The sequence below is a fragment of the Capricornis sumatraensis genome, chromosome 1 (assembly GCF_032405125.1).
Source record: "Capricornis sumatraensis isolate serow.1 chromosome 1, serow.2, whole genome shotgun sequence".
Lineage (NCBI taxonomy): Eukaryota > Metazoa > Chordata > Mammalia > Artiodactyla > Bovidae > Capricornis > Capricornis sumatraensis.
Genome location: NC_091069.1, coordinates 210,386,355 through 210,458,443, shown reverse-complemented (window position 1 = coordinate 210,458,443; position 72,089 = coordinate 210,386,355). Strand labels below are relative to the sequence as shown.

Sequence of the window (72,089 nt, the reverse complement as noted above, 5' to 3'; positions counted from 1 at the left end):
TCTTACAAATGCAAACAGCTTAATTACCCAAAAAAACCATATGCTTAAAAGAGGACCCTAAGTTACAGAGAGGAAAAAAGGCTCTTCAGCTGAGAACTTGTATTTCAACAAGCTTTGCACTATTCCTCTAAAAGGTACATCTGCATAGTATCCACAATGTACACTGGTCAATGGCCTTTTGTTTTAGAACAGGAAACATATTTTGGAATTTCTTTCCCCTATAGGTTCAATATTGTCACAGAAAGGGTGTTTTTGTTCAATTAGTACATTTCTTTGAGTACATTTATTGAGTTTTAAGATATCAAAACAAACATAATCTAATCTTAACCAGTAAAGTTCAATGTCAAAATCAACCTAAAACTCTTCACACAGGTTTTCTGATACTGACATGGTATATTTGTTCTCTTAAAATTTTGTGTATGTCATTAATGCAAAGAAATTGATCTAATTGCAATTAAGTACAGAATAACAACTAGGAATCACAGGATCTACAGTTAAATAACTTGCCTTCTGATCCTTATTACTCATGCACAGATTTAATTAAATGAGATTATGCACAAAAGTATTTCTCCCAGTGCTTAACACTTGAGAAGCTTATGTTTAAATCAAAATCACTTAACATATGAGTAGCTTATGTTTAATCCAAAATCACTGCAGATGTTGATTGCAGCCATTAAATTAAAAAAGGCTTACTCCTTGGAAGGAAAGTTATGACCAACCTAGACAGCATATTAAAAAGCAGAGACATTACTTTGCCAACAAAGGTCTGTCTAGTCAAGGCTATGGTTTTTCCAGTGGTCATGTATGGATGTGAGAGTTGGACTATAAAGAAAGCTGAGCAGCAAAGAATTGATGCTTTTGAACTGTGGTGCTGGAGAAGACTGTTGAGAGTCCCTTGGATTGCAAGGAGATCCAACCAGTCCATCCTAAAGGAGATCACTTCTGGGTGTTCATTGGAAGGACTGATGTTGAAGCTGAAGTACTTTGGCCACCTGATGCGAAAAACTGACTCATTTGAAAAGACCCTGATGCTGGGAAAGATTGATGGCAGGAGGAGAAGGGGATGACAGAGGATGAGATGGTTGGATGGCATCACCGACTCAATGCACATGGGTTTGAGTGGACTCCGGGAGTTGGTGATGGACAGGGAGGCCTGGCATTCTGCGGTTCATGGGGTCGCAAAGAGTTGTACATGACTGAGTGACTGAGCTGAACTGATTGTTGCATTTCATGTGTATGAACCCCCTCCAACACTCAAGAAGGGACCCTAGAAACATCCTCACATTTTCTTACATGTTTTATAATTTTTACAAAGTAAAAATAGTTTAACTGTAGTGATTCTTTTCACTTTCACTTAGTATTTCCTCTTCATCATTTTTTTGTGTGTATCAGTCAAGTACAATGCCATGGACATTTTCACAACCAGGCTAAGGGGAAGTTGACTTACAAATACATTTAGTTTTAAGTTAGGAGATTTATGTATAGGTTCTGTATAATTTCTGTGTATTATTACAGTATTAATTTTCTCCACTATATAAAAACTAACTGTAGATTAGTGGCTAAAAACAACATTGATATTTTATCTAAAATTCATGAAAGTCAAAAGTCTGAACATGGCTATGCAGGATTTTATCACTGGGGTTTTGCAAAGCATAAATCAGGTGTTAGCCTTTTTTCCTCTCTGTAACTTAGGGTCTTCTTTTAAGCATATGAGTTTTTGGGTAATTAAGCTGTTTGCATTTGTAGGACCCAGGCCTCCATTGTCTTTCTGCCTATTCTACATATGTCTTCCTCCATAGGCCTTCTTAGATTGCCATGCTCTGAATCCCTTACTTAAGGAAGAGACCAGCCCCTTAAATAGGGCTTACTTAACTAGGTCAGACCCAACCAAGATGATCACCTTTTTGATCAACTTAGAGTCAACTGATTTAGGACCTTACTTATATTTATAGAATCCTTTCACTTTTTTCATATTACTCAGGGGTCCCCAACAACTGGATCTAATGCCTAATGACCTGAGGAGGAGATGATGTAATAATAATAGAAATATAGTGCACAATAACTGTAATGCACTTGAATCATCCCCAAACCATCCCTCCCTCTCTACCCCCAGTGCATGGAAAAACTGTCTCCCATGAAACCAGTTCCACTTGTCAAAAAGTTTAGGGACAGCTGATATAACTAAACCTAATTAGGAGAGTGCTAGACATTATATTCACAGTTCTGCCCAACTCAACCAGAAAGGATTACACAGGGTGTGTATACCAAGAGACTAAACTCTCAGAAGTCATCTTGGAATTCTACCTACCATAATGAAATACTGCTAGCCATATCAGAGTAGAGATGGCTTTCAGGACATGCTTAACAAGTTCTCTGATGACTCACTAGGCAATGAGACACTAAACAGCAGAGTCAGGTATCACATAATGACATGAATGGGTCTTCAGTGCAGAGTGGTAAAAATATGAGGACATATAAATCTAAGACAACTTGAAATTTCCTGAAGTCTGACAGCCCACATAAAAATTAGAATGTTCAACTTTGACAGTAATCAAAAAACTTTACATTATACTAATAACATATGCTTTTGCTTTGGCTCCATCCCTTCATTCTTTCTGGAGTTATTTATGGAAAAGGTCAGTTTTCATTCCAATCCCAAAGAAAGACAATGCCAAAGAGTGCTCAAACTACCGCACAATTACACTCATCTCACACGCTAGCAAAGTAATGCTCAAAATTCTTCAATCCAGGCTTCAGCAATACATGAACTGTGAACTTCCAGAGATCAAATTGCCAACATCCACTGGATCCTGGAAAAAGGAATAAAGTTCCAGAAAAACATCTATATCTGCTTTATTGACTATGCCAAAGCCTTTGACTGTGTGGATCTCAATACACTGTGGAAAATTCTGAAAGAGATGGGAATACCAGACCACCTGACCTGCCTCTTGAGAAACCTATGTGCAGGTCAGGAAGCAACAGCTGGAACTGGACATGGAACAACAGACTGGTTGCAAATAGGAAAAGGGGTACGTCAAGGCTGTATATTGTCACCCTGATTATTTAACTTCTATGCAGAGTACATCATGAGAAACGCTGGGCTGGATGAAGCACAAGCTGGAATCAAGTTTTCCGGGAGAAATATCAATAACCTCAGATATGCAGATGACACCACCCTTATGGCAGAAAGTGAAGAGGAACTAAAAAGTCTCTTGATGAGAGTGAAAGTGGAGAGTGAAAAACTTGGCTTAAAGCTCAACATTCAGAAAAATAAGATCATGGCATCCAGTCCCATCACTTCATGGGAAATAGATGGGGAAACAGTGGAAACAGTGTCAGACTTTATTTTTTGGGGCTCCAAAATCACTCCAGATGGTGATTGCAGCCATGAAATTAAAAGATGCTTACTCCTTGGAAGGAAAGTTGTGACCAACTTAGACAGCATATTCAAAGGCAGAAACATTATTTTGCCAACAAAGGTCCATCTAGTCAAGGCGATGGTTTTTCCAGTGGTCATGTATGGATGTCAAAGTTGGACTGTAAAGAAAGCTGAGTGCTGAAGAATTGATGCTTTTGAACTGTGATGTTGGATAAGATTCTTGAGAGTCCCTTGGACTGCAAGGAGATCCAACCATTCCATCCTAAAGGAGATCAGTCCTGGGTGTTCTTTGGAAGGACTGATGCTAAAGCTGAAACTCCAATACTTTGGCCACCTCATGTGAAGAGTTGACTCATTTGAAAAGACCCTGATCCTGGGAGGGAATGGGGGCAGGAGGAGAAGGGGACGACAGAGGATGACATCACCAGTGGATGGCATCACTGATTCGACAGACATGAGTTTGGGTGAACTCCGGGAGTTGGTGATGGACAGGGAGGCCTGGCGTGCTGTGATTCATGGGGTCGCAAAGAGTCAGACACGACTGAGCTACTGAACTTAACTGAATAACATATGGGGCTAAAGGAAACTATTCAAAACATAAAATTATAAAAATCAGATTCCAGTCAACCATGCCAGAGGAAAGCCTAAACTATATTTCTCTTTGAAAACTCTTATTTAAAGGACAAAAACTGTAGAATATATAAGAATATATTATAGAAATGCTGTTGCAGTTACCATTGTTGCTTTTTAAATTGTGAATATATATGTGACATTTGACAGTTTTTAAAATTATGTGATACTAGAGGTATAGGCAATTGGATGAAAGTCGTCAAAAAACACAAACTTGTAGCTATAAAAAAAACTAAGAATTAATAGTAGAGACATAATGTACAGTAGAATAAATATTAATATAACTAACACAGTTCTATGCTATATATGAATGCTGAGAGTAAATCCTAAGAGTTCCCATTGCAAGAAAAATTTTTTTTCTATCCTTTTATTTTTGTATTTATATGAGATAACAGATGTTCAATAAATTTACTGGGACAGTCATTTCATGATGCAAGTTACCATGTGGTATACCTTTAAATTTATACACAGCTGTATGCCAATTATATTTCAATAAAACAGGGGAAAATTGTTTAAATTTGTGATGTGTTTTAATTACTTTATTCATTCTAGAAATATTTAATTTTGAATCATTCTTTTCCTTGAAAAGGCTCTGTAGTTTACAAAATTCAGTTTCTACAAAACTTTTTATCTGTTAATATTATAATGGTTATTGTTAAGCTTTAAATATATAAAGTTTGGGGTCACATATCTGCAGTTGTCTGTATTGAGGGAAAACTGACTCATGGTCATTAATATTAAAAACAGAATAAAAAAATAAAGATGAACACTGCTAACATTTCATGGTAGAATCCAGCTGCCATCCTCTAAATAATCTGGATGTGCATTTTATTGGCTGTCTTTCTTCTGAGTATAGATCCACTGGTTGGATGCTTCTTGTAGGTTTTCTTTTAATAATCCTATCCATAATGCATCATATAATCATTCATGTTCTGTTTTCTTAAAGAGAGAGTAAGAACTTAAAATCTATTGCAAAGCAATCTGAGGGCTGACTTCTAGGTTTCATACTATTTTTCCCTATGGAAAAAAAAAACTTTTACACAACCCAGTTTGTTAAATACTCTAAAATATTAACTTATGTATCACAATGTCAATGGAGACAATAATCAGTCTGTAGAAATAGAAAAGAGTTGTATTTGAGCAAAAATGAGCACTAAAGCCCAGTAGAAACAGGTTCAAGAAGCACTAAAATAGTGATCCATCAGACTACAAAATGGGAGAGGCTTATATACACAAACACTGAAGAATTACATAAGTTGTAAACTATTACAACTGGAGCTGGCAAGAAGCAAAGGTGCTGGTTAAAGGAGGATTTGTTGGGGTGTGAAATGGCTGTATAGTTACAAGGGAAGAACTTGAGACCACAAATCTGCACACTGTAGCTGCTAGCAGACATTGTTTTGAGAGAACTGGTGGTGTCCTTGAGTCTAATACAGTTCAGAAAATTCAAGTTCTCAGCGATACAGAAACATGTCTGAAAGTACATCCACAGTGGCCACCCAGCTCCATTTTGGATTCCTGAACCAGTTACTCCAATCTGATTTTTAAATGCATTATTTTCTTTAATGCTTAAGGCAGATGTACAACACATGTTTAATAGGTCATGAAATTTTCAAATGAAGCAACTAACAAGGAAGGCTGAGTGCCAAATAATTGGTGCTTTCAAACTGTCAGACTAAAGACGAGAGAGTGCCTTGGATGGCAAGGAGATCAAACCAGAAGAAAGAAGGAGATCCTTCTTTCTCTAAACGAATTACACAGCCTGTTGTGCTCCATGCCAAAATTGGTAACATGGAACTAAGTAGTTCTTAGATTCATCCACTGTACTACCCCACTGGTATATAAGCTGACAACATGTTTGGGTAACAACAGTTCTCAGTTTCTGGCATCCAAAAGATTTTAATTCCAGAAAATCTCTTCTTCAAAGACAATGTATTTGCAAAAACCTGCCTATTAGTTTTGTCTTTTTTAAATTAATTAATTTAATTGAAGGCTAATTACTTTACAATTTTGTGGTGATTTTTGCCATACATTGACATGAATCAGCCATGGGTGTACATGTGTCCCTCCCATCCTGAAACCACCCCCACTTCTCTCCCCACCCCATCTCTCTGGGTTGTCCCAGAGCACCAGCTCTGAGTGCCCTGTTTCATTCATCGAACTTGCACTGGTCATCTATTTTACACAGTTTGGTCTTTACATTAGTATTAACATCTTATGTATGTTGTATTACTTGTACTGGGCTTTTGACAGAATGTTTTTCTTTGAATCAAAAGTTTATATTTGATTCATGGATGAAAAAGTCTAATAAGCCTAACCCTGGCTCCTTATGTAAAAATCTCCCCATACTTTCCTCAATATTATGAATTGCTAATGCTGCTGCTAAGTCACTTCAGTAGTGTCCGACCCTGTGCGATCCCATAGACGGCAGCCCACCAGGCTCCCCCATCCATGGGATTTTCCAGGCAAGAGTACTGGAGTGGGGTGCCATTGCCTTCTCCTGAATTGCTAATAAATACCTTTTATTTAAAAAGCATTAAAGTTTCACCTCATCAGATAAACATTGACCTCAGTTATAAGATTAATCTTCAATATAGTTTATGCTTATAGGATTTATAAAAAAAATATTTTCTAATATATGCTTCTATTTCCAACAATGATTTAATGCTAGGCTATTTTATATAAAAAGCATCAACTGCTATTTTAATTTTCCTTCAAGTGTTATGATTATGGAAATAAGATATTTATGTCACACTGAATTTCATTTGCCTTGAATTTCAATTCTTTTAATATGAAATATTTTTGTTTACTTTTAGTATTTGTACTTGTCAGATATCTTATTTTTTAAATGTCTATGTTACACTTATGTATATCTCTTCTGAAAATACTCTACTTTATACAACATGTATACTCAATAGAGTATACAATATGTATCCTCTACTTTATACAAAACATAATATCTCTACTTTATACAATATGAGGCTGTTGACTTTGAAAAGGATTGTATTTATTTTCAAAGTGGATTTATTAGATGTAAAGAGTTTTTTGTTTTACATATTTACAAAGCAAGTTTTCTAACTCTTTTTTAAAGGCTGCAACAGATATAGTTAAGTGGCACAAGCATGTTTTAATTTACTTCCCCCAATTTTATTGAGATATAATTTACACTTAACTGTGTATAAGTTTAAGTTATACAGCATTATGACTTGACAACATATATTGTGACTTACACATAGCCTTTATTTTTAATTTGGCAGTTTAGCATTGCTCTTTTTATCCCTTTCTGCTATTTGATAGTATAAAAAACTATTGGCAGTACTTAGGAAAGAATTATTTCATTTATTTTATTACTTATTATTCTAAAAGTATCTTTATCTGATAAGAATGCAAAGTATTCAGTGTTCAATTATATGTCAGTTCTATGTTCAAACAGTTCAATTCAATGCTTTTAATATATTATAAATACCTTCCTGTATTTTAATCTGCATATTCACTGCTTTAGCCAAGTTTATCATCACTAAGATAATATAATAACCTTTAACATGGTCCCTCCCTTGCTTTTGCTCTTGGATAGACCATCTACAATGGGGAGAAAAATGTAGTTTGTGTTAACACTAACATGAAGACTTTTAAGTGCTACACTCAATATGTCAGCAAATATGGTCAGTTTTCATTCCAATCCTAGAGAAGGGCAGTGTCAAAGAATATTCAAACTATCAGATAATTGTACACATTTCACATGCTGGTAATGTTATGCTCAAAATCCTTCAAGCTAGGCTTCAGCAGTACTTTAATTGAGAACTTCCAGATGTACAAGCTGGATTTAGAAAAGGTTTTGAAACCAGGTCTCAAATTGCCAACATCCATTGGATCATAGAAAAAAAAAACAAGGAAATTCCCCAAAACATCTACTTCTGCTTCACTGACTAGGCTAAATCCTTTAACTGTGTGGAACACAACAAACTCTGGAAAACTCTTAAAGAGATGTGAGTACCAGACCACCTCACCCACCTCCTGAGAAACCTGTATGAGGGTCAAGAAGTAAGAGTCAGAACACTATGTGAAACAACTGACTAGTTCAAAATTGAGAAAGGAGTACAATGAGGCTATATATTGTCACCCTGTTTGTTTAACTTATATGCAGAGTACATCATGAGAAATGCTGGGCTGGATGAGTTACCAAGTGGAATCAAGATTGCCTGGAGAATATCAAGATTGCCCAGAGAATATCAAGAGCCTCAGACATGCTGATGACATTACTCTAATGGCAGAAACTGAAGAGGAACTAAAGAGCTTCTAGATGAAGGTGAAAGAGAGTGAAAAAGCTGGCTTAAAACTCAACATTCAAAAAAATAAGATCATGGCATCTGGTCGCATTATTTCATGGCAAATAGAAGGGGAAAAGTAGAAGTAGCAAAATATTATATTTTCTTGGGCTCCAAAATTACAACAAATGGTGACTGCAGCCATGATATTAAAAGATGTCTGATCTTTGGACAGAAAGCTATGACAAAACTAGACAGTGTATTAAAAAGCAAAGATTGTTTTACCAACAAAGTGCCATATGTTCAAAGCTATGGTCTTTCCAGTAGTTGGGTACAGATGTGAGAGTTTGATCATAAAGAATGCTGAAGAACTGATGTATTTGAATTGTGATGCTAGGGAAGACTTGATAATTTCTTGGACTGCAAGATCACACCAGTCAATCCTAAAGGAAATCAATCCTGAATATTCATTGGAAGGCCTGATGCTGAAGCTCCAATATTTTGGCCTGATGTGAACAGACAACTCATTGGAAAAGACTCTGATGCTAGGAAAAATTGAAGGCAAAAGGAGAAGAGGGAGTCAGAGGAGGAGATGGCTGGATAGCATCCTGACTCATTGGACATGAATTTGGGTAAACTCTAGGGGATACACGACTGAGCGACTTCCCTTTCACTTTTCACTTTCATCCATTGGAGAAGGAAATGGCAACCCACTCCAGTGTTCTTGCCTGGAGAGTCCCAGGGACGAGGGAGCCTAGTGGGCTGCCATCTCCGGGGTCACAGAGTCAGACATGACTGAAGTGCCTTAGCAGCAGCAGCAGCAGCTAGGGGATAGAGAGGGACAAGGAGGCCTGGTATGCTGCAGTCCAGGTTGTCGAAGTCACCTGAACAACAAGAACAAAATGAACACTTCAATCTCTTCTCAGTCTAAAATAGAATTTGGTAAGAAACAATGAAATGCCATTATATTAAAAAAAATTAACACTTTGAACATACAACAGTTTTTTAAAATCTATTTCATAACAGATAACTTGCTTATTTACAATTTCAGGAAACTGAGCCTTTTAAAAGATCCAGTGACCTAAATATTTTATTGTTTTTCTGTGATAAATTTGCAAAGACAGAAGGCACTCAAAGTTAACATGCTAAAGTTAAAATCCACATTGTCTTCTTGTTTACTTAATTTGTCATCAAGTATGGATAAACTTAAGTTAAATGTAGTTGCAATCATGTTTTGCATTTAATTTCAGTGGCATATTGGAATATTTTTCTGATATATGTAAGTATTAAAATCCTGCAAGGGCACAAATACCATCAAATAACTATTCTCCAGAAAATAACAGGACACAAAATGTACTCAAATTCCAGATGGCTTTAACAAATAATGGAACGCTAAGAGCATTTTATTGTCTTTTTTTTTCTTTAAGACTATCTTCAACTTCTAACACTGTATAATAATAAATGTTCTAAAATAAAATTATCACCCCTCTTGGATGTTTAAAACCTTTGCTGTCTCTTGAGTCTTATAATTCCATAGTTGTATTTCTCCAATGGCAATAATAACTATATTCACAGCCCAGGTTGCAGTGTATATTAATCTCCAGGCATCTGAAGCATATCAATAAAAAGAAAAATAAAACCTTCAATAATATTTAAAAATGAAACAGCTAGCTACCTTAAATTTGCCCAAATAAAATACATTCTCTGTTTGTAATTTATTAATAATTTACTTCCCTGGTGTCTCAGATGGTAAAGCGTCTGCCTACAGTGCAGGAGACCCGGGTTCAATCCCTGGGTAGGGAAGATTTCCTGAGGAAGGCAATGGCAACCCACTCCAGTACTCTTGCCTGGAAAATCCCATGGATGGAGGACCCTGGTAGGCTACAGTCCATGGGGTCGCCAAGAGTCGGACATGACTGAGCGACTTCACTCTTCAAAAAAATAAAAAGAACTAAAATTCAAAGTAACAATTGGAAGTATAATTCATTCCTATGACCAATTAACTTGATTAACTTGTATAATAAGTGATCACTACCTCTTGTGACTGAAGGAAGCATCTTTATGGAACACATTTACTGAAGAAATTTATCTTATTAGAGCAATTCAAAGTGACTGCTGAATTTTCAGAGGTAAATAGATGAGAAAAGAATTTAGTGCAGCATGTATTATAATTCTAGAAGCTTCCTTAACCTAATAATCTAAATAGGATATTGAATTCAATGTTCTAATGCAATAAGGAGGGGAAAAATCATTAAAAGAACAACTTTTGGAAACCAATTATCTAATCTTCTCTGTACTTTTTTAGAGTGATGGTGATGACATGAACACTGAAATTAGATGACAGGTTTCCATTGGAAACACTGAACAATAATTCATACTTTACAATTCTAAAATTTTATATCACTGTGAACCAGCAAGATTTTGCATATAAGACAAGAAAGTACATCCAGTCACTGGGAGGATGAACTGAGACCAATCAGGAGAGTGAGAACATTTTTCCCCAAAATCAAGACGGATATGCTTATAGAAAACCTTGGCTGTAAGTATAAACCCTGAAAACTGTATACTTGGAAGGCAGAGGCAGATGTCTTCTATAATAAAAATCAAGGAAGAGACGTTGGAGAAATTTTCAAAAGATAAAGACATTTCACTTTTTCTTCATCAGCATGTGTCTAGAAGGTTCTTATTGGGACAAGCATTTTATGACCAGGTATTCATAATTTTGAGCTAATTAATTTGTATCCTGACAACTAACATTCTTCAGAACAGAATATGCATTTCCAAAGCCCAGAGAAAATTCCAGAGACCTCTTTAAGTTCCTTAATGAGGGACTTACAGATTTTCAAGCCAGAGTGTTTGCTGGTATTTCATTTATCCGTTCTTCCATAACAAATGGCCCAATTTTAGTGGTTTATAGCAAAGTATCTCTGTGGTACAGTGATTTGACTACACTTAAGTGAATGATTCTTACTTGAAATCCCCTATTTAGGTTCACTCAGAGGAGATGACCCATTAACTTGGGTGGCAGAATTGTCTGGTTGTTGGCTAGGAACTCATCTGGGGTTGTAGCACAGAATTCCTGTATATGAACTTGCCACATGGGCTTGGGTTCCTCTTCACACAGCATGATAGTTCATTCCTGACTGAGAGGATCTCAAGAGTGAGTGTCCCATAAGATAAGAAGCGGCAAATGCTTACTACCAGACCAGCAACATTCCTGATATATTCTAATCGTAGAACATTCATCCTACACTTGCCTTGAGAGAAAGAAATAGAAAGAGAAACACTCCAGTTTTTGATGGAGAAATGACAAGGTCACATTGCAGAAAGAGTATATGGAATAGGAGCTAATTTGTTAAATTTTCTTAGAAAATACACTCTGTTATATTTGTCATGCTTGTCAGTCAGGCTCACTCAGTCGTGTCCGACTCTTTGCAACCCCATGGACTGCAGTCCACGAGGCTCCTCCGTCCATGGGATTTTCCAGGCAAGAGTCCTGGAGTGGATTGCCATTTCCTTCTCCAGGGGATCTTCCCAACCCAGGGATCGAACCCAGGTCTCCTGCATTGTAGACAGACGCTTTACCATCTGAGCCACCAGGGAAGTCATATTTGTCATAGGAATAGTAAATTGGGGGGTGTTCTAAATGTCCTATTAAATGTTGAGCCATATAAACTTTTGCCAATTACTCTTAACATTATGCCAACTATATAGACTTGTGCAATTCTTCATGTAGCTAGTATGATATAAAACCTGTAAAATTTCATGTAGATTGTATGAAGGAATACTACATAATCAGGCTTGGATCAGCAGCTTGGTTACAAGGTAGGAGTGTTTCCATCACCATGAAACTACACCCTTATCAGTGTACTCCAAGACACAAGATGGATCCAGACTTTATGAGTGAAAAAGGTAAAGTATATACATTTCCATTAAGAAAAGACTGATAAACTTGGATTTATCTCCATTGTTTTGGCCATGATTAGGTCACTGTTTTTTCCTTCTCCATAATATAGGCAGCCTCCTGAAGTTGGTATAATGTAGTAATATTAAATTCAGACAACAACATCTACTAACGAGCAATGTTAGAAATTACCATATTTCCTTATTTCTTCAACATCAAATGTAATATTTTTAAATTGAGCTATTTTAATTTCTCTATTCCTTCTTTTCTTTTTGTTCTTTCTTATGGATATTATTTTGATCTAATCTCTATGTTTCCCCATAGAAAACTGGGAAATGAGTACATCAAGGCTGTATACTATCACCATGTTTAACTCATATGCAGAGGACATCATGTGAAATGCTGGGCTGAATGAATCACAAGTTGGAATCAAGACTGCCAGGAGAAATAGGAACACCACAGATATGCAGTGATACCACTCAAATGGTAGAAAGCAAAGAGGAACTAAAGAGCCTCTTGATGAAGGTGAAAGAAGAAAGTGAAAAAATGGACTTAAAACTCAATACTCAAAACACTAAGATCTTAGCATCCAGTCCAATCATTTCATGACAAATAGATGGGGAAAAAATGGAAACAGAGAGAGATTTTATTTTCTTGGGCTCCAAAACTACTGCTGATGATGACTGTAACCACGAAATTAAAAGATATTTGCTCCTTGGAAAGAAAGCTATGCCAAACCTAGATAGCACATTAAAAAGCAAATATATCACTTTGCTGACAAACGTCTGTATAGTCTAAGCTATGTTTTCTTTCCAGTAATCATGTACAGAGGGTTATATAAAAGCTGACCACTGAAGAATTCACGCATTTGAATCGTGCTGGAAAAGATTCTTAAGGGTCCCTTGGGGCAGCATGGAGATCAAACCAATCAATCCTAAAGGAAATCAACCCTGAATATTCCTTGGAAGGACTGATGCTGAAACTGAAGCTCCGATACTTTGCTACCTAATGGGAAGAGCCAACTCATTGGAAAAGACCCTGATGCTGGGTAAGACTGAGGACAGGAGAAGGGGGAAACAGAGCATGAGATGGTCGAATGGCATTACCAAATCAATGGACATGAGTTTGAGCCAACTCTGGGAGACAGTGAAGCACATGGAGGCCTGGACTGTTGCAGTCCATGGGGTCGCACAGTTGGACACAACTTAGTGTTTGAACAACAACTACAAGGTACAAAAGAAATAATTAATGCAGAATAGTGAATGTAGGTGCATATGAGTATATACATATGTTCATATGAGTCTGTATGTATGAGGTACAGGACTGGATAAGTAGAATAACATGAAACTACTTTACAGTGTACCTAAGCTACATGAAGTAAAACACATTAATAAGACATCTAATGTTTTCTCTTTACGGACATTTTAAAATTTTCCAATATTTCCTTTCATTGTTTTAAAAATCCATATACTCAATAAATGATTGATGGATAAGATAAATGAAAATATATGACTATTTCAGTCAACTTAGTATATATCTGGGGTTCTTTCAGCCTATTTACAAGCATATTTACCACCAAAGGGAGTTGCATTTTTTCCTCAATATATGTTAGTGAACCTGTGACAAATCTTTTGACATGGCTGAACTCACTTTGTAGGTTATCTCTGAGATATCTCATAAATCTGTTTGATTCGATTCAGTTCAGTTCAGTCCCTCAGTCGTGTCCGACTCTTTGCAACTCCACGGATTGCAGCACGTCAGGCCTCCCTGTTTGATTAAGTATCAAGAATTCAGTTCATTTTAATAAAAACTGCCTTTATATTTTCATGTGCTTAGTCACTCAGTCATGTACGACTCTTTGTGACCCCATAGACTGTAGCCCACTCAACACCTCTGTCCTTGGGGCTTCTCCAGGCAAGAACACTGGAGCAGATTGCCATGCCCTCCTCAAAGGGATTTTCCCAACCCAGGGATCAGACCCATCTCTCTCACATTGCAGCCATCAGGGAAGGCCTTTATATTCTCATGGGAGGTATTAATTTCTATCTACTTCAAGTGATTATTATAAAGTTAGGTAAGTAAATGTATATGAAATTAGCCTTCAAATTTCAGGTGACTATATTCCCTTGTGGCTCATCTGGTAAAGAATCTACCTGCAATGTGGGAGACCTGGTTCAATCCCTGGGTTGAGAAGATCCTCTGGAGAAGGGAAAGGCTACCCACTCCAGTTTTCTGGCCTGGAGAATGTATGGACTATATTATAGTCCATGGAGTCACAAAGAGTCCAGTATTCTGGCCTGGAGAAATCCATGGACTGTCTAGTCCATGGGGTCCCAAAGAGTCAGACACGACTAAGCAACTTTCTCTTTTACTTTCATAAAAAGAATCCTGGAGTGGGTTGCCATTCCCTTCTCTAGGGGATTTTCCCAACCCAGGGATCAAACCCAGGTCTCCCACATTGTGGGGAGATACTTTACTAGCTGAGCCACCAGGGAGGAACTGGAAAAATAAAAATGAGTATTAATACCAAAAATAACTTACATTTTAGTCACCTAAATATTGAAAATTATTCAATATACATTTACTTAACTAAATTATTTTCAGTATTAACATTCATTAGTATAGGAACACATGAAACAGATCACTATAACTTTGAAATCAACATGTTTCCTGTTCTTTTATCTTTAGTGTTCGAGTTTCTTGTCAGTTTAGCATTCCCTCAAATATTTAAAATAATTCTGATGATGATGTTTTTTTCCTTTAAAGCCTTTCAATACATCTTTAGATTTTAGTTTTTTGACAACCATGGCCAAAAGGACGTGGAGGATCTTGTTCAATCTGCATCTCTCTTCAATAAGAACTTGAGTTCTCTGACCACCTTCCTTTTACTATATACACTGCAGCCTCACTGCCAGTCTTTTAAGCTCAAAAAAAAAAAAAAAAAAAGAATCAATGTCATACTACTTGGATGATTAGAAGTCTATTCTTGCCAGATATTGCCCTTGTACCTCTTGGTCTTAATTACCTTTGAATCAACCTTTGGACCCTTTGAAATTATAAACTGGTCTTTGTTATGTAGCTCAACATTTTTCTTTTTTTAGACATTTAAAGAAAAAATTTACTGCCGATCTGTAAAATTTCTAAAACACTAGCTTTTCCAGAAAACTGTAGCTATAGTGCAATGTATTTATCATGTTAAAACATAATAAAATGCAAAAGCTATGAAACAAGTGACCATCCTTCAACAATCTGACCGAAGACAAAATGCCTAAAGAAATAAGGATGACTTGTAAAGGATGGGCTTTTGAAGTAAGAACCATTAAAAAAGTGGGGGGGGGGGGCGGGGGGGCGAGGACAGAAAATAGATATGTGTGTTCAGCTGAATTGAACCTTTGGCACTAAGAATCAGAGCACTTTGTCATACAGCATTAACACATGTTATAAAAGTGTGTGGTATCAAAGGACTAGAACCCCAAGCATTCAAAAGCAGCTTTGTCAATTAAGCAATGAAACAGTCTACAGTATGTCTCTCTATTGGCTATCATTGAATACCCTGATAGTAACTTTGAAATTAAAAAAAGAAAAAAAGTTGCTGTAACTCCTTTTATTTTCTCTCTTTGAAATCAAACAGATATCCAACAGTCCTGTTATACACACATCATTCATACAAGAGAAAGACTAAAAAACAAAAACGAGTTTACAGAGATCCAAACATAAGTGAGTATAAGTGCCTCACGCAGCTTTCTGATGGTACTCTGGAGAAGACACTTCATAAGTGCTGGCACTAAACAAAGTTGTAACGTTCTTTCCAGATATTTTAGGAAATCATGAAGATAATTTAGTAATAAAGCAAGACTTTTCTCATCCAGAGGCATATAGGCCAACATTGCTCCAATTCATGTAAATGGTCTCAACAAATGTAGCACTCTATAGGCCTGGGACATGGGTGCAGCAGAGAGGTCTGCGAGGATTTCAGAGTACTGTGGTCTTTCAAATGTGTAGAGAGGCTAAGTGCCCAGCTTTACAGTGAAGTATTCCTTTTTCCCCTTCCAGGACTCCATTAAACAGCACACTCCTTACTATTTGTGCTCACACGGTAAAGCATCTGTCTACAATGTGGGAGACCCAGGTTCGATTCCTGGGTCAGGAAGATCCACTGGAGAAGGAAATGGCAATCCACTCCAGTACTATTGCCTGGAAAATGCTATGGACAGAGGAGCCTGGTAGGCTACAGTCCATGGGGTCGCAAAGAGTCGGACACAACTGAGTGACGTTCCTGTTCCTAAGATTCCTATAGTTTGCATAATCCTCTAGAATAGAATCCACATTCTTGTTGGCAGGAAGACAAATGAGCTGTTTTTGTCAGGTAATTAAGTCCCAGTCATCAAAAAGCCACAGTTTTAGTTCTTCAGGAATCTTTAACTTCAACTCTGTTTGTGACTGTTTCCTCATTTTCAGCAGTAGGATCTACTTGGGCCCTTTTCTCCTGAAGAGACTGAGGTGTCTCACTGTTACCCTTTCTATCTCCAGGTGTTTTCTCTTTGTTCTTTTTTGTTTTCACTTCAACATTTTTCTGTTGCAGACCAGAGGTCTTCTTTCCAGGGGCAGCCCCTCTTGGTCTTCTCCTCTGCATACTGCTCCTGATTGGCTTTTTGAAGTTCTCATTGTTTATGCAGATTGGTGCCTACGGTATTTGAGTACCTGCTTTGGAACCCATTCATCCCAATTTTTATTCCAACCATGGTAATGTATTTCATTTGTTTATCCTTTATGGCCACCTTCACACAATTTGATTCATAAAGAAAAGCCCCCTACCCTCCTCCAAAAAATAGAATAAAACAAAGAAGAGGCCCATGAAAGCACAACACTCTTTCACACTCCTGGAATTTAGGCCTCTGGTCCTGGTTTGTCACCATTGATAAGTGATTTGCCACCACTGCCTCCTCCTTCTCCCAGCTACCCCCACCAGCAACTGCTACTCTATACCACCCAATTCCACATGAGACACACCTTCAGACACCGCCAGCTCTAGATGCTGGGCCTGGTTTAGTTCAACATTTTTTAGTGGCTTTCAAACATGATCCTAGCACCAGAAGTATTAGCATCACCTGGGGACTTGTTAAAAATGCAAATTCTCAGATCCAACTCCCAACATTACTGAATCAGAAAAATCTGAAGATGAAGTGTAGCAATATATTTTAACCAGTTTAATAGGGAACTCTGATGCTTGTCTGAGTTTGAGAGCTACTCTTTGACAATGTCTTTCCATTACATTAAAAATTTAATTTACTATATGTTATATCATAATCCAGGCTTCCCTGATAGCTCAGCTGGTAAAGAATCTGCCTGCAATGCAGGAGACCCTGGTTCAATTCCTGTGTCAGGAAGATCCCTTTGGAAACATTTTTGAAGTACAGACCTGGGGGCTCCTCTACCTCAGAAAAATTCACTAATGGAGTGTGCATTTTTACCTAGCACTCTAGATATTCTTTACTGGAAATCTCTATCATCTGGCCTTAAAAGATGATGTTTCTCTTCAAACTCTGTCTCCTCTGATAACTCCTTTTCCATTGAACTCCAGATTCAGAACCTTTGTCTTTGCCCAAAATGGTTTTAATACAGATGTTAATAGGCTTTCCCCTTTATTTCATTAGGCTCTCAACTCAAAAGCCATCATAGCATAGATGTCATCCCTACTACACTATAAAGAAATATATCAGTCCAGTCCTATCATTCTCTAACTTCATTATTATAGACAATTTTTGTTTATACTTCCCTTGGCATTCCTCAGCATGAAGGAAGAGAGTACTACAAACAAATTTGTACTGTTAAGCTTAAAATTTGTTAAGTAGTGGGAAACAGCCAGGTCATCTAGGGCATAGCTAGTAGACACAAACAGAGAGAGATATATCATATCCTTGAATTTGAAAACTCAATATTGTGAGAATGGACTATACCACCCAGTGCAATCTACAGATTTAATGCAATCCTTATCAAATTACCAGTGGCATTTCACACAGAACTAGAACAAAAATGTTTGCAATTTGTGTGGAAACACAAAAGACCCCAAACAACCAAAGTAATCTAAAAAATAAACAGATAAAAACAGACCTGGAGGAAATCAGGCTACCTGACTTCAAACTTTACTACAAACCTAGTCATCAAAAATGTACTAGAATGAAAATAGAAATATAGATCCATTAAATAGGACAGAAATTCCAGAGACAGACCTACACACCTGTGGTCAACTAATCTATGAGAAAGGAGAAAAGAATATACAATGGAGAAAAGACAGTCTTTTCAGTAAGTGGTGCTGGTAAAACTGGACAGCTACATGTAAAAGAATAAAATTAGAACACTCTTTACAATCATATACACAAAAATAAACTGAAAAATGGATTAAAGACCTAAATATAGCCAGATACTAAAAACTCTAGGCAAACACAGGCAGAACACTCTGACATAAATGACAGCAAGATCTTTTCTGATTTTTTACCTCCTACAATTAAAAAAAAAATGCAACTTTAAACTTAAATCTTTAGCACACCAAAGGATACCGTAAGCAAAAAGATAATCTACAGAATGGGAGAAAATATTTGCAAATGAAGTGATTGACTAGTCTCCAAAATATATCAATAGCTCTTGTGGCTCAATATGACATAAAACAACCCAATCAAAAAATGGGCAGAAGACCTAAAAAGACACTTCTTCAAAGAAATACAGATAGCCAAATCAAAAAAAAAAAAAAAAAAAGAAACACAAGAAAATATGCTCTATGTCACTAATTACTAGAAAAATGCAAACAAAAACTACTCATCATGATCTGAACCACAGTCAGAATATACATAAAGGATGTAATTGAATAAAGCTATAACAGAGATTGGAAGATAAGTTATGACTGCTAAGTAGTACAGATAGTGTTCTATCACTCATTTAATTACTCTGCTAACAATAGATATGGAAGTAATGTAGCTTTGGAAAAATGTTAAAAGTATTCAGTTCAGTTAAGATCAATCTCTCAGTCGTGTCTGACTTTTTGCCATTCCATGAATCGCAGTACGCCAGGCCTCCCTCCCCCAATCCCTCCCAGCATCAAATTCTTCTCCAGTGAGTCAACTCTTCGCATGAGGTGGCCGAAGTACTGGAGTTTCAGCTTTAGCATCATTCCTTCCAAAGAAATCCCATGGTTGAGCTCCTTCAGAATGGACTTGTTGGTTCTCCTTGCAGTCCAAGGGACTCTCAAGAGTCTTTTCCAACACCACAGTTCAAAAGCATCAATTCTTCGGCGCTCAGCCTTCTTCACATTCCAACTCTCACATCCATACATGACCACTGGAAAAACCATAGCCTTGACTAGACGGACCTTAGTTGGCAAAGAAATGTCGCTACTTTTGAGTATGCTATCTAGGTTGCTCATAACTTTTCTTCCAAGGAGTAAGTGTCTTTTAATTTCATGGCTGTAATCACCATCTGCAGTGATCTTGGAGCCCTAAAAAAATAGTCTGACACTGTTTCCACTGTTTCCCCATCTATTTCCCATGGAGTGATGGGACCAGATGCCATGATCTTCGTTTTCTGAATGTTGAGCTTTAAGCCAACTTTTTCACTCTCCTCTTTTACTTTAATCAAGAGGCTTTTTTAGTTCTTCTTCACTTTCTGCCATGAGGGTGGTGTCATCTGCATATCTGAGGTTACTGATATTTTTCCTGGCAAACTAGATTCCAGCTTGTGTTTCTTCCATTCCAGCGTTTCTCATGATGTACTCTGCATAGTAGTTAAATAAGCAGGGTGACAATATACAGCCTTGACATACTCCTTTTCCTATTTGGAACCAGTCTGTTGTTCCATGTCCAGTTCTAACTGTTGCTTCCTGGCCTGCATACAGATTTTTCAAGAGCCAGGTCAGGTGGTCTGGTATTCCCATCTCTTTCAGGATTTTCCACAGTTTGTTGTGATCCACACAGTCAAAGGCTTTGGCATAGTCAATAAAGCAGAAATAGATATTTCCTGGAACTCTCTTGCTTTTCCCATGATCCAGCGGATGTTGGCAATTTGATCTATGGTTCCTCTGCCTTTTCTAAAACCAACTTGGACATCAGGAAGTTCACGGTTCACATATTGCTGAAGCCTGGCTTGGAGAATTTTGAGCATTACTTTACAAGCATGTGAGATGAGTGCAATTGTTCGGTAGTTTGAGCATTCTTTGGCATTGCTTTTCTTTGGGATTGGAATGAAAACTGAACTTTTCCAGTCCTATGGCCACTGCTGAGTTTTCCATATTTGCTGGCATATTGAGTGCAGCACTTTCACAGCATCATCTTCCAGGATTTGAAATAGCTCTACTGGAATTCCATCACCTCCACTAGCTTTGTTTGTAGTGATGCTTTCTAAGGCCCGCTTGACTTCACATTCCAGGATGTCTGGCTCTAAATGAGTGACCACACCATCGTGATTATCCAGGTAATGAAGATCCTTTTTGTACAGCTCTTCTGTGTATTCTTGCCACGTCTTCTTAATATCTTCTGCTTCTTTTAGGTCCAGACCATTTCTGTCCTTTATCGAGCCTATCTTTGCATGAAATGTTCCCTTGGTATGTCTAATTTTCTTTCCCATTCTGTTCTCTTCCTCTATTTCTTTGCATTAATCGCTGAAGAAGGCTTTCTTATCTCTTCTTGCTATTCTTTGGATCTCTGCATTCAGATGCTTATATCTTTCCTTTTCTCCTTGGCTTTTTGCTTCTCTTCTTTTCACAGCTATTTGTAAGGCTTCTCCAGACAGCCATTTTGCTTTTTTTGCATTTCTTTTCCATGGGGATGGCCTTGATCCCTTTCTCCTGTATAGTGTCACAGACCTCAGTCCATAGTTCATCAGGCACTCTATCTATCAGATCTAGGCCCTTAAATCTATTTCTCACTTCCACTGTAAATTCATAATGGATTTGATTTATGTCATACTTGAAAGGTCTAGTGGTTTTCCCTGTTTTCTTCAATTTAAGTCTGAATTTGGTAATAAGGAGTTCATGATGTAAGCCACAGTCAGCTCCTTGTCTTGTTTTTGTTGACTGTATAGAGCTTCTCCATCTTTGCCTGCAAAGAATATAATCAATCTGATTTTGGTGTTAACCATCTGGTAATGTCCATGTGTAGAATCTTCTCTTGTGTTGTTGGAAGAGGGTGTTTGCTATGACCAGTGCATTTTCTTGGCAAAACTCTATTAGTCTTTGCCCTGCTTCATTCCATATTCCAAGACCAAATTTGCCTGTTACTCCAGGTGTTTCCTGACTTCCTACTTTTGCATTCCTGTCCCCTATAATGAAAAGGACATCATTTTTGGGTGTTCTTAAAGGACTTGTAGGTCTTCATAGAACCGTTCAACTTCAGCTTCTTCTGCGTTACTGGTTGGGGCATAGACTTGGATCACTGTGATATTGAATGGTTTGCCTTGGAAACAAACAGAGATCATTCTGTCACTTTTGAGATTGCATCCAAGTACTGCATTTTGGACTGTTTTGTTGACCATGATGGCCACTCCATTTCTTCTGAGGGATTCCTGCCTGCAGTAGTAGATATAATGGCCATCGAGTTAAATTCACCCATTCCAGTCCATTTTAGTTCACTGATTCCTAGAATGTTGACGTTCACTCTTGCCATCTCCTGTTTGACCACTTCCAATTTGCCTTGATTCATGGATCTGACATTCCAGGTTCCTATGCCATATTTCTCTTTACAGTATCAGACCTTGCTTCTATCACCAGTTACATCTGCAGCTGGGTATTGTTTTTGCTTTGGCTCCAACCCTTCTTTCTTTCTGGAGTTATTTCTCCACTGACCTCCAGTAGCATATTGGGCACCTACTGACCTGGGGAGTTCCTCTTTCAGTATCCTATCATTTTGCCTTTTCATACTGTCCATGGGGTTCTCAAGGCAAGAATACTGAAGTGATTTGCCATTCCCTTCTCCAGTGGACCACATTCTGTCAGACCTCTCCACCATGACCACCCATCTTGTGTTGCCCCGTGGGCATGGCTTAGTTTCATTTAGTTAGACAAGTCTGTGGACCTAGTGTGATTAGATTGACTTGATTTCTGTGAGTATGGTTTCAGTGTGTCTTCCCTCTGATGCCCCCTTGCAATACCTACCATTTTACTTGAGTTTCTCTTACCTTGGGCTTGGGGTATCTCTTCACGGCTGTTCCAGCAAAGCACAGCCGCTGCTCCTTACCTTGGATGAGGTGTATCTCCTCCCGTCGCCCTTCCTGACCTTCAACGTGGGACGGCTTGGAGTTAGGTGAAAGACAGGATTGAGATAATCCAGATGATTGCCACATGCCTGGGAGCTGATCCAAGATGCAGCATACGAAAATTATTGTTACAAAAAACTCTTTAAATTCCTTCCTTATATCAAAAAGCAAACACACACAGAAAAAACCAAACACACTTAAGTATATTATTTTACATTGCTTAAAATATTTCAATATTATTCTAAGTGATACATTCAACCTTTCTTTTCTCTTTTCAGAAAGCACAGGGCTCTGTTAGCTATTTGATAATGACTGGTTCAGTGGTCCTAGAGCTTGTGACATTGGCTCATATGCTGAAGTGTTACTGTGACCTCTAATGCTTTATTATTGACAATGGCAGTGTAAATCCTTATACAGAATAGATTATGATTATTACCTAAACTCAATCATTATATTAGAGACTGGCATGAAAAGTGAAGGTGAAAGTGTTAATTGCTCAGTTGTGTCCAACTCTTTGTGACCCCATGGACTGTAGCCTACAAGCCTCCTTTGCCCATGGAACTCTCCAGGCAAGGATATTGGAGTGGGCAGCCATTTCCTTCTCCAGGATATCTTCCAGACTCAGAGATTAAATCCGGGTCTCCTGCATTGCAGGCAGAGTCTTACCATCTGAGTTACCAGAGAAACCCAGAGACTAGCAAAACTGTTCAGTCACTCAGTTGTGTCTGACTCTTTGTGACCCCATGAATCGCAGCATGCCAGGCCTCCCTGTCCATCACCAACTCCCAGAGTTCACTCAAACTCATGTCCATTGGGTCAGTGATGCCAACCAGCCACCTCATCCTCTGTCACCCCCTTCTCCTCCTTCCCACAATCTCTCCCAGCATCAGGGTCTTTTCCAATGAGTCAACTCTTCACAAGAAGTGGCCAAAGTATTGGAGTTTCAGCTTTAGCATCAGTCCTTCCAAAAAGCACCCAGAACTGATCTCCCTTAGGATGGACTGGTTGGATCTCCTTGCAGTCCGCGGGACTCTCAAGAGTCTTCACCACCATAGTTCAAAAGCATCAATTCCTTGCTCAGCTTTCTTCACAGCGCAACTCTTACATCCATACATAACCACTGGAAAAATCATAGCCTTGACTAGACAGACCTTTGTTGGCAAAGTAACATCTCTGCTTTTTAATATGCTATCCAGGTTGGTCATAACTTTCCTTCCAAGGAGTAAGTGTCTTTCAATTTCATGGCTGCAATCAACATCTGCAGTGATTTTGGAGCCCCCCAAAATAAAGTCTGACACTGTTTCCAATGTTTCTCCATCTATTTCCCATGAAGTGCTGGGGCCAGATGCCATGATCTTTGTTTTCTGAATGTTGAGCTTTAAGCCAACTTTTTCACCTCCTCTCTCACTTTCATCAAGAGACTCTTTAAGTTCGTCTTCACTTTCTGCCATAAGGGTGGTGTCATCTGCATATCTGAGGTTATTGATATTTCTTCTGACAACCTTGATTCCAGCCTGTGCTTCTTCCAGCCCAGAGTTTCTCATGATGTACTCTGCATATAAGTTAAATAAGCAGGGTGACAATATACTGCCTTGATGTTCTCCTTTTCCTATTTGGAACCAGTCTGTTGTTCCATGTCCAGTTCTAACTGTTGCTTCCTGGCCTGCATACAGATTTCTCAAGAGGCAGGTTAGGTGGTCTGGTATTCCCATCTCTTTCAGAATTTTCCACAGTTTATTGTGATCCACACAGTCAAAAGCTTTGGCATAGTCAATAAAGCAGAAATAGATGTTTTTTTTTCTGGAATTCTCTTGCTTTTCCATGATCCAGCAGATGTTGGCAATTTGATCTCTGGTTCCTCTGCCTTTTCTAAAACCAGCCAGAGACTGGCATAGTTATATGCAATTCAATATTTTTCATTGATAATTTTTAACAGTTTATTCCCAAATAACAGTTTTTCCTCCTTGTTCCTTCCATTATATATTTACAGAAAGAGACTGTTTTTCTTTTGTTTGTTTGTTTGTTTTTTTATAACTAGACTAACACCATAGGGTATAGTAATATGCTAGATAATAACATACACAACTCATTTAATTACTTTTTACATTTAAAACCAAATTTAAAACAAACAAATATATCAGTGAAAATATTTACAAATCATACAATCTTTCATTAGAAATTATAATAACATAAGCAAGTGGTTTCCATGCCAATATTTTGTATATTATTTGCCATTATGTAAGAACTGTGGCCTATTATATTATCTGATTTTGTATTAGTTGATCTTTTAATGTTTAACTCCTAATATAACTAAAGAACTGTATTTTATACCCTTATAGTATCACTTTCTCCTTGCTGTCTAGATAAAATAGGATTACCATTTCAGTGATGATTTATTGTTTAATCATGGCCGTAATAGCTTATTGTTGATCATATCTAAAGTGTAGAAATTGACAGGATGTCATTTTAGTTTGCTGGGTGTTTTAGAACTAATAATTTGTCATAACAAGTGACTCCATTGTCGATAATAGTACCATTACCACTCTCTGTGATGGGAGCATGAGGCTTATCAACTCTGTGGGGAGATGGCACAAAGATTTTCACTATTAACTTGAATTTAATGTGCAAAATTAATTCAGTGAGACATGAGGAAACTTTTTATTATAGATAGGCTTTTATTAAGAGGCTATAATTATGAAATGTTGATATCACTGATCTCAATATTGAATTATTGAAGAAATGTTAATTTCCACGTTACATAACTTGTATCTACATAGCACATATATACCCAATTCTTAATCTTCACAATTGTCTTTTTATCTGGATTAGTATAGAATACAACTAGTCATGTATTATTTTTCATATTTATGAATGTTATTAACTGTGCTAGCAATGTAACACTGTATTATATAAAGATCAAAGGAAAAGAATATACACCTAAGAGCAGCTTAAATTCCATCTCATTCTCCATTTCTTTAGGGTTCCATTTTAAAGGTATTGTTTCAACTATATTAAAAATGTACCTAGTTCTTAGAATTATTAAAGCATCGAATTTCTAACTATTTAATTTGTCAAAACTGGTATTAATGATGCTGTCATGAAAATTCCTCTTGGAACTTTATTATATTCCTAAAATTTTTTGTACTCTATCCATTAATTTAAATTATGTACTCTGACCATTCTGTAACTTGAAAGATCACTTATGATTCGGAACATTCAATCATTCCCCCTAGGAAAATATGTTTACCTGGTACAATAATTATGCTCTAAATAATTAAAGTCTTTGTAACTAAGTACCAAAAACAAACAGGCAAAAAATGGGAAAAGACTACTGAGAGGCAAAATAAGACTTATCCTCTATGCTTCAAATATCTTATACTTTTTAATGTAATGTACTCTATCCAGCTTTTGTATACAGTACTTCAAGTATAGATAACGGATAAACTATAGAGTTATAGAAGATATTTGGTAATCTGCCAAATTTTTCTGAAGCCAGAAAATGTGTATTTTACAACCAGATCCTCATTTCAAATTATTTCTCTATTAAAAATTAAGGAATATCTTAGATTCATGGATTATCCACAGACTTGAATATGCTCAGGTTATTATGATATCTAGTCCCATCACTTCATGGCAAATAGATGGGGAAACAGTGGAAACAGTGACTGACTTTATTTTGGGGGGCTCCAAAATAACTGCAGATGGTGACTGCAGCCATGAAGTAAAAAGATGCTTGCTCCTTGGAAGAAAAGTTAGGACCAACCTAGACAGCATATTAAAAAGCAGAGACATTACTTTGCCAACAGAGGTCCGTCTAATCAAGGCTATGATCTTTCCAGTAGGAAATGGATCTGAGAGTTGGACTATAAGGAAAGCTGAGTACTGAAGAACTGATGCTTTTGAACTGTGAGGTTGGAGAAGACTCTTGAGAGTCCTTTATTGCAGGAGATCCAATCAGTCCATCCTTAAGGAAATCGGTTCTGAATATTCATTGGAAGGACTGATACTTAAGCAGAAACTTCAATAGTTTGGCCAGATGATGCAAAGAACTGACTGATGTGCAAAGTCCCTGATGCTGGGAAAGACTGAAGGCAGGAGAAGGGGAAGTCAGAGAATGAGACGGTTGAATGGGATCATTGACTCAATGGACATGAGTTTGAGTAAACTCTGGGAGTTGGTGATAGACAAGGAAGCCTGGGTTGCTACAGTGCATGGGTTGCAAAGAGTCGGACAGAACTGAGTGACTGAACTGAACTGAACTGATTCAAGTATCTAGCTCTCAAGAAACTAGGATCAAGAGTTGTCATTTGCTACAGTGTTTCATTATGAAGAAAAGGCACCCAAAAATATGAAGTCAGTTAAAATTGAATTTTACTTTGTGTGTCTTGATTCTCTGCATGCTCCATTTTAACAAGTGGCATTAAGTGTTTATTTCCAGATTAACTATAAAACACATATATATGCACCCTGCTATTTATATATTGTTTTTAACATTATGCTGTACCCCTAAAAAGAATGTGGATATCTCATTATCCTTTTATGATTTTAAATATTTAAAATATAAATTATAACTTTAAATTATCAATTTTGGATCTTTAAAAATATATAAGCATATAAAAGTGAAGTGAAATCGCTCAGTCGTGTCCGACTGTTAGAGACACTATGGACAGTAGCCTACCAGGCTCCTCTATCCATGGGATTTTCTAGCCAAGAATACTGGAGTGGGTTGCCGTTTCCTTCAGTGCAAATTCCACTGTTTCATAAGTAGACAGCACTATTTTCATTATTTTCTAGAATTTTATATATCCTTTTTTAGCTTCATATGTTCTGTGACAATGTCTCTCAAATTTTAGTTTGTATCATAATCACCTGGAGAGTATGTTACAATACAGATTGCTGGACCCAGCCCCAGAGATTCTCATTCAGTACATCTGGAGTGAGGCCCAATAATGTAAATTTCTAACATGTTCTCAGGTGAGTTAGTGCTTCTGAAACGGGGACTACCTTTTGAGAACCATCATGCAGGATTGGCTAGCAATGTATTCCTTAATTTCTAACTAAATATTTTGGTTAGTTTTTGGTCAATTTTTTATTATTGATTTATTGCAGAGTGAACCTTTATCAGAAAACTGTGTTTGTTTTAGGCACTGTGGGCTCAAGGGAGATAAGAAACAGTAGGGGACTGGTTTCTCCCCACCTCATCTAGCTCTGCTCTGTGAAAGACACACCCATCTCTCTTTTTCAATAGGTAAAACAGGATAACATTTATAAAAGGCTTTAGTTAACTGAAGAATCAATGGCCTCTTGTATGTGATATGGGTTTGGTTTGCATTCATTTAATTTATAAATACGGAGTTGAGGCTCCTATGTGAAGTATTAATAAATGATTGCATATAATGTTTCAGAACCTCCTGATATCCACATAACATTTACATGGTAAAATATTCAGAATACACTTATTTTACCATCAAAAAGATCTACTATGATGTTACTTTTTATTACGTTACTTTTTGTTAAAAATCATGAAACTCAGAATTCATGTCTTAAGCACTGATTTCCTCAGAAACGATATATTAAAGATATATTACTGTTTTCTTGCTTTTACACAGCAGGCAATGCATGCAGCTTGGCAAACATGCAATTTTTAAAAATTTATATTGAACCATCTGTTTTGCTGGGCAGTTTGAGGCCCTTTATCCCGACTGACACATCTATCTAAACTTTTTTTTTTTTTTTTTAACAAGCCGCTCTTGAACACATTGCCAATTAGTTTTAACTTCACAAAAATGAACGACAACCTGATGAATGCCATCACTGAACACATCATTACTTGAAAATTTATCAGTTATAAAGATATCCACAAAGGCAGTAATTATAATTAGCAAAAAAAGGCAAATTGCTTCAACTTGGTGTCTTTAACAAAAATATACCCTTATATGTTAATGATGGCTTTCAGTGATATTTTCAACAACTTTTCTACATATAGTGTAAATCTTGTTCTTTCATTTCTCAACTCTAATTTTTGGCAATGAATGAAAATAGAATGCAGTGTTAGCATTTCAAGAAGAAATAACATAAGGTTATCTTGATATTATAATTATATCTCTAAAATGCTAGATTCACTATAGCAGTGGTATGACATCATTGTTAACTAGTTCATTTCAGAAAATGTTAAGAATGTAGAAATACAAGTGTTTGATATGAAACAAATAAAACTGATAATAAGCCAAGCTGTATACCAAATAATATATGAATATTAATGCTTTTCTTAGTGTAATAAAGAAGAAAGTGAGGAATACTCTTCAGCAGAGACAGGCAAAGGTATTATAAATTTTAGAACTGTATTGTTTAGAATCTATTTGAAAATAAGTTATTCAACATTTAAATTGTGCTATAGCATCAAAATAGTAACTTCATAATTATAACTGGATTGAATAAAATATACTTTAGCGTAACTAACAAAATATCTTTAAAAAGAGTGTATTCAACTTCAAGAACTGCTGAATTATATAGTATTTCTGTGTGAATATCAGCTAATTTTGACTGGTAGGTAATATGAGGAATTTATTTCTTGCAGGAGAAAATCTGTTAAGTAAAATTTTGAAATTGCAAAGTTTTAATATAACAGATTGTTCAGAACAAGAATAAAGTACTTTTGAAATCAACCAAGGGAATGCAGGGAGAGCAAAAATTTAAGGGGAAATACATTTATCATGGAAAAGGAAAGAACAAAGCAGTCAATGTTGTATGAACTTTGAATAAGAAATACAGAAAACTAATGAAAATGAGAAAGAATAATATTGTATAGGAATCTGTAATGTTAGGTCCATGAATCAAGGTAAATTGGAAGTGGTCAAATAGGAGACGGCAAGAGTGAACACTGACATTTTAGGAATCAGTGAACTAAAAGGAAACAGAATGGGCAAATTTAATTCAGATGACCATTGTATCTACTACTGTGGGCAAGAATTCCTTAGAAGAAATGGAGTAGCCCTCATAGTAAACAAAAGAGTCTGAAATGCATTACTTGGGTGCAATCACCAAAAGGACAGAATGAACTTGGTTCACTCCCAAGACAGACCATTCAATACCAGAGTAATCCAACTCTTTGTCCCAACCAGAAATGCCAAAGAAGCTGAAGTTGAACAATTCTAAGAAGACCTACAAGACTTTCTAGAACTAATACAAAAAAAAAAAAAAAAAAAAAAGAATGTCCTTTTCATCATAGGGGATTGGAATGCAAAAGTAGGTAGTCAGGAGATAACTGGAGTAACAGGCAAGTTTGGCCTTGGAGTACAGAATGAAGCAGGGCAAAGGCTAACAGTTTTGCCAAGAGAATGCACTAGTCATAGCAACCAAACTCTTCCAAAAACACGAGACAACTCTACACTTGGATATCACCAGATGGTCAATACCGAAATCAGATTGATTATATTATTGGCAGTCAAAGATGGAGAAACTCTATACAGTCAGCAAAAACAAGTCTGGGAGCTGACTGTGGCTCAGATACTGAACTCCTTATGGCAAAATTCAGACATAAATTGAAGAAAGTGGGGAAACCTACTAGACCATTCTGGTATGACCTGCATCAAATTTTACTATTCTACAGTGGAATTAACAGATAGATTCAAGGGATCTGATAGAGTGCCTGAAGAACTATGGATGGAGGTTTGTAACACTGTACAGGAGGAGGTAATCAAAACTACCTCCAAGAACAGAAATGCAAGAAGGCAAAATTGCTATCTGAGGAGGCCTTACAAATAGCTGAGAAAAGAGAAGCAGAAGGCAAAGGAGAAAAGGAAAGGGATACCCACCCTGAATGCAGAGTTCCAAAAGAGCAAGGAGAGTTGAGAAAGCTTTCTTAAGTCAACAATGCAAAGAAATAGAGGAAAACAATAGAATGGGAAAGACTAGAGACCTCTTCAAGAAAATGAGAGATATCAAACAAACATTTCATGAAAAAATGGGCACAGTAAAGGATGCAAATGGTATGGAGCTATGAACAACACAAGATATTAAAAGGAGGTGGCAAGAACAGTTCAGTTCAGTCACTCAGTTTTGTCTGACTCTTTGCGACCCCCATGGACTGGAGCATGCCAGGTTTCCCAGAGCAGAACAAGGTCTCAGTTACCCAGACAACCAAGATGTTGTGATCATTCACCTAGAGCCAGACATCCTACAGTGCAAAGTCAAGTGGACCTTAGGAAGCATCACTATAAACAAAACAGGTGGAGAAAATGGAATTCCAGTTATTTCAAATTCTAAATGAAGATGCTGTCAAAATGCTACACTCAATATGTCAGCAAATTTGGAAAACTCAGCAGTGGTCACAGGACTAGAAAAGGTCCATTTTCATTCCAGTATCATAGAAAAGTGAAAGTGAAGTCGCTCAGTCGTGTCCGACTCTTTGCGACCTCATGGACTGTAGCCTACCAGGCTCCTCCCTCCATGGGATTCTCTACGCAAGATACTGGAGTGGGTTGCCATTGCCTTCTCCAGGGGATCTTCTCTGACCCAAGGATTGAACCTGGTTCTCCTGCATTCCAGGCAGATGCTTTAACCTCTGAGCCTCCATGGAGACCCAATTTCAAAGAAGGGCAATGCCAAAGAATGCTCAAACTGCTGTAAACTGCACTCATTTCACATACTAGCAAAGTGATCCTCAGAATTCTCCAAGCTAGGCTTCAATAGTACGTGAACCAAGAAATTCCAAATGTTCAAGCTGGATTTAAAACAGGCAGAGGAATCAGAGATCAAATTGCCAACATCCACTGGATCATAGAAAAAGCAAGAGAATTCCAGAAAAATATCTACTTCTGCCTTATTGTCTATGCTAAAAGTCTTGACTGTGTGGATCACAACAAACTGTGGAAAATTCCCATTAAGATGGAAATACCAGATCATCTTACCACCTCTTGAGAAAACAGTATGCACATCAAGAAGCAAGAGTTAGAACCAAACATGGAACAATGGACTGGTTCCAAATTGGGAAAGGAGTACGTCAAGGCTTTATATTGTCACCCTGCTTATTTAACTTATATGCAGAGTACATCATGTGAAATGCTAGGCTAGATGAAGCACAAGCTGAAGTTAAGAATGTCGGGAGAAATATCAATAACCTCAGATATGCAGATGACATCACCCTCATGGCAGAATGTGAAGAGGAACTAAGCAGCCTCTTGATGAAAGTGAAAGAGGAGAGTGAAAATGTTGGCTTAAAGCTCAACATTCCTAAATCTAAGATCCTGGCATGCAGGCACATCTCTTAATGCAAATAGATGGGGAAACAATGGAAACAGTGATAAGCTTTATTTTCTTGGGCTCCAAAATCATTGCAGATGATGACTACAGCCATGAAATTAAAGGATGCTTGCTCCTTGGAAGAAAAGCTATGACACACCTAGACAGTTTATTAAAAAGCAGAGACAGTATTTTGTCAACAAAGGTGCCTATAGTCAAAGCTATTGTTTTTCCAGTAGTAGGGTATGGATGTTAGGGTTGGACCATAAAGAAGGTGAATACTGAAGAATTGATGCCTTTGACGTGTGGTGTTGGAGAAGACTCTTGAGCATCCCCTGGACTGCAAGAACAAACCAGTCAATCTTAAGGAAATCAATCCTGAATATTCATTAGATGGGCTAATGTTTAAGCTGAAGCTTCGATACTTTGGCCTTCCTAATACAAAGAACCTACTCCTTAGAAAAGACCCTGATGCTGAGAAAGACTGAAGGCAGGAAGAGAAGGAGACAACAGAGGACGAACTGGTTGGATAGCATCACCAACTCAATGCACATGAGTTTGAGCAAGCTCCGGTAGATGGCGAAGTTCAAGTAAGCCTGGCGTGCTGAAGTCCATGGTGTCACAGAGTCAGACACGAGTGAGCAATTTATGTATTTTATTCCAAATGCCTATCTAGCTGTCCAAAAAAAGCTTATATTTGACATTGCTGCTCCATGATGGATTTCTATATATAGTTTAGTTTATTTCTGGACTTTCTATGCATATGCCAAAACCAAACTAATTGAAAAACATTTTCAGGATGTTATCTTGGTTGGTAAAACTACTTCCTTCCTAATATAATTTCCCTTTTAGTCTATATATCCACTGTTGTTTGTCTGCTTCTCTGTATGGATTTTATTGTCAATTCAATCCCCTTCATTTTTAAAATATCATTTTTGTATTTACTGGGATTCCATTAAGTCTAACGAGTTTCTTAGTTCAAGTTATCTGACCCCAAGTTTCATTTGCCTTCTTTTACATCATGTTCAAGAAATTTAACTCCCAAATTTTATATAGATTTTAGAAATAACATTGCTTTTCATCAACAGCACTCCATGCTGTATAAAATCAAATGAAAATTACATATTAAAGGGGAATTGAGAACAGAATAACAAACGTAATTTTATCCTTTAAAGACGTTCTTCTAAAAATGCTAATATATTTCAACTTATTTTGTTGGGATTCAACAAGCCAACCACGGACTAGAATATGTGTTTTTGAAAAAATTATTATATACTTTTTTAAGGTCTGGAATTAATTTCCTAAATAGCATATATATATATATATATATATATATATATATAATTTACTGAAGTATAGTTGGTTTACAATATTGTCCTGGTCTGCTGTTGTACAGCAGAGTGACTCATCTATACACATGTATACATTATTTTTTCAAATATTATTTTGCATTATGTTTTATCGAAGATCAGATATAGTTCCCTATAGTTTACAGGGGGACCTTGTTGTTTATCCGTTCCTAATTAATAGTTTGATTTACCAACCCCAAACTCCCAGGTTCCTAAATAGTTTTTAATATGTAAATAAGTATTAAGATATACTTCTATTTGCCATGTTAAAGTATTCCTTCAAATCCTCATTTCCAAATGCTAACTTTTAGCTATAGATATGTTGACTAAAATAATATGATCAGAATATTACATATTTCCTATCCTTGCTGCTGCTGCTGCTAAGTCGCTTCAGTCGTGTCCGACTCTGTGCGACCCCATAGACGGCAGCCCACCAGGCTCCCCCGTCCCTGGGATTTTCCAGGCAAGAGTGCTGGAGTAGGGTGCCATTGCCTTGTCCACTTGTAAAATGAGATCTATGAAATTTAATTTTCTTAGCAAGGGACACAATCTAAAATTAAGGAAACAAAAGCTATACTTTTCTAATAGGCAGAGGAAATGACTACTGCAAAACCTGAGGTTGTAGCTTACATTTAAAATAACTGTAAATGCTCTTATTTATGTCTGCTTTCCAGACACATTTTCTGCTGGTTGAGTATACTGAATTATAATTACAGTGATAAGTTATATTGCTTCTTCAATATGAATTGAATAAAAAGGTTCTTGTATTGGCTCAAATATCATCTCTAAAAGTATACCCTGACTACTTTTTTTGCAATTGAAACAAACACCATATACATGTACAGTTGTAAAATTTGTTGGGATATTTTTCTTTATTCACAGCATTTCATTTTTAAAGAATATATAGCTTATTTATAGTGTTCGCAATGTTTAGTCTACTTCATTCCTTGAGAATGTAACCATAATGCGAGCCAGTTATTTATTTTAGTTTATTTACAAGTGTATCCTATGAACTCTGTACATGCCCTGCAATTAAATAACTGTATATGAGTGAATAAACTATTACACTGGAGCTTAAAGGGATTAAATAGTCTACAGAGTTTACAAAAAGCCTTAAACAGCTTTCTCCAACTTTAAGGACCTATGATTTTTCTATGGGGAAAACAGGAAGCTCTACAAACTTTAAAGTTTAAAATGTTTTAACTGAGCATTAATGTGGTATTTTCCAAACTAAACAACTACTCATTGGTATAGCAAGCAGGTTAGAACTATTACTAAACCCCAATTAAAACTGTGGTGACCAAGACAGGAGACAAGATAAGGTTAAAAAAAGAAGTGAATGAAGATAGGTAAAGAAAAAATTGCCAAAAATATTAGACTAGCTGACTGGCAAAGCAAAAGTCTAGGGTGAGCACTCAATTTTTGTTTGAGCAAATCTTTCAAATAACAGAAATAAGTAAGTTGAGAAAGAAACAGTATGATTTCATACAAATTCCTTGAAATTTAAACAGAGCTTAGATTTGAATGTACACCTTAACTACCAATCTAAATGGCAATGCTTAATAAATTAAAAACTGTAACACTATTTTTAATGATAATAAGTTATTTAAGATAGTTATTTTTTAAAAAATAAAATAATTTAAGATAGACACTAAAAAAAAAAAAAATCCTATCTCTTTCCTTCAAGCTTCAGCCATACGAGTGAACTATCACTGTAATATGCCACTTTCTTTGAACTATGATGTTGCTGATCCACTGGCTGAAGTATTTTTCATTCACAGTTCTGCCTACTTTCCATCACTAACCTCTCAGTTCAAATGACACTTCTCCTGAAAGGTCTTTAGGAGCTCTCTAGCTACCTAATGTAACACTATTCAAAACCCTATCAAATACTCCCTAAATCAGTTGCATATATTATTGCTTCAATAATTATATGGTTATATAGTTACATAATTATCTTTAATACATTTATATTATTATTTTCTATCTATCTCCCCAATAACCCCCTGCACCAATCAGAAAGAAAGTTCCATCATAGTTAAAAGAGTATTTTTTCCTTGTCTTATTCACCATAATATTCCTGGTACCCATAACAATGCCTAGAACATAGCTGATATTCAATATAATATTTCTGAATCAATGAATTATTCTAAGCAGTTCATTAATTTTGATCTCAGGAATAGCAACTTGCCAAAATAGACATGTTTTGTTAACATGATCCATGCTAAAATCTTCACCTGAGAACAAACTTTAATTTTTTCTTCTGAAAAAATTTTAAATTCAAGGACTGGACTTAAACATACAAAATTGGCTAAATTAGTTATGAATGATGAGGTTGCATTTATTTGTGAAAATAAAAATTTGAAATTTTTCATTAATTACATTAAAATCTTAAATTATTTAATTAAATCATTTATTAAAATTACACAATATAAAATTTGACTGAGCTTATTTTTTTTAATAATGTGATAAACTAGAATTTTGATATGCTGTTCTCTAGCAGAGAGGATAAGTAAGGAAAGGTCATTCAAGTCAATTCAATTTATGAATTACCCAAGAAGATATATAGTTAGTCTCAGTTCAGTTCAGTTGCTTATCACAGCACGCCAGACCTCCCTGTCTATCACCAACTCCTGGAGTTCACCCATACTCACGTCCATCGAGTCAGTGATGCCATCCAGCCATATCATCCTCTGTCATTCCCTTCTCCTCCAGCCTCCAATCACTCCCAGCATCAGAGTCTTTACCAATGAGTCAGCTCATCACATGAGGTGGCCAAAGTACTGGAGGTTCAGCTTTAGCATCAATCCTTCCAAAGAAATCCCAGGACTGATCTCCTTTAGAATGGACTGGTTGGATCTTCTTGCAGTCCAAGGGACTCTCAGGAGTCTTCTCCAACACCACAGTTCAAAAGCATCAATTCTTCAGCGCCCAGCTTTCTTCACAGTCCAACTCTCACATCCATATATGACCACTGGAAAAACCATAGACTTGACTAGATGGACCTTTGTTGGCAAAGTAATGACTCTGCTTTTCAATATGCTATCTAGATTGTTCATAACTTTCCTTCCAAGGAGTAAGCGTCTTTTAATCTCATGGCTGCAGTCGCCATCCACAGTGATCCTGGAGCCCAAAATAATAAAGTCTGACACTGTTTCCACTGTTTCCCCATCTATTTCCCATGAAGTGATGGGACCAGATGCCATGATTTTCATTTTCTGAATGCTGAGCTTTAAGCCAACTTTTTCACTCTCCTCTTTCACTTTCATCAAGAGGCTTTTTAGTTCCTCTTCACTTTCTGCCATAAGGGTGTTGTCATCTGCATATCTGAGGTTATTGATATTTCTCCCAGCAATCTTGATTCTGTATAACAATAATTGTTCCCTGCCTCTATTATATATAACATATTCTAAAGGAATTTATTTGCATATGTATGAGTGTGTATAAATATACAGAAAGTAGATATGTATATATGCATGTATATATGATGTATGTACATGAAAATTTATATATATACATATATACACACACACACGGATTTTCCTCTTAAGGATTCTTTAACTATTCATACAGAGCAGTTCTCAACCATTAAGGTTTTGATCTCCAGAAGACACTTGGCAACAGCTGGAGACATTTTTGGTTTTCACATCTGAGCACTGCTTCTGACTTTTTGTGAATAGATTGTGCTTCTGACATTTAGTGGTAGGGATGCCACTAAATCTGCTCTAATGCACAGAATGACCTCCCATAATAAAGAATTATCTGATAATCAATAGAACTGTTACAGACTGGAAGTTTGGGTCCCTTCAGAATTCACATTTCACATTTATACTATAAATTAAATGCCCAAAATTTGATTAACTAGAACGAATTAATAAATTTCTGGAAACATACAACAAAACTGTACCGTGAGAAAACAATGTCTGAACAGAATAATTATTAGTTTAGTAAGTAATCAAACTGAATCTGTGAGGAAATTAAATCAGTAATCAAAACCTCCAACAAAGTCCAAGACAGAAGGTTTCACTGTTGAATTCTACCAAATTTTTAAATAAAAACTAATGTCAATCCTTGTATAACTCTTTCAGAATACAGGAGGGGAGAGGACTCTTTCAAATTTAGCTTCACAGACCATGATTAATCTGATACTAAAATTAGATAGAAGGGCATAAAAAAATTACAGGTTAATATCCTTGATGAACAGAGAAAAATATTAACAAACTGAATTCAACAAAATATTTAAAAAGGATAATAAATCATGATCAACTGGGATTTACTCTACAGATGCAAGGATAGTTCAACATCCACAATCAATATGATGTACTACATCAGCAAAATAAAGGATAAAAATCAATATCTCAAAAGATGAATAAAAAGCATTTGAAAGTCATCAGAATTTATTATTAAAAATTCTCATAATGAATATAGAGGAAATGTACCTCACCATAACAAAGACTATACATGACTGACACACAGATAACATTATACTCAGTGGTGAAAAGCTGAAAGTTTCCCCCCAAAATCAGGAACAAGACAAGAATGTGCATTCTCATCACTTTTATTCAGCATAGTGCTGGCAGTCCTAACCAAGGCAATTAGGCAAGACAAGTCTCCAAATCAGAAAAGAAAACCCTAAAGACTCCACCAAAAACTGCTCAAACTAGAAAGAAATTCAGTAAAGGATACAGATATCAATATAAAAATCTGTTGCTTTTCTGGGCACTAATAACAATCAGAAGGAGAAATTAAGAAAACTATTTCATTTATAACTGTATCAAAAGAACACTAAGGTATAAATTTAAGCCAGGAAGTGAAAGACCTATATACTAAAAACTGTAAAACATGGATGAAAAAACTGAAGACACAAATAATTGGAACAGTATTTCATGTTCATAGACTGGAGGAATTAATGTTTTTAAAATATCCATACTATTCAAAGCCATCCACAGATTCAATGTGAACTCTGCCAAATGTCCAATAATATTTTCACAGATTTTAAAATAAAACAAATAATCCAATAATTCGCATGCCACCACAAAAGACCCAAAATAGCCAAAGCAATCTTAAGAAAGAACAACAAAGCTAGTGGCATCATGCCTCCTTATTTCAAAGTATATTACAAACTTATAGTCATCACAGAACTGTTTGATGTCGGCATAGAAACAGACACATACGCTAAATGGAACAGAATTGACATCCCAGATAGAAACCTACACATTTATGGCTGATTAATTTGTGACAACGGAGTCAAGATAAACAATGGGAAAGCAAGTCTCTTCAGTCAATTGTGTTGGAAATACTGGAAAGCCACATACAAAAGATGAAACTGGATCACTATTTTATACCATACACAAAGATTAACTCAATATATATAAAGATTTGAACATAAGATAAGAAACCACAAAATTCCTATTAGAAAACATAGGCATTTAACTTACTGACTTAAATGACTTAGTTGATTGCTTTGAATCAATTAATGAATTGATGCTTTTGAACTGTGGTATTGGAAAAAATTCTGGAGAGTCCCTTGGACTGTGAGGAGATCCATCCAGTCAATCCTAAAGGAAATAAGTTCTGAATATTCATTGAAAGGACTGATGCTGAAGATGAAACACCAATACTTTAGCCACCTGAAGTGAAGAAATGACACATTTGAAAAGACCCTGATGCTGGCAAAGATCGAGGGCACGAGTAAAAGGGGACGACAGAGGATGAGATGGCTGGATGGCATCACCAACTCAATGGACATGAGTTTGAGTAAACACCAAGAGTTGTGAATAGACAGGGAACCCTGGTGTGCTGCAGACCATGAGGTTGCAAAGAGCTGGACACGACTGAGTGCCTGAACTGAACTGGAGCTTATTGACATCAGTCTTGGTAATGATTTTTTCAACATTTCTCCAAAACAAAGGCAACAGAACCAAAAATCAACAAGTGCAACTACATATAAATAAAAAGTTTCTACACAGCAAAAAAAATCATGAAAATGAAAAGGCAAATTTTCAAATAGGAAAAGATACTTATGATTGACATAACTGATAAGGGGTTATTATTCCAAGCTTAAAAACATGCATAGAATTCAGTAACAAAAATAATTACTATTCGAAAAATGGACAGAGGATCTGAGTAGACTATCCCAAAGATGATATGCAAATGCCAACAGGTACATGAAATGGTCCTCACTGTCATGATGAGAAATGCAAATCAAAATTACAATGCCATATAACCTTACTCCCTGTTAGAACAGCTAGTGTCAAAAAGACAAAAGACACACTTTGGTGAAAAAAGGGAAACTTAGCTCATTGTTGGTAGAAATGTGAGTATAGCCACTAGAGAAAATAGTATGGAAGTTCCTCAAAATATTAATAGAAATACAACATTATACAGAAATTCCATTTCTGGATATTTATCCAAAGGATATGAAACACTAACTCAAAAAGATATCTGCACCCACATGTTTACTACAGTACTGCTTGCAACAGGAAAGACATGGAAACAGCATCATCCATCAATGGATGAAAGAAGAAAATGTGATTTGATGTTATATAAAAGAATTGAATTCTGAACAACACTGAGTTAGGAGTGTTGATCTTCCATGTAGTCAAAAATCTGGGTATACCTTTACAGTTGGGCCTCCATATCTCAGTTCTATATCCACAGATTTCACCAGCAGTGGACTGTTTTGTACTGTAGTACATATTTCTTAAAAAAAAATAATAAATAAATCCACATATAAGGTGACCCTTGTAGTTCCAGCCAGCACTATTCAAAGGTCACTTATAAACACACACACACACACACACACACACACACACACACACACACACACACACAGGGATATTATCTTGAAATAAGAAAGGAAATTCTGCCAGTTGTGAAACTTGGATGTACCATTAGGGTATTACACTAAGTGAAAGAAATCAGGGCTTCCCTTGTGGCTCAGCTGGTAAAGAATCTGCCTGCAATGCAGGAGACCTGGTTTGATCCCTGGGCTGGAAAGATCCCCTGGGAGAAAGGCAAATATCATGTGGCCTCACTTTTATATGGAATCTAGGAAAAAAAAAAAACAACAACAACAACAGCCTCTAAAGCCAAATTCATAGATAGAGTGAAGAGATCAGTGATTGCCAGATGCTGAGAATAGGTGTGTGTGTGAAATGACTGAAGGTGATCGATAGGTACAAACTTAAAAATAAAGACATCACCCTTTCCTTTCAGTAAGTGAAAATAAGCATAATTCTGAAACACACTAAGTAAGTATATTTGAATGACAAGGTGGGTTTGATGAAATTTTTCATTAAGTATGAAATCCTTAATATTTGTATCGCTAACCAAGTAAAATCCTAGATAAAAATTCTTATAAACACTGGAATAAACATGTAGTGACTACAAAGCTGAAAGCATCTATATCCATATTTTTATGAGCTTTTTCCTTTCAGATAAAGTCAAGATATATTTTTATTAGAGCTTACAAACATCTTCCTTTCAAAGAAGAAAGCCATATAAATAATTCACCTTGATATCAATTGTTTTTAAAGGACATTTTTGCTATTATTGAAAGAAATCTCAACATGAAAACGTAATAATTCACTTTTAAACTTTGAAAATGTTTAATATTTGATATTAATTTCAAGTTAACCTTAAGTACATATGTGTACGTGTGTGGATGCTAAAATAAAGGGTTGTTTGTCTAGGAATTATATCAATACCATAATAAATTTAATATTATAAGATGGGAACTAAGCATGAGATATCAACTTACACTTATCCTAACAAATAATTACTCCTAAGCATCGAGGTCAACAGAGGTAATCACATTCTTAGCTAAAGACTTCTTCAGTTCAGTCACTCAGTCATGTCCAACTTTTTTCAAACTCAATGGACTGCAGCACACCAGACTTCCCTGTCCATCACCAACTCCCAGAGCCTACTCAAACTCATGTCTATCACATCGGTGATGCCATCCAATCATCTCATCCTCTGTAATCCCCTTCTCCTCCTGCCTTCAATCCTTCACAGCATCAGGATCTTTTCCAATGAGTCAGTTCTTCCTAACAGGTGGCCAAAGTATTGGAGCTTCAGCTTTAACATCAGTCCTTCCAATGAGTATTTTGGACTGATTTCTCTTAGGATTGACTGGTTTGATCTCCTTTCAGTCCAGGGAACATCAAGAGTCTTCTACAACACCACAGTTCAAGAGCATAGATTCTTTGGTGCTCAGATTTCTTTATGGTCCAACTCTCATATCCATGCATGACTACTCGAAAAACCACAGCTTTGACTAGACAGACCTTTGTTGGTAAAGTAATGTCTCTGCTTTTAAATATGCTGTCTAGGTTGGTCATAGCTTTTCTTCCAAGGAGCAAGACTTCTTATCAGCTACTATCTCTGAAAATAGGTGACACATTAAGTTGGATTACATATAGTATTTATGAACTCTATGTCCACGAACTCCATGTGCAGCTTGAATTGACTTTTCCATTAACATTTGATGAAAATACTGTTATTTTTCAAAACGCAAATAGTGATTTAATCAAAGCATATTTTTAATTTATAAACTGTGGCATTGTTTCATCATTTGTTCATTACAGTTGCTTATTTTAATAACCAGCCTCTTATTAAATGCACTCCATTATTTCACAAATTTTGTGCATGGGGGTATAATAAAACAAATAGAATGAATTTTTCTGTCTTCCTACAAAGAACCTCATTTTTTAGATAAAATGACTCCCTTATTAAATACGGACACAGACTTCACAAAGGGTTCCTTCTTGTTACTTATGTATTGATGTCATTGATGAAGCATTAAACAAATTCAGCATAATAAGAAAGGGAAAGCAAAGGTAAATTCCAAAGTTGTTGTTGTAGACAGTCAGCTGTGGATGTGTCTGGTGGTGAAAATAAAGTCTGGTTCTATAAAGAGCAATACTACATAGGAACCTGGAATGTTAGACCCATGAATCAAGGTAAATTGGACTTGGTCAAACAGGAGATTGCAAGAGTGAACATCGGCATCCTAGGAATAAGTGAACTAAAATGAATGGGAATGGGTGAATTTAATTCAGATGTCCATTTTATCTACTATTGTGGGCAAGAATCCCTTAGGAGAAACACAGTAGTCCTCATAGTCAACAAAAGAGTCCAAAATGCAGTACTTGGGAGCAACCTCAAAAACAAAGGAAAGATCTCAGTTTGTTTTCAAGGCAAATATTCAACAATAAAATAATCCAAGTTTATGCCCCAAACACTGATGCCAAAAAAGCTGAAGTTGAACAATTCTATGAAGACTTACAAGACCTTCTAGAAATAACAGCCCCCAAAAGATGTCATATTCATCATATGGGACTGGAATGAAAAGTAGGAAGTCAAGAGATACCCAGAATAACAGGCAAGTTCAGTCTTAGAGTAGAAAATGAAGGAGGACAAAGGCTAACAGAGTTTTATCAAGAGAATATGCTGGTCATAGCAAACACTGTTTTCCAAAATTTCAAGAGACAAATCTACACAAGGACATCAGTTCAGTTCAGTTCAGTTCAGTTCAGTCGCTCAGTCATGTCCGATTCTTTGTGACCCCATGAATCGCAGCACACCAGGCCTCCCTGTCCATCACCAACTCCCGGAGGTCACTCAAACTCACGTCCATCGAGTTGGCGATGCCACCCAGCAATCTCATCCTCTGTTGTCCCCTTCTCCTCCTGCCCCCAATCCCTCCCAGCATCAGAGTCTTTACCAATGAGTCAGCTCTTCACATGAGGTGGCCAAAGTACTGGAGGTTCAGCTTTAGCATCATTCCTTCCAAAAAATCCCAGGGCTGATCTCCTTTAGAATGGACTGGTTGGATCTCCTTGCAGTCCAAGGGACTCTCAAGAGTCTTCTCCAACACCACATTTCAAAAGCATCAATTCTTCAGTGCTCAGTCTTCTTCACAGTCCAACTCTCACATTCATACATGACCACTGCGAAAACCATCGCCTTGACTAAATGGACCTTTGTTGGCAAAGTAATGTCTCTGCTTTTCAATATGCTATCTAGGTTGGTCATAACTTTTCTTCCAAGGAGTAAGCGTCTTTTAATCTCATGGCTGCAGTCACCATTCACAGTGATCCTGGAGCCCAAAAAAAAAAAAAAAAGTCTGACAGTGTTTCTACTGTTTCCCCATCTATTTGCCATGAAGTGATGGGACCAGATGCCATGATCTTATTTTTCTGAATGTTGAGCTTTAAGCCAACTTTTTTTCACTCTCCTCTTTCACTTTCATCAAGAGGCTTTTTAGTTCCTCTTCACTTTCTGCCATAAGGGTGGTGTCATCTGCATATCTGAGGTTATTGATATTTCTTCCAACAATCTTGATTCCAGCTTGTGCTTCATCCAGCCCAGAGTTTCTCATGATGTACTCTGCATAGAAGTTAAATAAGCAGGGTGACAGCATACAGCCTTGACGTAGTCCTTTTCCTCTTTGCAACCAGTCTGTTGTTCCATGACCAGTTCTAACTGTTGCCTCCTGACCTGCATATAGGTTCCTCAAGAGGCAGGTTAGGTTGTCTAGTATTCCCATCTCTTGAAGAAATTTCCACATGGACATCACCAGACAGTAAATACTGAAATCAGATTTATGTTCTTTGCAGCCAAAGATGGAGAAGTTCTATACAATCAGTAAAAATGAGACCTGGAGGTGACTGTGGCTCAGACCATGAGCTCTTTGCTACAAAATTCAGACAAACTGAAGAAAGTAGGGAAACTGCTGGTCCATTTAGGTATGACCTAAATCAAATTCCTTATGATTACATATTGGAGGTGACAAGGGAATATTAGATATAGTAGATAGAGTGCCTAAAGAAAAAAGGAGGTTTGTAACACTGTACAGGAGGCGGTGACCAAAATGAACTCCAAGAAAAAGAAATGCAAGAAGGCAAATTGATTGTCTGAGGCGTTTTACAAATAGTTAAGGAAAGAAGACAAGTGAAAGGCAAGGGAGAAAGGGAAAGATATACTGAACTGAATGTAGAGTTAAAGAATATCAAAGAGAGATAAAAAAGACCTTAAATCAATAATGCAAAGAAATAGAGGAAAACAAAAGTATGGGAAAGACTAGAAATTTCTTTAAGAAAACTGGAGATAATCAAGGACAGAAAGAGCAAGCATATAGCAAAAGCAGAACAGATTAAGAAAAAGTGGTAAGAATACACAGAAGATCTGTACAAGAAAGGTCTTAATGACCCAAATAACTATGATGATGTAATCATTCAGCTGGAGCCAGACATCCTTAAGTATGAAATCAAGTGGGCCCTAGGAAGCATTATGATAAACAAAGCCAGTGGAAGTGATGGAATTCAAGTTGAGCTATTACAAATCCTAAAAGATGATGATGTTAAAAGCACTGCATTCAATATGTCAGCACATTTGGAAAACGCAGCAGTGGCCACAAGACTGGAAAAGGTCAGTTTTTATTCCAGTCCCAAAGAAGGGCAATGCCAAAGAATGTTCAAACTGCAATACCGTTGCACTAATTTCACATGTTAGCAAGGTAATGCTCAAAATCCTTCAAGCTAGGCTTCAGTAATACATTAGCTGAGAACTTTCAGATGTACAGAGGAACCAGAGATCAAATTTCTAACATTTGGTGGATAATGGAGAAAACAAGGGAATTAAAAAAAAAATCAATTTCTGCTTCATTGATTTTGCTAAAGCCTTTGACTGTGTGGATAAAAGCAAACTGTGGAAAATTCTATATACAAGTCAAGAAACAGCAGTTAGAACAAACATGGAGTAATGGACTGGTTCAAAATTGGGAAAGAAATATGATAAGGTTGTATATTGTCACTCTGCTTTTAAACATATTGAGACTTCTATTCAGTCACTCAGTCCTGTCCGACTCTTTGAAATCTCATGGACTTCAGCACACCAGGCCTCCCTGTCCATCAAAAACTCCCAGAGTTTATTCAAACTCGTGTCCATTAGGTCAGTGATGCCATTCAACCATCTCATCCTCTGTCATCCCCTTCTCCTCCCACCTTTAATCTTTCCCAGCATCAGGATCTTTTCAAATGAGTCAGTTCTTCACATCAGGTGGCCAAAGCATTGGAGTTTCAGCTTTAGCATCAGTCCTTCCAATGAATATTCAGGACTGATTTCCTTAAGGATGGACTGGTTGGATCTCCTTGCAGTCAAGGGACTCTCAAGAGTCTTCTCCAACACCACAGTTCAAAAGTATCAATTCTTCAGTGCTCAGCTTTCTTTATAGTCCAAATTTCATATCCATACATGACTACTGGGTAAAAACATAGCTTTGACTAGACAGACCTTTGTTGACAAAGTAATGTCTCTGCTTTTTAATGTGCTGTCCAGGTTGGTCATAACTGTTCTTCCAAGAATCAAGCGTCTTTTAATTTTATGGCTGCAGTCACCATCTGCAGTGGAGCCCCAAAATATATAGTCTCAGTGTTTCTACTGTTTCTCCATCTATTTGACATGAAGTGATGGGACCAGATGCCATGATCTTAGTTTTCTGAATTTTGAGTTTTAAGCCAACTTTTTGACTCTCCTTTCACTTTCACAAGGCTCTTTAGTCCTTCTTCACTATCTGCCATAAGGGTGATGTCATCTGCATATCTGAGATTATTGATATTTCTCCCAGAAATCTTGATTCCAGCTTATGCTTTATCCAGCCCAGAGTTTCTTATGATGTACTTTACATATAAGTTAAATAAGCAGGGTGATGATGTACAGCCTTGACATACTCCTTTCCCTTTTGGAACCAGCCTGTACATTATGCAAAATGCCAGGCTGGATAAATCACTAGCTGGAATCAAAATTGTCAAGAGAAATATCAACAACCTCACAGATGCAGATTATATCCCTCTAATAGCATAAAGCAAAGAGGAACTAAAGAGCTTCTTGATGAGGGTGAAAAAGGAGTGAAAAAGCTGTCTTAAAAGTAACATCCAAAAACTAAGATCATGGCATGCAGTCCCATCACTTCATGGCAAATAGAAGTTGGAAAAGTGAAAGCACTGAAAGATTTTATTTTTTGGGGGGCCAAGATCACTGAGATCAACAAGATCATCAAGATCACTGTGGATGGTGACTATAGCCATGAAATTGCAAGACTCTTGCTCTTTGGAAGGAAATCTATGTGAGAAATCTAGACAGCAAATTGAAAAGCAGAGACATCATTTTGCCAACTAAGGTCCATATAATCAAAGCTATGGTTTTTCCAGTAGTCATGTATGGATATGAGATTTGGACCATAAAGAAGGCTGAATGCCACAGAACTAAAATTCCGGAACTATGGTGCTAGAGAAGACTATTTGGAGTGCCTTGAACAACAAGATTAAATAAGTCAATCCTAATGGAAATCAACTCTGGGTAGTCATTGGAAGGACTGATGCTGAAGCTCCAATACTTTGGCCACTAGATGGGAAGAGCTGACCCATTGGAAAAGACCATGATGCTTGGAAAGATTGAGGGCAGGAGGTGAAGGGGGTGACAGAGGATTAGATGGTTGGACGGCATCACCAACACAATGGACATGAGTTTTAGCCAATTCTGGGAGATAGTGAAGGACAGGGAAGCCTGGCGTGCTGTAGTCCATGGGGTCTCAAAGAGTCAGACACAACTTAGTGAATGAACAAAAACAAAAAAAGATCCAAAATAGCCAAAGACATCTTAAGTAAAACAAAGCTAGAAGCATCATGCCTTTTTTATTTCAAACTACGTTACAAAGCTATAGTCATTAAAACTGTTTAATGTCAGCATAAAAACAGACACATGATATATGGACCAGAATTGAAAGCCCAGACATAAACCTACACATATGGTTGGCCATTTTATGGCAAATGACCCAAGATGTACAATTATAAAGCAAGTCTCTTCAGCAAATTTATTTGGAAAAATTGGACAGCCTCATAAAAAAGAATGAAACTGGACCACTATCTTATACCATACATAAAAGTTAACTCAAAATGGCTGAATATTTTAACACAAGACCTGAAATATCACAGAACTTCTCACAGAAAACATGGGCATAAAACTTACTGATTCAGTCTTGGCAATGATTTTTGGACATTACTCCAAAAGTAAAAGCAATAATAGGAAAAAAAAAAAAAAAAGAAGAAGTAGAAGAAGAAATTAGAACATTAACTAACTAGCTTCTGCATAGCAGAGGAAACCATCACAAAAATGAAAAGGCAGGACTTCCCTGGTGGTCCAGTTATTAAGAATCTGCCTGCCAATGCATGGGACAAGGGTTCAGCCTTTGGTCTGGGAACATCCCACATACTGCAGAGCAACTAAGTCCATGCACCACAACTACTGAAGCTCATGAATACAGAACCTATGCTCTGCAACAAGAGAAGCCACTGTAATGAAAAGCCCACACACCACAACAAAGAGTAGCCCCACCCGCTGTAACTATTAATAGAGAAAGCCCAGGAGCAGCAACGAGGACCCAACATAGCTAAAAATCAACCAACCAATAAATCTTTTTTATTTGTAATGAAAAGGTGACCTTACAAATGGTAAAAATACTTGCAATGTATGTATCAGATAAGGGGTTAACATCTAAGCTATAAAAAAATGCAAATCAAAACCACAATGAGGTACCACTTCACACCAGTCAGAATGGCTGCGATCCAAAAATCTGCAAGCAATAAATGCTGGAGAGGGTGTGGAGAAAAGGGAACCCTCCTACACTGTTGGTGGGAATGCAAACTAGTACAGCCACTATGGAGAACAGTGTGGAGATTCCTTTAAAAATTGCAAATAGAACTACCTTATGACCCAGCAATCCCACTGCTGGGCATACACACTGAGGAATCCAGAATTGAAAGAGACACATGTACCCCAATGTTCATCGCAGCACTGTTTATAATAGCCAGGACATGGAAACAACCTAGATGTCCATCAGCAGATGAATGGATAAGAAAGTAGTGGTACATATACACAATGGAGTATTACTCAGCCGTTAAAAAGAATTCATTTGATTCAGTTCTGATGAGATGGATGAAACTGGAGCCGATTATACAGAGTGAAGTAAGCCAGAAAGAAAAACACCAATACAGTATACTAACACATATATATGGAATCTAGAAAGATGGCAATGACGACCCTGTATGCAAGACAGGAAAAAAGACACAGCTGTGTATAACGGACTTTTGGACTCAGAGGGAGAGGGAGAGGGTGGAATGATTTGGGAGAATGGCATTCCATCATGTATACTATCATGTAAGAATTGAATTGCCAGTCTATGTCTGACACAGGATACAGCATGCTTGGGGCTGGTGCATGGGGATGACCCACAGAGATGTTATGGGGAGGGAGGTGGGAGGGGGGTTCATGTTTGGGAACACATGTAAGAATTAAAGATTTTAAAATTAAATAAAAAATAAAAATAAAAAAAAAGAAAACCAATATGAAGGTTTCTCACAAATTAAAAATTGAGCTACAATGTTATCAGGCAATTCCATTTCCAGGTATTTGTCCAAAGGATATGAAACACTAACTCAAAAATATGTCTGCACTCCTATGTTCACTGCAGCATTATTTTCAATAGGCAAAACATGGAAACAATGCAGCGTTCATTGATGAGGAAAATGTGATTTTATATTATATAAATAGTAGTCTCTTGAACAATACTGGGGCAAGGGGTGCTGACCCTTCATGAAGACAAAAATATGAGTACATCTGTACAGCTGGCCCTCCCTACCTGCAGTTTTCTATCCACAGATTTCACCAACAGTGGATTGTTTTTTTATTATAGGACATATTTCTTGAAAAACTCCACATGTAAATTGACCTTCGCAATTCCAGTCCATCAATCCGTGTTGTTCAGAGGTCAATTAAATACACACATGCACACACGCACACACACACGATGGGGTAGTATCCAGCAATGGCACAAGGTGCCAGTTGTGACACCTTGGCTGGCCCTTGAGGGTATTACACTAATTGAAATAAATAATACAGAGAAATAAGTATCATGTGGCCTCCTTAATATGTAGAATCTAAAAAAAAAAAAAAAAAAAAACTGATTTCATAGATACAGTGAGTAGATCAGTGGTTGCCAGAAGTGGGGGTTGGGGGTATAAAATGAATGAAGTGATCAAAAGATACAAATTTAAAAATCAACATATCATCTTTTCTTTTCAGAAAATGTAAATAATTGGGCATAATTCTGAAACACTAGTCAGTAGATGCATCTGAATAACAGATAGGTTTGATAAGTGTTTTCATTAAGCATGAAATACTTTACATTTGTATAACTAACCAAGTAAAATTCTAGATAAATATTCCTATAAACACTAGTAAACATGTGGGGAATACAAAACTGAGAGCATCTATATCCACCTTTTGTATAAACATTTTCCTTTCAGATAAAGATGCATTTCTATTAGAGCCTAATACCATCTTGCTTTCAAAGAAATTAAAGCCATAGGTAAATAATTTACCTTGATATCAATATTTTCACAGTACATTTTTCTTGTTGCTGAAAATAGTCACAGTGTTGAAATGCCAAAATTTATTTTTAAACTTTGAAAATGTTTAATACTTGGTACTCATTTCAAATTGACCTAAAGTAGGTGAAGACTCCTGAGTGTCCCTTGGATTGCAAGGAGATCCAACCAGTCCATTCTGAAGGAGACCAACCCTGAGATTTCTTTGGAAGGAATGATGCTAAAGCTGAAGCTTCAGTACTTTGGCCACCTCATGTGAAGAGTTGACTCATTGGAAAATACTCTGATGCTGGGAGGGACTGGGGGCAGGAGGAGAAGGGGACGACCAAGGATGAGATGGCTGGATGGCATCACTGACTCGATGGACGCAAATCTGAGTGAACTCCGGGAGTTGATGATGGACAGGGAGGCCTGGCGTGCTGCGATTCATGGGGTCACAAAGAGTCAGACACGACTGAGCGACTGAACTGAACTGAACTGATGTACATGTTTTGATGCCCACATAGAAGTTTGCAAATTTAAGAATTACATTTATACCATAATAAGTTCAATATAGTAATATGGGAATTAAGCATGAAACATCAACTTACACTTATCATAATGAGTCATCATTTCCAGTATCAAGAGCAATAGAAGTAATCACATTTCTGCTAAGGAATTTTTATCAGCTCTACTAACTTTGAAAATAGGTGATAAATTAACTCATGAACCCAATGTACAATTTTAAAATAAACTTTTCCATTAACATTTACTGAAAAGACTGACATTTTTCATAAAACAAATAGTGACTTAAAATAACCACAGTATATTTTTAATTTACCAAATACATAAATTTAAAATGCCACATTTTAGTGCTATGGTGGCATTGTTTAATTTATTCATTACCTTTGTTTATTCTTATTACCAGTCTCCCCATCATTAACGGCACTCTCTCCTTGATTTCACACATCCCATTAGATGTAAAGGCTTGTTATTTTTACTTTCTCAACACCTCTGAAATTTACCTTTGCCTTCCCAAGCCCATTATGTTGAATTTGTTTAATGTTTCATCAATGAGTTCATGACATAACTAACAAGAAGGAACTGATTATGAAGTCTGTGTCCTTATCTGTGAAAAGAGTGAGTTTATCTAAAAGATGAGGTTCTTCATAGGAAGGCAGAAAAAGTGGTTTCTTATTCCCCCACTCATAAAATGTTGTAAACTTCTTCAAAACACAAAAGGGACCAACCAGCAAAGGATATTATGCCTCCATGGATTCCACGACGAAGTACTGGTAATGCTTAATGAAATTTTAGTAAATATCTAGGCCAGCTGTAGAAGTGGCTCTGCCTGGGCCAGAAAGGCAGTTCCACAGCTGCACTGGGTTGGCGCTTACTCAAAATTGGTCTTTAATGCTCTCAACCATCTGCCATCACCTAGACACATGCAGCACTCTTTCATGCTAAGTATACCATGTCCAGTTCAAGTGCTTACCCCCTTTCCCAAAGCACCTTTTGCGCTTTCCTCCACCTGCACTTATAGTTTCCTAATTTTTGCTCCTCTTTGGAATAATCTATTTTCCCAACTTTTACTATCATTTCAACTTCAAGCTTAAATGGCACCTCTAGGCTGCCTTCTTCTAGTTCTCAAGTGAATATGACCTCTAACTTCATCTCTAAACATCCTTGTTTCCTAAGAAATTTCTCATGAGCATTATACATTATCTCTAAATATAGCAACTTCAACCTAACACACATTTCATTCTAATGATAAATTCAGAGCAGAGAACATGCATCGTACAGTTTTTACATTCTTAGTGAAATGTTGTCACATGTCAAATAAATATTTTCATGATATTTTTATCATCTAAATTAATCATGCTATAGGAAGGACATAACATAGTTTATAAACTAGTGCAGACATGAGCGTTAAGTTTCTCATATCTCATTTCACAAGGGAAACTCCCACAAAGAGTTTTCCCACCTGACTGCTTCCTGTTGTAAGTGCCGTTAGGAACTGTCATAGCTTTCAGGGTGAAGCCATTAGCAACATGGAAAACAACTTGGAGGATATAGTGTTACAATCATGGAAGGGAATGCCCCATCCAGTGTAAGGAACAAGGAGTTTGAAAAGTTCAGAAGCAGGATACACACAAGGATAATGGAATTGGAATTGGCCATTATCTACACAGTTACACAGATATCCTGCAGAAGGACAGTGAAAAACAGTGTAGCTAAGGGTGTGAGTCAGAAAGCCTCTGCTGTGGTTTAAGAAGGCCTTAGCTCTTTCAGTGTGGGGTAGGACAAAATGAGGAGCAAACTCATGAGATTAAGATCCCTTAGCTACACTGACTATTGAATTCATGCTCAGCTTAGGCAGAACTGTTATGCTGTGTTTGGTATCCTGGTTGAAACAAGTCTGGGTTACTGTGCGGACTCCTCTGTGGGCTCACAGTTAAAATCTTCAGTCTTCAGCAGGAGCACACCCTTTCCTATTAAAATAATAGCAGCTTTTTGTTATGGGAACAAGCTAAAAAGCCCTCCTCTCTGCAAGGCAACAAAGTGCCCCCTCAAAAGTTGTCTGCATCTTTTTTCCTGGCTACCAGATTGATAACTAGGGTTAAATTCCAGAACAGCCCCAATGGATATATTCCCATTGTGATATCTCAAAAAGTCATCAAATTGGATAGATCCAGCAATAATTCATTGTGGGATAGAAATGGTGCATCAAGGAGTCAGGCCTGAGCAGTACTAGAAGGCTTAAGTAAATTGCATAAGTACAAAGCCTAGATTCCCATGTTACCTACCATATTTTCATTCTTCCTTCACCTTGTTATCTATGGGTATATGGAAGGAATATGAAAAGTTCAACTTGGTTTATAGATACACTGGTTCAGTATATAAAACAACACCCCTGCCCCCCCAATAAAAATGGAGGCTACATTGCATCCACTCAGTGGTAACTCTGAAGGACAATGAGTGACTGAAAATCTTCCCAGTGAACAGTGGTCCCACTCTTAAAACCAGTGACTTAATAGGGAATGAGATATAGCCAGATATGAAAATTTGTGGAAGTTTGGAATATCAGATAAAATAAGGTCTATGGAAGAAACACGTGGATGGACATATGAAAGGGGGCATCAAGTGACATTTGCCATGTCCAATATAAATGCCCACCAGCAAGCACTCACCATGGAAAGAGTGCTGAACTACAAAGTAGTTAAAATTACTTGTTGATATTAAACAGTCTTTGTTACTGGCGATGCCAGACCTGGCATAACAGGTACAGGAATAGAGTAATCACTGGGTAAAGATGGAGACCACACCAGGGCCCAAAGGCATGAACTCTAACAATCTAGCTTCTGCCGTCTCAGAATGTTTAATCTCTCCAAAAGAAAGATCAGTTCTGAAGCACTCATATGCCACATTTCCTGAGACAATAAACTTTCCTGTTACCAAGGGTAACAACTCATTCTCACAGAAATTGACATCAATTCTGATTATAGAGAATTTTTTTTTTCTTACCAACAGAGCTGCAGTCATCAGCACCATCTAGGGATTTACAAAATCCCTGATATATAGGCATGAATTTACACAAAATATAGCATATAGCCAGGGAGCACATTAATAATGAAGGGAGGTACAGAACAATGCAACTCATATGTACACTCCATAGACAATAATAAGTATGGTTATTTCTTGAGGAAGGAAGTCCAATAAAACTCACATTACCATTACACACATCTTAAGCTTTCCCAATGGACTCATGAAAATTCAGAATTACAGTGAAAGTGGCCTCTGTGTAATAATTGCAGTAGAACTGTTCATTCTAGATATAAGGTTAAAAATAGAATCTAATTGTATAATTACCTATTTTCTGAACACAGATCACAATTTAAGTACTATTTAAATAATAAATATTATGTAAAACATTTCAGACAGAAAAGCAAAATTAAGCATATTTAAGTCTATATTGCAGAAATAAATACGATTCGCCACTTGAGCCTTTGAATATATTTTCAGCTGGAGCTAAAAAAGGAAGGCAGAACTGAATAACCATCAGATTAACAAACTCATTTCCACTCCCAATTCTCAGAGCTAATAACAGTGTGCCACAGGAAATAGTAAATAGACAAATGTGACATATAATGCACTGACTAGAAATTGCATAATTTCAGGTATAGTATGGTTTGAGGAACTTTACAGAAATTATATTTACTCCAACTATCTCACCCAATATGCTGAAATGCTGCTTTAAATTATGCCTTTTTGTTTGTTGGTTGGTTTTAGTGCATTGCTCCTGATAAACATCCTATATTAAAGTACAAAAATTCTTAGAGGGGGATTAAAGGTGAAAATTCTGTTTCCAAAACAAGTACTATAAATGATAAAAGCCAATTCCAGATACATATATATATGTAGTATACATATATATATATATATATATATTCAGGAAAAATATCTTGTCAACAAAAGTCCTCTCCCTACCAACAGAAAAATAGCAGAAAACAATTATAATACATAACTGGATTAGTACTAACAGTAATATATTCAGTTCAGTTCAGTCTCTCAGTCCTGTCCAACTCTTGTGACCCATGGACTGCAGCATACCAGGCCTCCCTGTCCATCACCAATTCCCAGAGTTTACTCAAACTCATGTCCTTTGAGTCAGTGATGCCATATAATCATCTCATCCTCTGTTGTCCCCTTCTCCTCCCACCTTCAGTCTTTCCCAGCATCAGGGTCTTTTCAAATGAGTCAGTTCTTCCCATCAGGTGGCTAAAGTACTGGAGTTTCAGCTTCAGCATCATTCCTTCCAATGAATATCCAGCACTGATTTGCTCAGGGATGGACTGGTTGGATCTCCTGGCAGTCCAAGGGACTCTCAAGAGTCTTCTCCAACACCACAGTTCAAAAGCATCAATTCTTCAGCGCTCAGCTTTCTTTATAGTCCAACTCTCACTTCTATACATGACTACTGGAAAAACCATAGCCTTGACTAGATGGACCTTTGTTTGCAAAGTAATGTCTCTGCTTTTTAATAGGCTGTCTAGGTTGGTCATAAGTTTTCTTTCAAGGAGTAAGTGTCTTTTAATTTCATGGCTGCAGCCACTATCTGCAGTGATTTTGGAGCCCCCTAAAAATAAAATCTGCCACTGTTTCCACTGTTTCCCTATCTATTTGCCATGAAGTCATGGGACCGGATGCGATGATCTTCGTTTTCTGAATGTTGAGCTTTATGCCAACTTTTTCACTCTCCCCTTAGATTATTTGTATGTAAAGTAAAACAAGAAAGATTACAGCATCCCGATAGCATTTCATAAAATTTATACAGAAAAGTAAAAGATAATAAAGCTTCCCTCATTTTGTTGAGACAAAAAATACACTTTGTGATAGCTTTTCTTATGGGGGCCTCCTAAATAAAAGTTGGGGCTTGGAGGTTTGCATTTACATTTCAAGAGCCAGAAGGCCCAGGACTTTGTGTTGTAAAATCAAAAGGTTTTGTGCTCTCAAGAAGACACACTTAAGGAGGAAAGGGGGAGAAGTAGCTTCTCCCTCTTCTTTATTAAACTAAGAAGACTTAATCATCACACAATTTAGACAAAACCTTTTAAGGCAGTGATGAATACAGATGTAAAAGTACTAACATTTTTAACTTGTTTTATTTCCATAAATGTCTTTTTAAGTCAAGTCAATGGTTTTCAAAATTCCCCCTAGGTATACTTTGAATTCATAAATAAAATTTAGAGGTATCTTCTGGAAGAGATGACTGAGAATTCTGTTTAATGACAGTGGCTAACAATAAAGTGGTGATTTTGAAAATTAAACCATTCAATGCCAAGTAAAGGTTTTTAGGCTTTTCTCCAAGAAAACAATAGCACAGAGCCCAGGCCTTTCCCAGACAGATCATGTCCTTTATGATTTTAACCTGGGGACCAACACTGGTGCTGCCAGTGAATGGATTTATTTTCCTGAAAATGTGGGAAGGGTGAAAGATCTAGCTCTGCTTTTCACTATACAGTCCTTTGTTTAATCATCTGCATTTCTGTCACAATATATTCCTGTTTTCTGTACCAAACATACTCTCACATTATTTCTCTCTCTTCATTGGTCAGTGAGATTTCGGCTTTCTAAAATTACAAAAGACAATGTCTCCCACTCTTTCTCCTTTTTCCATCCAGTAAAATTATCCATTTTTTTTTCCCTATTATTTCAGCAGGATTTTGGATAGAAGGACAAATAAAAGTTGGCAGTTGCCATCTTAAACAAGAATCCTAAACTATGATTCTGACCAATTTCCTTTACTCTGACAGCCTGGAAAACTCTTTATCCTCTGCCTCATCCCTAACACATAACTGGAACAATTCTCAGGTGAATTTGAAGACACAATGAACACTCCCTCCATACTGGCATTCCAAAACCTGTCCTATGTTTGAAGAATATATCAACATGTAGTTCTTATACATGAATACCACAGAGAAGGGGCATTCTTTCTACTCCCAAAGTCACATAGTTCAGGTACTAGACTTCTTTGCTCCTTTGACAACTGACAGAGTATTGTACCAAAGACATACCCATTTATATACAATGTGAGTCTTTGAATTCAGATAACAATGGCACACAGAACAGTCATGTTACCTCAACAATGTATTTCTAGTTAAGTTTGTGTTCTGAGTAATTAACCATAGTTGATCTCTGATATATTCAACCACTATCTTGAAACAGAGCAAAACCCTGTGATCCTCCTCCCTCCCACCCACACCCAATACAGCCCCCACCCCCAGTTCTGTGCCTGCCTCTTCTCTGTGGTAAAAAGTTAGCTAAAGAATAAATCAGAGAAGTGAGAAAATGCAAAAACAATGGAAAACAGTCAAAGGAAACCAAATAATAGTTTAGTCATTAAGCAAAGTCAAACACCTCGAGTTTCTCCTCAAGGACTACAGATATTATTATGGGCCATATCCTTTGATACTATGATCCATATCTTATAAATACTAAAACCCCCACTATATGGAAGAAGTTAAGTTCATAATGATCAGATATAAGTTGCCATAATTCCGAGAACTGGTCTCAAAAAAATGAAACAAACTGACCCTGGATCTAAACACTAACTGTATTTAAAACAATCAAGATGATGCTGATCAGAGTACTGTGTGACCAATTTCAAAACAACAATGCTGACTGTGCTGTTTATACCTGGAGCCCTCTCATTTCACCTATAAAAGTCCTTGCCCACTGATTGTTAGGGAAAGTCAGCCTTTGGGCAAAAGACTTCTGCTCTTTTCCACCATCTCTGATCCCCAGACTCTGAAATAAAGAAAACTTTTCCTTTCTACCAACTTTATCTCTTTATTGTCTTCACAGGGCAAGCAGCTGGACACCTCACTTTTGGTCACAATCTCTGACTGAAACATACTGCAAACAGGGACAGGGTGCAGGTTTCTAGAAAGAGATTCCCAGGAAGTAGGAACAACCTGGAGATTGAGTTCAGTTCAGTTCAGTTCAGTCGCTCAGTCATGTCCGACTTCTTGTGACCCCATGGACCACAGCACGCCAGGCCTCCCTGTCCATAAACAACTCCCAGAGTTTACTCAAACTCATGTCCATTGAGTTGCTGATGCCATCCAGCCATCTCATCCTCTGTCATCCCCTTTTCCTCCTGCTTTAATCTTTCCCAGCATCAGAATCTTTTCAAATGAGCCAGTTCTTCACATTAGGTGGCCATCAGAGGGAGATTGGGGATTTTTCTTAATTCAGATGGAATGCAGTAAAAATAGAGTTTTAGTATTAGAATCCAGCATTCCAAGACATGTATTAACAAAAGAGATAACTAAATTGATACAGAAGATTTATTAAAATGAGGTGCTCATTGGAGCCATTAGGGTTTTAGTTGGCTACACCCTAAAACAGAGAAAAGGACACAAGAAACTTAATAACTGCAGGATGGATGGCTGTCACTAATGACATAGGAAGTACAGAGGAAGAAAATACCTTACAAAAATTTTACACATAGACATCACCAAATGGGCAATAATAAAATCAAATTGATTATATTCTTTGTATCCAAAGGTGGAGAAGCTCTATACAGTCAGCAAAAACGACCTGGAGCTGACTGTGGCTCAGATCATAAACTCCTTATTGCCAAATTCAGACTTAAATTGAAGAAAGTAAGGAAAACCACTAGGCCATTCAGGTATGACCTAAAGCAGATCCCCCAAGACTATACAGTGGAAGTGACAAGTAGATTCAAGGGATTAGATCTGACAGACAAAGTGCCTGAAGAACTATGGACAGAGGTTCATGACATTGTTATAAGAGGCAGTGACCAAGACCATCCCAAGAAAAATAAATGAAAAAAAGGCAAACTGGTTGTCTGAGGTGGCCTTACAAACAGCTTTTCTCTATGAAAAGAAGAGGAGTGAAAGGCAAAGGAGAAAAGGAAAGACATACCCATTTAAATAAAGAGTTCCAAAGAATAGCAAAGAGAAATAAGAAAGCCTTCCACAGTGATCAGTATGAAAAAAAAAAAAAAAAGAATGGGAAAGACTAGAGATCTCTTCAAGAAAATTAGAGATACCAAGGGAAATTTTCATGCAAAGATGGCCACAATAAAGGACAGAAATGGTATGAACCTAACAAAAGCAGAAGATATTAAGAAGAGGTGGCAAGAATACACAGAAGAACTATACAGAAAAGATCTTCACCACCCACATAACCACGATGGTGTGATCACTCACCTAGAGCCAGACATCTTGGAATGTGAAGTCAGGTGGGCCTTAGGAAGCATCACTACCAACAAAGCTAGAGGAGATGATGGAATTCCAGTTGAGATATTTCAAATCTTAAAAGATGATGCTGTGAAAGTGCTTCACTCATTATGCCAGCAAATTTGGAAAACTCACCAGTGGCCTCAGCACTGGAAAAGGTCAGTTTTCATTCCATTCCCAAAGAAGGACAATGCCAATGAATGCTCAAACTACCACACAATTGCACTCATCTCACACACTAGCAAAGTAATGCTCAAAATTTTCCAACCCAGGTTTTAACAATACATGAACCATAAACTTCCAGATGTTCAACCTGTATTTAGAAAATGCAGAGAAACCAGAGATCAAACTGCCAACATCCTTTGGATCTTTGAAAAAGCAAGAGAGTTCCAGAAAAAAACATCTACTTCTGCTTTATTGATTATGCCAAAGTCTTTGACTGTATGGACCACAATATACTGCGGAAAATTTTTCAAGAAATGGGAATACCAGACCATTTGACCTGCCTCCTAAGTAATCTGTATTCAGGTCGAGAAGCAACAGTTGGAACTGGATATGGAACAACAGACAGGTTCCAAATAGGAAAAGGAGTACGTCAAGGCTGTATATTGTCACCCTGCTTATTTAACTTATATGCAGAGTATATCATAAGAAATGCTGGACTGGGTGAAGCACAAACTGGAATCAAGATTGCCAGGAGAAACATCAACAACTTTAAATTTGCAGATGATACCACAATTATGGCAGAAAGTGAAGAGGAACTGAAGAGTCTCTTGATGAAAGTGAAAGAGGAAAGTGGAAAAGTTGGCTTAGAGCTCAACATTCAGAAAAATAAGATCATGGCATCTGGTCCCGTCACTTCATGGCAAATAGATGGGGAAAGAGTGGAAACAGTGACAGACCTTAATTTTGGGGGCTCCAAGATCACTGCATACGGTGATTGCAGCCATGAAATTAAAAGACACTTACTCCTTGGAGGAAAAGTTATGACCAATCTAGACAGCTTATTAAAAAGCAGAGGCATTACTTTGCCAACAAAGGTCCATCTAAGTCAAAGTTATGTTTTTACCAGTTGTCATTTATGGATGTGAGAGATGGACTATAAAGAAAGCTGAGTGTGTAGTGCTTGTGAACCGTGGTGTTGAAGAACACTCTTGAGAGTCCCTTGGGCTGCAAGGAGATCCAACCAGTCCATCATAAAGGAAATCAGTCCTGAATATTCATTGGGAGGACTCATGTTGAAGCTGAAACTCCAATACTTTGTCCACCTGATGCAAAGAACTGACTCATTAGAAAGACCCTGATACTGGGAAAGATTGAAGGCAGGAGGAGAAAGGGGTGACAGAATGAGATGGTAGGATGGGATCACTGACTCAATGGACATGAGTTTGAGTGAACTCCGGGAGTTGGTGATGGACAGGGAGGCCTGGGGTGCTGCAGTCCATGGGGTCACAAAGAGTTGGAGAGGGCTGAGTGACTGAACTGAACTGAACTGAAAAGTTTATTTAGCAACCCAGGAACATTCTATGACCTTGTTAAAGAATATCTTATCTCTGATAGCCTTGGCAAAAAGAAAGTAGATAAAGTTTGATCCTGTTTTTTTCTGAATCGCTTCCCTGATTCATCAAACTGAATATGCTAGTAACTATTAAAGTAATATGGCATTATTTTTGGTAACCCTATGAAAAAAAAAGAAACAGATTACTGACCTCAACTCCTTTGGAAGCCCAGGAATGAGACCTCTGGTTACTGTCCAGGAGAAGAAAGATCTCCTGGACAGAAATCTCTCGGAAAGAGCAGTTACTCGAGCAATGGAGCCATGAGACACACCGCTCTACCCAGAAGATCCTCAGACCTGAGGACTTGCAGACCTCCATAAAATGCTATGCCTCTTGGCTGTAAACAGGTCACGTGATGCACAAGCTTGGTTCCTACACCAAAACAGAGCTTCCAGCTGATACTCACCAACTGTTGTGGAAACACCTGAAGGAGGACCACCGGGAAGCTCTGATTTTCAAGGCGGGGGAAAAATAATGAATAATCTGTCAAACAAGAAATTGAGAGAACAGAATTCATATGCAGACAGCTGCATCAACAAACCAAGAGGTGCTGAAGCAAGATCTGGTCTTGACCTAGTAAGACATCATCAGCATCCCGCCGCTCTTCAGGCTCATGGGGGACTTCAGACGGACCCTCAAGGGCGAAGAGTTTTTCCCAAACAGGGTGAACAGCTAGTGCGAAGGAAGCACCTGAGTGTCCCCAAGCCCTTCCTACACACATCATCAATGGCTGCTGCTGCCTGGAGAAAGTGCATTCTCTGCTGCAGCCCCTGGGCCTCCACTGGTCCTTCACAGATAACTTTACTTACAAGGTTCAGAGTGTGGAGGGTCACTGTGCAGCAATGTGCGCCGAGAGCCCTTCTTCTTAAGGTGGTGAAACGTGGTGCCCTGACCCATCCTCCCTGGCACCCTTTCCTTCAAGAACCTCCTGGCTAGAAATCCTGGTCCTCTGCAGTGTGGCACTTGTTTCCTTCCCATGTGCACTGGTTCCTGGAGCCCCATTGTGAGAAACCCAATATGACCCTGGCATTGCAAACTCACTTCTGCTGTGAGAAGCTGCAGTAAGATTTAGAATAACAAAACACAAAAGTAACCAAGACAAGGTTTTTATGTAAATTATTTTATCATGAATTGGTCACTCTTATAGTCCCTAAAATGAGCTTCCCTGGTGACTCCGATGGTAAAGAATCTGCCTGCCATGCAGGAGACCAGAGTTGAATCCCTGGGTTTGGAAGATCCTCTGGAGAAGGAAATGGCAACCCACTCCTTTATTCTTGCCTGGAGAATTCCACGGACAGAGGAGCTTGGTGGGCTACAGTCCATAGGGTTGTAGAATAATCAATAAAGAAAATGCTTATGGAATAAACTAGCTAAGGTATAACCAAAGTGGTCTTAAATTCAATGTCTGAATTTTTAAATCTCTTTTCAATTTGGAGTCCTTGATATATTGGTTTTCCCATGCAATTTTATCATTGTGTCCCCAATACTGTTGACAGTACAGCACTTCTTTTTTACAAAAGTTTTTTTTTTTTTTTTTTATAGCTTCTGGGGTATTCTTCCAAGTTTCTGACACCTGCCAAATTTTTCTGCTGGTCCATTCTAAATAAAATCAACTCTTCTTCATTCACTGAGTTGAAGGACATGGAAATTAAACAGCTTTCTCCAAAATGCAAATTTCCTGGCAAGCTGTCAAAAGTTAAACAAAGGATTGGCCTGAAACAGAAAACCTTGTTACTAACTTGTTTTTAAAAAAATTCCTCTTCTAAAGAAATTGGCAATTTCTTCTGCCTCCAGTTACATTGTATATAGTTTGATAGGCTATGCTCTTCTCAACTTGGTGCCAAAATTCTGCACAGCTTTTTGTGCATGTGGGATGTTTCCTTTCTGTGGTGCCTTTTGCTCTGTAACAAAATGTGGAATTGCATTATTACTCCCATTAGCATAAACTGTACATTTCCTGTGAACACAGTAAACTTTAGTTTTGAAAACAAAACCTGTAGCCCATGATATTAGCTTGTTTCAGGAAAGATAAATTTGTCAACCCATGAATGACTTGTGCATGTTGCTTCAGGAAATTCCCAAACAGTAAAGGAATGGGACAAAGGCTCACATATTTTGGCTTAGGCCTTTTGGTTCTCCACCTTAAAGAGCCACCTTAGACCACTTGAGCTCAGAGTCCTCCAAATACTTGATCCTCCAAATCAGAAGATCCCACTTCTGATTTCATCCTACGAAGTTAATTCTAAGATTATCAAAGTGGTGTTTTCTCTTATTGCAATGAGGTTAAATAAACTAAAATTTGCTCTTTAACAGAGTGTCTAATGATGATTCACAGAGTTTTCTAAAAAGTGTGACAATCTTTTTGAAGACATTTTGAGTGATAATTAAACACAACATGTGTTGTTAATGTAGCTAACTTGATTTAATGGTAATGTGGATAGCGATGATTATCTTTGCACAAGTGTAGGTCACAGCTACTCAGAACTGCCACCAGAACAACAAGGACTATATGATGCCATTTTTTTGAAAGGCACATCCCAAAATCAGCAGTATTCAAAAATGATGTTAAAGTATACATTTAGAAACTCTGAAATATAGTTTTTAATGTCATGTGCACATAAGCACTCTGTAAAGTAAGGAATGGAAACCCAATAATAGAATTAAACTATTCAGGAGAATTCCAAAACTTAGAGCAACCTGGTTATGTAATTTGGAGAACCCATCGCAAAATGTATAGCCCATTGTTTAAGGGCTATATTTGTTTAAAATTAAGATTTCAAGATGAATTAAGCCTATCACAGGACTATTTTAAGTTCAGAGTCCTGTGTAACTGAATGGGTCACCTGACTTACTAAGTGTGACACACTGAAACCCCAGAGTCTCACTGACTAAGATGCAGCTATGTGGGCAGAAGCACAGGTAGGAGAGCCAGCCTACTGTGCTCAAATCTCAACTTTTCCATTGGCATTTTAATTGAGCAAGTACTCTGAGACTAATTTCCTAATGTGCAAATGAAGATAGTGCCTATAAAATATAGTTGTTGCAAGAATTAAATCAATTTCAAATATACAAAGTGCTAGAGAAACTCTGATGGCCTGAGGAGGCTTATTCTTTCCCTTCTTTTGATCATTTAGCAAAAAGCTAGTTCAACAGGGCCACTGACTGATAGCATCAACATTTGATTTGCGAACTCTCTACTTGAGTTCCTCAAGCTACAAAAGATTATTTCCTGAATCAGGAAGTATGCATTGTTACATGGTGGGCTGTATGTTCTTAGTTCCTTTGCCATGCTTAGAGTTGCCTTCTGGAGGACCCCCTGTGGTTCAGCTGTTCATATGTCGAAATATATTTCAATGCTAAAAGGATGGGGAGATGCTCATTCTGCTGTTTCTGTCTCTACACTTATACATACAGTTGACCCTTGGACAACACAGGTTTGAACTGTGTGGGTCCACTTTTATTTAGATTTTTTTTCAATAAATACATACTCAGTACTACACGATTCACAGCTGGTTAGATCCCCAGATGCAGAACCTCGAATATAGATGGTCGACTGGCAAGTTATACAGATTTTTGACTGCACAGAGAGTTGGTACCCCTAACCTCTAAGTTGTTCAAGGATCAGAGTGAGTATGTATGTTCTATACCTTTGTTCCTCTTCACAGCAAATGCACAAGACAGTACCAGGTACCAGGTATGTGCTATGTGTGCTTCCTGTTAGCCATTATCTAAGACTATATCCACTCTGCCTTAAATATGTGGACATTTCCTTGAAAAATACATTTGCTTTTTATTCCTCCTTGTATCAGTTTTTGTATGGACACTTATCAAATAGCCACAAATTTGGCAGCTTAAAAAATAGCAAATTTATTCTCTTATAGTTCTGGAAGCCAGGAGTCTGAAATCAAGGTGTTGGTGAAGCCATACTCCCTTCAAGGGTTGTGAGGAAGGATCCACTGGATGCTTCTACTTAGCTTTTAGTGGCAGCCAGCCATTCTAGGCTTGTAGCTGCATTGCTCCAATCTCTGCCTCCATCTTCACTGCATCTTCTCCTTTGTAAATATCCTCTTCTCTGTGTGTCTGTCCCTAAACTCCCTCCTCCTTGCTTTTACACAGATACAGGTGATTCCTTTTGGGACCCACCCAGATAATTTAGGAAAAGCCTCTTAAGATTGTTAATCACTTCTTTTGCCATATAAGACAATATTCAGTCTTTTCATCATATAAGGTAATTAATAGACATAGGTTCTGGAGATCAGAACCTGGACATATGTTTTGGATGGCCAACATTCAGCCTCTGTATTGTACATTTACCACTGTCTTCTATAAGTGTAACCGAGCAGGACCCTATGGAGTCTTCCCAGAACAGACCTCTCTCCCTCATGTCCTCTGCTTTCCTCCTATATGTAGAAAAACTTTAGCCTCCTAGGCTCTCCCTGAGTTCCAAAGTGTAAATTTAAGAAGACAATGAGAAAATACAGAAAGTCAAGTCAAGCAGTCAAAGGCAATACAAACAATCAAACAAGACAAAATAATAATGGTTTAGCCATTAGATAGAATTGTAGATCTCCTCAAGGGCTGTAGACAGTATTCTGAGCCACATCCTTTGAGCAGTTTTGCAGATACCGAAACTCCCTCCAGGTGGAAGAAGTTAACTGTATGCTGGCACAAGCATGTAGACTCCAGACCAGTTAGATCTAGAAGGCTAATGATGCTGATTCCCAATTACCTCACCACCAGTCAATCAGAAGAGCGTCCCTGAGCTGATGATGCACCACACAAACCCACCTCCCTTATCCTATCTTTAAGGCTCTTTCCCTGAAAGCCTTCAGGGAGTTCAGACCTTTTAAGCACTAGCTACTCAGACTTCTTGCTTGGCACCATGTTGTAAATGCTGTACTTTCCTTCACCACAGCCCAGAGTCAGTAGATTTGCTTTACTGTGTGTGGGCATGGGGACCCACCTTTTGTTTGATGACAAAAGCAGTATTTCTCAACCTTGTCTATGCAGTGAAATTGTCCAGGGAGCTTTCAAAAGTCCCGATGCCAGAATTCCTCTCCAGGAATACTAATGCAATTTGTTTGGGAATGACTTCGATATTCAGAATCTTCAATCTCCCCATGTGATTTTGAAATTTAGCCAATATTGAGAAACATTGAATTAGGTAACAGTTTAAAATCCCCTGGGGATTTTCAATTAAAGACAACCTTGAAAAAAAGGCATTATACCAAAAGATTTTCAGTGTTTCATTTTCGCAACTTAGATTAGTATTTATATTACAAAAACACTGGGGACTGTAGATAGGTATTCTGAGTTCATAATTAATTCAGATTGACTGAATTAATATCAATCTATATGCTAGAGTTGCTAGATTCACTCTGGTAGCATTACAGCTGTAAGTGGGCCACATAACTGATCAGGTACACTGATTGCTGATGATGAATGACAATGCCAGCAAATCCAAGTACTATGTTGATGAGTAAATTAAAACAATTTTGACATAAATAAAATTGCTGCAGTGAATTTGGCATGGACCATCCACACATCCTTCAAGATCCCCTGAAAGGACCCAGAAAACATTCTTTCCACCAAGGACAAAGGATATACTTTGGGGAGGGGTGTCACCATCTTTGACAAGCAATTTTGTGGCAATTCTGTATAGACTATAGATGTTAGTGGGGCTGCCCTGGTGGCTCAGATGGTAAAGAACCCTCCTGCAATGCAGGAGACCTGGGTTTGATCTCTGGGTCAGGAAGATCCCCTGGAGAAGGGAATGGCTACCCACTCCAGTATTCTTGCCTGGAAAATTCCATGGACAGAGGAGCCTGGTGAGTTATACAGTCCATGAGGTCACAAAGAGTCAGACATGGCTGAATGACTAACACGTGCACGCGCGCACACACACACACACACACACACGTAGATGCTAGTAGAATTTTCTGTGGTTGAAATGGATTGAATTCAACTACAACTAGAGAGTGAAATGACCCCAAGGAGGTAAAGATCAAAAGTGGCACAAAGCTCCAGAGTGGGTATGGTCGTCAAAATAGATTTCAGAGTTAGTATAGTCATCAAAATGGTCTGTCTTAAAGAATCTTGTAGGTTCATTCTTATTGTTCATGACCCTGAGGACTGAAATACAGGGAAGCCTCCTAAAAGTCATCTTTATTATAACTACACATTATTTTTGATTGTATAATTGAAAAATACATTTGTATCTATATTTTACATATGTATATATATATATATATATATGTGTGTGTGTGTGTGTGTGTGTGTGTGTGTGTGTGTTAATTGCTCAATTTTTTCCAACTCTTTGTGACCCCATGGACTGCCTGCCAGAATCCTCTGTCCATGGAATTCTCCAGACAAGAATATTGGAGTGTGTTGCCATTCCCTTCTCCAGGTGATCTCAAGCCAGGGACTAAACCTGGGTCTCCTGCATTGCAGGCAGATTCTTTACAATCTTAGCCACCAGGGAAGCCCATGTGTGTATATATTTCTGCATATATACATATGTGTGTGTGCATATATATGTGTGTGTGTGTGCAAATATATATATATAATGATGTGTTTAAATATGTAAAATAAGATCCTGTAAACAGATTTGAGTCACAGTGCCAAACACATTTCCCAGAAATATATGAATTCGAACTCATTGAATGAAAAGTTTAGATATATCTGTGAGACTCTCCTAATCTCTGAAATATGAACTTTGGTTTTTCCTCTTAGCCTTTCTCAGTGAGGCCAGGAAACATTCTTTAAGATAACTAGGCCTAGGGAGAGAAAAAAGCAAAGATACTTCAAGGAATTTTTTTTTTTTTTTTAGAAGCAGATACACTTATTAAGTGGAAGTTACACTTCATGGTAATTAACCAGTTACAAGTGCATTTAAATGCATGTGTGTGGACACCATAGAAGTCAGAATTGTCTTGAAAGTCCATTGTTCTGGCTCAGCATGTGCCAGTTGCCAGTGCAACCCAAAGTGGAACCATAAATGCAGGAAATTCAGGGTAACAATGACATCAGGTTGGATTGGCAACGTCGTATTCATTCTTACAGGTAAGCATTACAGAATGTGAAAGTCTAAAGACCAGAAGACTATTACTAAAGTGATTCTTACTACAGACACTTACTGCTACTTAATACTTCCATAGGTTTCTGCTGCTGCTGCTAAGTAGCTTCAGTCATGTCTGACTCTGTGTGACCCCATAGATGGCAGCCCACCAGGTTACCCCATCCCTGGGATTCTCCAGGCAAAAACACTGGAGTGGGTTGCCATTTCCTTCTCCAATGCATGAAAGTGAAAGGTGAAGTTGCTCAGTCATGTCCAACTCTCCGTGACCCAATGGACTACAGCCTACCAAGCTCCTTTGTCAATGGGGCTTTCCAGGCAAGAGTACCGGAGTGGGTTGCCATTGCCTTCTCCGACTTCCATAGGACCCAGGTAGCAAATCCTCAACTCTGGGGCAACAGCACCATTTCAGTATTTTACACTTAAACGGGCCACAGAAACTGTAACCAATCAACGGTCCTTCTGAGGCCCATGGCAGGAAGATGCCAGCTGTCCTCTTAGGAAAGTGCAGTTTCATTTAACTGGTGTCAACATTTGATACTATAAATCTTCCATGTGAAGATTTGCCTTCTATTTCAACTAGCACCAGTTTATTTGAAATAGATTTCTTGGTGTTAAATATTTAGGAAACATTACTTCAAAGACTTTAAAGACAGGCTGTAAAGTAACACTTCAGACACTATCACATTGTTATATCAAACAGATGTGTCATTTTAAACATCACCAGAATTATAAACTAGGTCCCAATGTTCCATATATTTTCAATTAATGACTATAATTATCAAGAATGTTGTTTTCAATGTATGTGAATTATACAAAAATTCATTTTAGAGGACATGATTTGATTCACATTTTCCTCTTTCAGTACAGCATATTTTTATATCCATTCATATTTTCTTGCTTGGAAATTTTTTATGTCTTGTCCTAATTTTTAAATTTACACTTATGTAAATTTAAACTTGATGTATTCTGGATACTAATCTATTTTCAGTTATAATTATTTTTTCTAATTTAAGGGTTTTTTCTAATAGACAATTTTTAGCATAGCTTCCATTTCAAAGGAAAATTAGGCAGGAAGTACAGAGAGCTACCATATACCCACTTGCCCCCACACCCAGTTTCTGCCACTAGCAATCCCACATCAGGGTGGTACATTCATTACACTTGATAGACCCATATTGACACATCAGTGTCACCTAAACTCCATATATCAGGGTTTATCTTAGTGCTGCATTTTCCATTGATTTTGATAAATGCATAATGACATGGATTCACCATTATATTATACAGAAGAGTTTCACTGACCTAAAAATAATCTATAATCTGCTTATTTATCCCTCCCTCTTACCCAACACCTACCCTAACATAGGTTATTTTTCTGTAGCCAATGGGAATTTGCCTTATGACACAGGAAACAAACCCCTGGTGCTCTGTGACAACCTAGAGGGGTAGGAGGGAGGTTCAAAAGGGTGTGGAATAAATATATGTATATACCCTTTGTTAATTCATATTGATTTATGGCAGAAACTAACATAATATTGTAAAGCAATTATCCCTCAATTAAATAAATAAATTTAAGATAATATATATATATATTTTAAGTGCAAATGAAAAGAATGAGAGGGGACAAACAATAGAAAAATCATATAAAAGAGTAAATTGATAATCGAAGTTTTCCTTGGGATAAAATAGAGTTGGGTTGAGTGGATTGGGAATGCCAGGGAGAGAGGGCAAACTGCGTTTGGAAATGGGAAGTCAGTAGTGACTTGAGAAAGAAAAGGGAGTTAGTCATGTGGATATCTGAAGAAGAGCCTTTCTGCAGATGAACTAGCAGGTGAGAGGCTTAAGATGGAGTACATCTGCCTTTATGCAGGATCAATGAGGGCCAGGAGGACTGAATCAAGGTGAGAAATTAACAGGAAGTCCAATTTCTCAAGTGTTTGCATCTAGCCATTCAATGAGTTTTGCTTATTTGAAGTTTCTTCTGAGTGAAATGGCAAGACACTGGAGAATTCTGAGCAGAAGAATGACATGGTTTGATTTATGATTTAAAAAGATCACACTGGATACACCCTTGAGGACAGAGCAGTGTGAAAACAGGCATTTAAGAAATATACTGTAATCTGGCTTCCTAGGAAGCCACTAGGAAGGGTTGCTGCCACCTAGGAAGGGTGTATCCAGTGTGATCTTTTAAAATCATGAATTAAACCATGTCATTCTTCTGCCAATGCAGGAGACATAACGGCTGTAGGCTAGATCCCTGGTTCCACTGAAAATCCCCTGGAGGAGGGTATGGCAAACCACTCCAGTATTTTTACCTAGAGAATACCATGGACAGAGGAGCCTGGCCAGCTATCATCCTTAGAGTCGCAAAGAGTCGGACACAACTGAAGGGACTTAGCACTTACGCACGCAGACAAAAAGATCTTGGATACTTGGATTGCGATATAGTGGACATAGTGAAATGTGGCCATATGATGCATTTATCTTAAAAGACAACAGATTTTCCAGAAGACTAGATGTGGAGTGAGAGATGGAGGCACAGTGTTGAGTCATACATAATCTTATCTTTCTGAATTCAGTTTGTAAAGATTGATACAAATAATTTGGGACTTAATGCTCATTTAATCATCAGGAGATCCCAATGCCCAGTAGCAGCTTTGCCAACAGGACCAGAAATAGTGATGATAGCATACAGGTTCAGTGGAAGTAATGCCAACAGTGGGCCTTGGTCATCGGCTGCAGTGATGATGGCATTCCAGCCTGACACTTATTTTAGTATGATTTTGTGTGAATCAGCCTATCTGGCCATATTGGATTCCTGCTCATATCTCAATCATTATTTGAGTTGTAAAAATATTTGAGCTATGTTTTAAATTCATTGCTACTAGGGTAACTAGAGTTGATTTCTATAAATAATAAACGAGTTACACAAAGATTCTTCTGAGTGTCTAGGTACAAGCATAGGGATATTTCATTCAGTGTGTGTGCAGTGCCTATTTACATGATCATGCCTCAAATATACATTTTTGTTACAAAAGTAATAACATTCTAGTAAAGGAGTAAGTTGAGGGATGAATTAACTGATTAAAATATCTGGGGCTTTATCATCTTCTGAAATCCCTAGGAATTTTCTACCATGAAATTTATTATTTACAACTATATATTAGTTCAAAATGGGATATATTCAGAAGGCAAAAAGGTAGCATATATAATTCAAAGCAAAAAAGTAATATTTTTATTGTTAAAAATAATAAAACTACTTTATATAATTTTATGCACAGTATAAGATCTGCATAAATCTTAAAGCATGTGTTATATTAATATATGTATCTTGATTTTTATATCTCATTTATTAGAAGAGCAGTTTTAAATTTTAGTTTATAGTCTGAAAGCTTTGTCTTGTTTTTTTTTTCCCTAATTTGTATCTCATAAACCCTAAAAACCTAATTTTATCATTGTTCGCTGTTCTATTTTATACACAGACATACACTTATATATATATATATATATTAATGTACTTTTGTAACTGTGAGAAAGTGTATAGTTCATCAAACAAAGCTACAAATTCTTAAGTGGCTAAAATCACAGACTAGTATGTTACTCTGATGGAAGAATCTCCTAGTTTTGACTTCAAAGCTTCAGATAATGTCTTCAAGAATATAAATGCATTTTTATACCCCAAAAAAATCCCATTTCCTAGGCTAATTGGAGTACATGAACAAGGGTTAAATATCTGTTAATAATTAAACTTGACTTTGTGTTTCCCTGAAAACATTTTCCTAAAGAGTGCATATGTTTTGCATCATTTCCAGAGCTAATTCCCTGTTATTATTTTGAAGCCTTGCTCAAGCAGTGGTAAGGAATTGAGAAGGTAATTTTTCTATCATCTTTTGATTAAATATCAATCCTTTAGTAGGCCTGTGTAGCTTGACTGTGACCTTCACAAGTGTTTATCTTTTTTTTCTCTCCCATTTATACAGAGTAAACACTTGGCATATTACACAATGGTTACTTTACCCCTTGCCAATCAGGAGGGAAGTTTTCTTAACTGTTCAATGTGAGGAACTTCTTTCTGGGTTCCTGGAGCAAAATCCTCCCAAAATGTGAGATCCCCCTCCAAGACTGCATCACTTTAGGGGTTTTTCACTCTCAGGAGTCCAAGCTTGGCCTCCAGTAATTCATCAAAATTACTATTTAAGTGTTCTACAGTTTATGGCTCTGGTAGCTTCTCTTTCTGGTTAGCTGTGTTTCTATATAGTAGCCTGTCTCTCCAGATTTTAAGGTAGTGATATAGCTTACAATCTCAATTTTCTGATAAGTCTAAGAAAAACATTGATTTTTCAGTTTATTTAGCTTTTACCTTGAGCCCACAGGACTCTTAAGCTGTTTACATGTCATAGCTGAAACTCAAGTTCCATTTTTATGCTTTGATCTCATAAAAATAAAACAATGTTCAGCACATAAAAGACAGTAAGAATGTGGAATACATAGACAGTTGCCCTTGTGTAAGGAAAATTTGGAATTAGTAGAAAATTAAATTGGAAGTGATGCCATCAGTAAGACAATAATAGTAGGATAAGTAGAGAATAGAGCATGAGAGAACAAAAGATACAAGTAGAAGAGGTATCCGTACTGTGTCTTCTAAAAAAAAAAAAAATAAGTGAACCAAAGGCAAAAAAAGACCAAAAAAACTGTGTATAATATTGTAGTGTGTGTATGCATATATAATAAAGCTTTGGAAAACCTATAATAGAGGAGATCTTGAAATTAGGACAATAACTAGCATATTTTAGAGATATCTCATTCACATTGGGGTTATTGCCCTAGTGATTCCACATAATTAGTGTTTAAAATAGCTTTCATTGCTTAGAGTAAATTTATTGGATTAATGTCTTATTTTCATTTAATATGTTACCTAGATGACTCACTTTCACTTATTTAACAATAATTATTAAACATACACTGGAGATAAGCATGTATTTGAGAAGAGATCAAATGATTATTAAAATAAATGTAAATAACCTTGAATAATGTATTCTTTTTGTATTCTTTTATTACAAGAAAATATCATGTAACTACAAGTGATAATTGAGAGCTCACAAGTCTTTTTTATTAATACACTTTATGACTGTCAAGATTGTGATATTAATTATATAAACTTGTGGCAAATATTTCCTTAAGAGACAGAAATATATGCAATAGTAAGAATTATGTTAAGGCCATAAAGAAATAGAATATGCATCTAAGA

At 37.2% G+C, this 72,089-nt stretch overlaps 1 pseudogene; it reads right to left on the bottom strand.

Moving 5' to 3' along the window:
• Nucleotides 1–15,910: 15,910 nt before the first annotated feature.
• LOC138076676 (mortality factor 4-like protein 2) lies at nt 15,911–60,765 on the bottom strand (annotated as a pseudogene).
• Between the last annotated feature and the right edge of the window lie 11,324 nt (nt 60,766–72,089).